Source organism: Excalfactoria chinensis, chromosome 21 (assembly GCF_039878825.1).
Source record: "Excalfactoria chinensis isolate bCotChi1 chromosome 21, bCotChi1.hap2, whole genome shotgun sequence".
Lineage (NCBI taxonomy): Eukaryota > Metazoa > Chordata > Aves > Galliformes > Phasianidae > Excalfactoria > Excalfactoria chinensis.
This window is the reverse complement of record NC_092845.1, coordinates 329,027-397,134: the sequence shown is the minus strand read 5'-3', so window position 1 is coordinate 397,134 and position 68,108 is coordinate 329,027. Positions and strand designations below refer to the sequence as shown.

Here is a 68,108-nt window from a genome sequence, read left to right as displayed (position 1 = left end):
ATGCAGTGTTTAAATAATAAATCGCACGGACATGGTGGAATTTATAGCACTCAAAGTAGGTCATTAAATAAATCACTGTATAATTTATATAAATGAACCTGGATCTTGCAGTGGAAGGATTTCATTGGAAAATCAATCCGCAGAGTTTATAAAATTGAAGGATTGTCTGGGATTTGCAGTGTTTAAGTTCTGTGTGTATTTAGGGTAGAAATATGAGTGATGTATGCAGGGTGACACCTGGGCTTGCACTCACTGGGTGGACGTCCTTCCTGCACTCCCTGCCCCTGCCTCTGTGGAACTCCCCTGGGGAAATCACTGCCCTCCAAGGGGAACAAAACTTCCTCTGAAGCATCAGGGAGAAATGATCACTGAAACAGGAAGAAATATCAGTGAAGGAGTGTGACTAGGAGAAAATAACTGAGTCTCCTGCAAATCCCTGAGCCACAGCAAACAGGAGAGAAAGCCTGTGACAAGGGCAAGGCAGGCTCTCCGCTCTCCTTGCGGTATATAATTAACTGCAGTCCCTCTTCACCTTTGATAAATTGAGCACTGCTGCCCACATGTGCTCTCAAAATAGCATCATTCGTTAGTTTGTCACTCCTGGGTGCTGCTATTACAGAGGAGATGCTATATCTTACCCAAAGAGAGAAGGAGCTGTGCCTTCTGCCAGAGCTACCCTGGAACAAACCCATCACTTACCACATCAGCCCTGTGCTTCCACCTCTGCAAACTAAAAGAAGAACAGGAATTCTTTTCTTTGTATCTCCCATATTCATATGGAGCCACTTTCAAGGATGAAGCACAGGAAGAGTAACATTTCATCCAGCATCTCTGACCAACACTGGGAGACCTCACTGAGAGCTGCAGCCACTGCCACCGAACCACACTGATGTGTTTGTAGCTTCACAACCACAGGGTCACAGACCCCAATAGTTTGATGGCTTTGCTGCCCTCTTTTTTTTTAATGTCGCAAAATATTCAAAATTAAGATAAGCTTGATTACTCATGTACATTAATTACATTGTATATTTAATGAGGACTGCTCCAAAAGTAATGCCTCCTGTTCTATGATGTCAGCCCACCACGTCACAGGTGGATGGTGGTGGCACAGCAGTAGAGGTGGAACCTTCCCACCAATATCCTGTTCCATGTTGTTGCCGTGTGACAGATGGCAGCAGAGGGGCAGTCTGACACAGCGCTGTCTGACATGGAAGTGCAGATGAAACAAAGGTGTGTAATTGAATTCCTCCATGCAGAAAAAATGTCACCTATTGACATTCATTGACACTTGTTGAGGGTTTCTGGAAACCAAAGAGTGGATGTGAGCACTGAGAGGGGTGGGTGGTGTGTTTCAGCACTGATGACAGTGGGTCACCTCTGCTGGTGCAGGTTTTGTCATGTGCAGCGTGCACCTCTTGTTCTTTGCTGGTGAAAATGCACAGCTATTGGTGGTGCCCATGCTGGAAAACAGTGTTTTGTAGCTGAGCACGTTATTCAGTAGCATTATTGTGCTCTTTGCATGTGATATAGTTTACATGCAAATAAATAGGAGGCATTATTTTCAGTTCAACCACATAGGTGGCAAGCAAGCCAAAAGTTGCACACTCATGCACTAGGCCCTTCAGCGTAAAGTACAGCATTGCATAATGACTCCTGAGTGGTCTCTGCAATACGGGGCATTCTGATGCTTCTGCAGCCACAGCTCAGAACGTGCTCTTTGCAAACAGCTGAGAGTGACATAACCTCTGATCGATGGCACAGAGCTCAGGGAGAGGAATCCCAGCAGTGCTCCCACCTAGAGGCTCTGGTATTTGCCCCCTCTTACCTATGCTGTTTCTCTTCTACAACACTGACAGATGAAGAGAAGGAACAGAGGAGGTAGATGGAGGAGGGAATAACTGAATGCAGAGGACATTTACCAAGACACAGAGCCAAGCACAGAGCACAGGGATTTGTACTGATAAGAGCTTTTGCACCATACCAGCAGCCAACAAAACTGCTCCTCACCACCATCAGTGCCCAATTTACATCCATACAGCAAGGAAATAATGAGAGAGGGACAATGAGTGCTTCAGGCTGCCCTGTCTGCATTCGGGTAACTTTGAAGGTATCTCTGGATCACAGCATCTCTCTCAAATGAGCCTTCATCAAATATCATTGTTTCAAGCCAGTAAAAACAAAGAACCTCATTGATATTCACAGTGTGGTGGAGAGTATTTCTGTACCTGTTTTTAATGTTAGCACCTAAGAAATGGAAGGTAATTTACATATGATTTATCAACAGCGAGCAGAGGTGTTCTCTGGTTGGAAAAGGGAGCACACATTGTTCTGCTTCAGCAATTTACTCAATCAATGCTTAACAAAGGCTCTGCAGTGCCTAGGAAGGAAGCAGAAGAGACCCTGGGAAGGCAGGAGGGCTGAGAAGTGCTGCTGCGGTGTTGGTCCCACCACCAGACTCACCATTGTCGAAGACTGATTTGCAGCTGATGGTTAAACTACAGCTTCAAGAAATGGCTGTGCTTTCATCAGCTGAAATGTGTTCAGCCAAACCATAAAAGAAGATACATCCTTGCAACTCATATTCCATCTTGCACCACATTCAGACCCGAAACAGACTGTGGGCTTTCAGGAAGGTAAATCAATCTTTACTAACACTACCAGGAATTGAGCTAGCAGGGTTAAAGCCAGCTCCCGTGTGTCATGAGGGGCCTAAAGAACTGAACGCCATCCATATCTGTATACATTCAGGCATCTTAATATACTTTGAGCCACCAGTCCCATTGCTCAGCTGGCAATGTCCTGCCTTTCCTCCCAGGCCCATGGATTTGTCCTAGGATTTCCCTGCTCCTCGCAGAACTCTGGGTGCCAGCCGTCCCCCACTCCACACTGTGGCTGATGGCTCAAACATCCTACTGCTCGTCCTTGTCATGCACCAATAACAACCTTGTCATATAGGGAGAGGGACATGCTAGCATTCCTCCAAAACACCATCAGGTATTGTAATCTGCACTTTGCTTCCTGCTGCCCGAGTGGAAAATTGCCTTTTTTATCTGAAGAAGGGACGTGTTTCGCATAGTTAGAGATGCTGGGAAACCCTGTATTGGGAGAGGGAGGCTAAAAACAAGGATTAGAACCTGCTGGGCTTTTTTCCTGTGAAGAATACACACTTCTCTTTAAATTAGGGCTCAAATTATTGGGATAGGCAACCCAAGGAGCAGGTATCTGGTCAGGTGCTCCTCCTTGCAGCTAGCACTGGGACACATGCAGGCACTCAAGGCCAGGTGTGATGGGGCCCTGGGCAGCCTGAGCAGGTGGGGGGCAGCCCTGCCCATAGCTGGGGGTGGCACTGGGTGGGCTTTGAGGTCCCCTCCAACCTGAGCCGTTCCATAATTCTATGAGACTTCAACTCCTGGCCAGGCAGCAGGGCCCAAATTGCTGTTACCTCTCCCTGTGAGCGCAGCTGTGCCCCAGGCAATCTGTTGTGCCTGTCTCCCACTAGCCCCATCTTTCTGTTTTCCATTTGTGTGTCAGTGTGAGCGATTCCTCATCTCCTTTGACTGTGGGTTTGCTGACACTTCCATTAATAACTGTCACACGTGTTACCAGACCCAGGCTTGGACAGACTTAGATCTTCCAAGGCACGAGGAGGGGGCAGCCCCAATCCCACTGCTCTCCGGTGCCCATGCACAGCAGCTCCTGTGCTGCAGGAGGAGGGATAGAGGAGGAGGCAGGACTGAATAGACAGCTCATAAATGGGCTTTTGATGTACATTCTCATGTCAAGCAGCACGGTAAGCCTGAGAGTTCAGGAGTTCCTGGTGTCCTGTGGGGATCTGGGCACCTTTATTTCACCCATTTGGGAAGGCAGTTTGGTTGCAATGCCAGCTTGCTTTCACGGCTGTGCTGCTCTCCCTGGGACCCAAATCCTCGTCACTTTGAAGATCCCGGCTGTTTGACTGCTTTGAATTCATTTGTTTAATGAACCTCAGGGGGCCACTGCACTAAAGCATTCCCAAACATGCTCAGAGCTCTGCAGTTTCTCTGCTAATTAGGGACTCCTCTGGGGCTAAACACAAGAGGTTCTGCTGCTGCGACTGCAGCCGGCACCACGCCAAGGCAGTGCTGAATCTCCAACCCAAGCAAAGACCTGAGTATTTGCCCTCCCTTATTTTCCCTTCTTCCCAGTCGGCACCACCAGTTTGCCTACCACAAAGTTACATGCACACATCCAAATTGAAAACCAAGGAGTTTCACTTGCCATGGGGAACTGGGAAAGAAATCTGTATCCTCTGCAATTAATTACAGCAACTTTATTACTCTTCAAAAAGGAATGAAAGTGAGGAAGGTCAGCACACAACCAACAGCACAGTGCTCAGGGCACCGAGAGCCCTACTGAATTAATTGCCAGGCACTTTCATTACTGATTAAATAGGAAATCTCCAAATGCCAGGAGAAAGTGATGATTAAACCACTCCTATAGGACACATCATCTCTCCTTCCTCATCGCACCAGAGGTCACCTTCCTGTTGGCAAATTCAGAAGGAAAAATCTCCAGTGAGGAGGCATCAGTGATAAACAAACAGTCCCAGAGAGGTGGAAGCTGACCTTCCTGAATGAAGTTGCAGACACCTTCACCCAGACCCCACACTGCAGATGGAGCTGACCTGGAGCCGACCAAACTGCCCACCTCCCAGGGCTGCAGTCCCTGGCTCACCTCACACGTACAAATCCCACTCTTCCCTAGCCCAGATATCCCTTATACCTTTGCCACAATGACTCAAAGAGCCGTTCTTATTGCCACAGGGACAAAAGAGGTCAGCTCAGCCCCAGCCTCATTTATAGACCCACAGCAGCACCCACACCTGCAGGCATCTCCAGCCCCACACCCAACCACAGCAGCCTTCAGAGTTGCCCTGAACTGAACACGGCACATCCCAGCGTGAAATGGGGACACAGAAATGAGGGCTGCGGCATCTCGCACCATTGGGCTGTCCTACCATGTCCTACCTGCCATGTCCTACCTCTGCCTGGTTCCTCCGACCCTAATCTTCTCCAGAGCTGTCCATGCACACTAGTGTGGGCCCGGCTGGGTCTGCAGAACCACAAACTGGTAGAGTTAGAAAGGATCCTCAGGTCCCTCTGGCCCAAGCCCTGCTGCAGCAGGGATACCCAGAGCAGTGCCCACGTCCTCAGCCAGAGCTGCGGAAAGCTGCTGCCATCTCCTGGGCAGCCCGGCACCTTGCCCAGCAGCACCTCCTCCCGGGGGCTCCCTGAGCTGAGCAGCACGGTGCAGAAGCCCTGCAAGCTGCAGCGGCCGTGAGCCTTCTGCAAACAGGGGTGCAGCCTGGTAATGTCTCTGGGCAAACACACTGCCCCGCAAGGCAAATAAAGCACGGGGAGCACTAACAGGGCCCAGCTGAGCTCCTGCTCTGCTCTCCAGTGATGTACAGGGCTCCAATCCCACCCAGGCATACTCCTTTCCACGGAAAGCTGATGCAGTGCTGGTGTCTGGCACCAGATCTGCTCGCAATGGCACTGAGACGTTGAACTACCCCAGATGGCTTTCCCTTTCCTGAGCAAAGTTTGCAGGAGGGAGATGGCAAAACCTCCAGGAAACCCCTCAAGTGCTGGGGCTGGAGGCAGTGGGCCGGCAGCACTGGGACAGCCAGGCAGGAGCTGTGCCAGAAGCAGACACCAAACGGGACCAAGTGTGGGCCAGGGGCTTGCAGGTGGCAGCAGAGATGCCATAGCTGCAATTTTTCCTGCTTCCTGTGATGGAGGATAGAGGGCAGGATCAGGGGCAGCCGCAGGACCCTGACTGGCTCAACGGGGAGCTGCACCAGTGCAACCTGCCAGAGGAGAGAACAGTCAGAAGCTGGCAAATGGGAGTGTTGAGAGGCAGTGGAGGCCAGCCAAGAAAATTCCCTTTTGTTAAACTGCCTAGGGAAGTGCCTTTTTACAACGCCTTTGTCTTTTAAACAAGATTCCTCCCTTACAAACACCCTCCTCCCTGCCCTGCAAGCCTTTCTGATGCAGATAACAAAGAGGTCTTCAGGACTTTATCCCTAGAAGCAAATGCAGAGAACAATCCTCCTTTTCTTATTCACGCCCAGATAAAGCCCCTCCAGGGCTCTCAGGCCGGCCAAAAGTCTTTATGGGCAAATCCCACCCCGGGGACTGGGGCAGAGGGCCAGGACATTCCCATGGGATGTTTCCCTGCAGCAAGCCTGGATCGCATAGGGAAATAGTGGCCTTGCAGTTCTGCTGCACCCCATTGGTGCTGCAGCCCCAGCCCAGAGCTGCTGTGACCCCAGGAAGCTGCTGCAGAGCACGGCCAGGTGGGAGGTATCACACACCGTGCACAGCACAAGGGATCTCTCAAAGCCAGCTCAGCAACCAGGCAGCAATAAAACACCCTGTTGTTACCAAACAAACCGTTTGCAAAGCAGACCAGTAAACCTAAACTACCTGCTGTTCAACTCGAGCAAATAAATAGTCCAATAAAGCCATGCAGGGGAGATCAGGGGAAACACACCACCCATGCCTTGGGCAGATCTGGCAGCCTCATAACACCTTTCTTGCAGCACCAGGGAATGCCTGGTGGGTGGGAGGGAGCCCCACCACGCATCATAACTCTGGCTCTGTCCCATTCAACCCCAATGGCATCACCTCTTCCAGCCACAGTGACAAGACAGATGGTGCCAGTCCTGTTGTGAGTCACGGGAGCAGGTTGTTGCGTGCGATGGTTTATTATACCACTGGGTTTTGCTCAAGACACTCCCTCACATGCCGGCTGCTGCTGTGAGTTTCATTTTCCCACCTTCTGCTCTCCCCCAGGCCAACAGCACTGTGGGGCTGCAGCTCTGCACCTGCAGCACAGCCCTCACCTCGGGGTACTGACCTGCTCCAGCCCTCCACCTGCAGAGGGAAGGTGCATCTAACCCTGGGGAAGACAAAAAGGAGTGGAGCTGATGTGAAGAAGGGAGTGGGGAGCAGCCCTCATCCTATTGCACCAAGCAAAAGTCAAAGGTCTGCATGGGCATCCCCAGGGATGGGCAGATCCCAAATCTGGCTGCTCACACACCCTGAGAGCAGCCTCAAAGGCAAAGTGAGGGGCCCAGTTCCTGTCTTCGCTGGTTCTGGGAGGCAGAAGCCACCTCCTGTGGAAACGTAGAGAACAGCACAAGGCTTCTTGTAAATGGTCATGGTCTGACCTTGAAAGAAACCTGTGGAATCTGCAGCTCCAGCTTCAGTTTTGCCCATAAACACACAGAAGACAGGGCAGGGAAGGAGCCACGGCATGTGTGCCTGCAAGGAGAAAGAAGGGCAAGAGAACACCCCCTGTCCACCCACCAAGAGGGGACAGGGGTTCATCCCCAGATGAATCAGACCATGAAGCCATTTCTGAGCTAAAAATCTCCTTGTTATTGCTTCCCCCAGCAATTCTTCCAGCTATGTCCTCTCACCATGACAGATTTCTGCCCTCCCTTTCCCATGGAAAATACAACTTTCATCTATCTGCATAGTTGAGGAACAAAACTGTAAATCTCTATGCAGCACATATCGTGTAACGCACACTGCCACTTCCATCACTGCTTACAAAGATCTCTTTTGCTTTGTACTATTATTTGCTATGTATGTGAACAGGACCTTCCTTGTGATATATGTGACACTATCACATCCTGCCTTTTCTTCTCCGAAATTAATTTCCCTCTCAGAAGCAAACTCATCTGTTTCCAACACCCTTTGCTCCAGTGACACTGGACTGACTCATCCTCATCAGCAGAGAATGGCACAGAGCTTTTGCAAGGATACTATGGGTGAAACCCCCAGGGGCAAATAGCATCATCAGTGAGACTGTGCTTGCAACACCGTCTGCTTCCGCCTTGCTCTGCTTTTTCCCTTCTCCATCCCCTCATGGCTGGCTGCCTTCCTTTCTTGAGCTCCCCTGGCTCTCTGTTGCAGGACAGCAGACCCTGTTTGCGGCACACTGTGACTCTCTGGGCTCCTTCCACCTCTGCTCAGAGACACCTAGGAGAGAGGGAGGAGTGACCAGGAAACATGGCCATGACCTCAGGCAATTTAGCAAGCCAAAAGAACTCCATCTCCCATTTTCTCCACACCCTTTGCTTTACCTCTGCAAAGTTTACCTCTGACCCATGTCATTGTCACCAAGAACAAACCATCTTTCCCAATACATCCCCTTTTTCTTCCACTCTTTTCTGCTTCTCCCTTCTCATTCTGCTTGTCCTGAACCCACCTAGTTTCTTTCTGACATTTTCTTCCACCTCTGCTCAGCTTTTGTTTGAAATGTTGAACACAACCGTGCATATTACAGGAGGAACAAAAGAGAACCACCTGTGTGAGGTGGTTTGGTGTTGGAAAAAGGGAAGATGAGAGGGGGAAGGGAATGCAGAACTCCCAGCCTAGAAGTGGCTCAGCAGAACTCAGGTGGGCTCAGCAGAACCACAATGAGGGCGTCCAGGAACCAGCATGGGGCAGATGGAGGCAGGAAGGACATTCCCTGCTGACTCAGGCCTGCCACCACCACTGATGAGCCCCACACCTCTGATGAGTGCTGCACACCCTGGATTTTGCTCAGGCCAGTGGCAGGGTGGAAAGACACTGCCAGCCCACGCCGTCACCTCCCTGATGGCTCAAAGAGTGCTTGCAAAAGTCAGCCTCTGGCATCCTGGCCAACAGCCCATGGGAGCACAGAGGGAGAGAAGAGCAAAGCTCAGGCTTCTTTGCACAGAACACTGAGGGGTTTCACTGAGCTGGCTGTCAGCAGACACCTCTGCCATCATGGGTTGGTTTGGTCACTAAGGAAAGCAGGGAAGGGGCTGGCAGTGGGAGCACAGCGCTGCTCCATGTCCCCATGGGTTGGGATTCCTGCAGAGGTCACCAGGACTCCTGCACAAATGTGCACAAAAGTGGCTCAGGGGAGCAGGAAAGAAGGGACTTGCTTTACATCCATGGGACTTCCCCATGATACACACGCTGTGGGTTTTACCCCGCACAGCTCATCTCCCCTTTATTTTAAGCAGTTCACCCAGAGGCCAAGAGAAACAGGAGGAAGTAATCTCTAAAACCATGAGAGAAACCTCCCACCAGGGGTGTGTACAACGAGCTGGATGGGGAGGGGGAAATATTTGCATTTACCTCATCAAAATCTCCATATAAATAGGCTGTGAAACGGTCAGGCTTTCTCAGCTCCCAGGTGCAGAAGCAGGGACATCCAAGAGGATGATGGCAGCTCACTACTTGCTGCAATTCCTCCTCTTCGGGACTCTACTTGTCCCCGCATACCTGCAGATGGAAGGATGTGATTTTCTCCATAACACAACGGAAAGCAATTTCTCATTGACTGTGACACCTGAGGGGTACATGGCCAACACAAGCTACCAGGGTAAGCCACCTTCCATCCCGCTGTGCTGCCTCTGCTGCTTCTAACTCAGTGGGATCCTTGAATCTTATGCTGTTCTTTGATCTGCTTAGAACCTTTGCTGTCTAATGGTGTTTTACTTTAGGCAGGAGACAGTTCTCCTATTTCTCCTCTGTGTATTCCTATTCCATGTCTATACAATCAAATTCTCTTTCCTTCCTTAGGGTGCTTTTTTCCACCTTAACCTTTTGGCCAGAACACGAAGGACTCAAAAACATGGAATTTTGGGGGGTGCTGTTTTGTGGTTTTGTTCCCTGTCCTCCTTGAGGATTTGCCCTGGTTGGCAGTAATGGCTCTACAAAGAAGAGGTTGCTTTGCAGTTGACATCAATCACGGAAAATGGCTTTTAATCCTGTAAGAGATTTGGTCCCAGCATACGTGGCAGCCTTGCCCTGCTTCCCAGACCTGACAACAGGCATCCCTTTGCCTTGAGGTTAAGAAAAATCTGAACGCTGAGAGCAGAGAAACAAGGACATTCTGAGCCCTTCCTTTTCTGCTGGGATGGACAGGCACAGCTTCCCTCGAGCCTCACTCCAGGGCTCAACCACTGCAGATGGCTGCATTTTTCACAGGAGAGGGTTTTGCTTACAGCTGTTACCTTGAGCTACAATTCTTTCAGAGCACAGGACTTGGGTTTTGATGCTAACAGCCATTTCACACCATCTCCTCTGTCTCTGGCAGTCCTGAGGGGTTTCACTTGAAGCCATTCTCACCCAAAGGATGCTGAGGGCCAGGAGGGCTACAGCCAGGTGGCACACACAGCTGTATGCAACTGACTGTTGGCAGGCAGGTTTCCCCGTGCTCTTCATGCTTCCAGTCCCACTGCTGTGTTCAGTAGCAGCATTGCACAGACTTGTCACTGCTGTGAATAAGCAACCTGGGATGGAGACTGGGAGAGTGACAGGGTGGGGATGGCAGAGTCAGCTGTGGGCTGCCCACCAGCTCATCCCCTGCGTAATTTCCACCCCTGCCATTTGTGTGGGAGCCAGAAAAGATTTCCTCCCAGGAGCTGTGGTTTGGCTTGGTGTCGTCATCCTCCATAGCAGGGGCTGTAGATGGGGACTGAAGAGATCCCCCTGTTAGGAGCAGGGGGGAGGTGAGAGGCTCTTCTTGCTTTGGTGAGGGGACACCACCTTCCCTGAGCCTGTGTCACATAGAGAACACTGTGCGAGCTCCCTTGGCTGAAAGCCCTGAAGGCAGGGGATCTGAGATAGCAGTCCTAAGGGACAGACAACTTACTTTGTCTCATTTGCTTTCTTTGCAGTTACAATAAGTGGTGACAGAAACACCACAGATGGAAATGTGACCATGTATTTACTTCAAGCCTTGTCCCCCCAAAGTACCAGTGCAGGACAATGGAACGAAGTAGAAAATCAATTCTGCGATGGTATTGAGACAGCAATATTAAATGGCACTGAAGAACTTTCTGCAACAGCAAATTGGACATCTCCAAGCAGTAACATATCTTCCGTGGAAATAAGGTAATACCATGTCCCAACTGGGATAGTACTCGCCTACGCCAGCTCCCAGCAATGCCCACAGTCAGGAGCCCACCCCCAGAGCAGCAGCTGTAACAAACTCTTGTGCCTGCTCCAGATTTTCGCTTGAAAATGCCAAAGAAATATTTTCTGCAAAGCCAAATCTGGAGGTCAGTCCGCTGCCAGCCTAGTGGTTTGCTCGCTTTAGTAGGGATGTAAATTAGTTCAATGGAAATAAAGGGACTGAACACCCCTTATTTCCATAAACACTAATGAAGCTGCACCAATGGAAAATATTTACCAAAGGAAACCATAGCCATTAATCTGATTGGCCTTATCTGCCAGAAGGAAGAATGCGAGGTCTCATTACTCTAGTGATTACCAGGTACACTGCTGTTACAAGGAACAGGTGGTCACAGCACACATCCCATCTCATAATCTGCTCTTCATGCCTTTTCTTCTCTCCCTCCATAGGGCATACATCATCTTTGACAACAATTCCACTGAGTTCAAGAAGGTGACTCTGCAGGAAGGTAAATAAATAGGGTGCAGTGGGGTGGTCCCACAGTGGGGTGAGCAGCGCACTGAGCAGTGTGCCATGGTGTTGGGTTTCCCATCTCTCCAGTAGTCAGGAATTAAGGCAAAGGCACCAGAGAGTTGAGAAGGTCTTCAGGATTAATGCTGAACTTGAACATTTCCTAGCTTCCTTTCCCCTTTAAGGGACACTAAATAGCCACAGAGAAGTTGCGGGTTGGATATTAGGAAGAATTTCCCTTCCAAAAGTGTGGGCAGGCACTGGAACAGGCTGCCTAGAGAGGTGGTGCAGTCACCGTCCCTGGGGGTGTTTAAGGAAAGGGCAGGTGGAGTACGCAGGGAAGTGGTTTAGTGGGCAATGGTGTTGGTAGGTGGATGGACTGGATGATCCTCCAGGTATTTCCCAGCCTTACTGATTCTATGGTTCTAAGTGCAGGAGGTACATGGTGGCTTGCCATCATGGGTAATGTTTCTGTAGTCCAGGCAATCCCCTGCCCCCAGGAGCCTCAAGCCTAACCTGACGATGCTCCATTGCTATCAGTGAATATACTCATACATCCCACTCCGTACCACAGGTCTGACACATTTCTGAAAAGTGACAGCAAGTAGGTCTGTAGTTGGCCCTGTGCACTTCTAATCTGCTCTGGGGGTTTCTTTCAGCTCCACAAACAAATCCAACCATATCCACAACAACCCCCGACTCCGTCTCCGCAATCCAGAGCAGCTTCTTCTTCATCGCCATCACTCAGCTGCTGATGCTCCTCACTACAAGCAAACTGCTCTCCTAGGAGATGGGGAGAGGAGATGACCCAGCTGCTCTGCTCCTCACCCACGGCACAGGTGGGAGGGCAGGCAGCTGATTTACTCAGGAAAATCACTCACTTCTTATGTGTATTAAGATGATAACTGCACTCCTACATTAGATTATAAGGGTCTACAGCCACAGAGCTGATCTCCCCATACTCCCCTCACCCAGGGCCAGCAAACGCAGCAAGATTAGCAAGTCAGAGATCACTCTGCTCTGAACAGCTGGAGGAGGTGATTTAGGAGCAGATCCCTTCTAAGCAGGGGCACTGGATGGGTTAATCCTTTCCTCAGCACCTGGGGTCCTGTGAAGCACAAAAAAAGCATGAAAATGCTTAGAGAGGGGAAAGGCCCTGGCCCTCTCCTCATCCTAGTACTGCTGTGTGCTGAGGAGCTGGAGGAGAGGTCTGTGAGCCTCTGCCAGGGCAGAGCAGTCCTGTGTCCTGGAGAGCTCTCTTGGTTTGGTTCTGGCTCTCTGGAATGGTGGAGAGGGTGGTTGTTTTTATTCTCTTTTTTTTTTTTTCTTTTTTTTTTTTTTTTTTTTTTAGTTTTTAATCAGCAGCAGTTTCTGCTGTGGGATGTGATTGGACGGGCCATCGAATGTCTTGATTTTATTATTATTGTTTGTGTTTTTATACGGATGGAGTTTATGAAGGAAATTGCAGTAATTGCTATTATTTTTATTTTATTTTATTTCTGAAGCAAATCTAAATAAACCAAAGAATAAAAGCTGGCTGTTGCACTGAGCAGTGTTTGCTGGCTGGGACACGGCCGGGCTCCAGCCCCAACCAGCACAGTCTGCCCCTGCAGCTCATGGCTGTGTTTAAGGGGAATTTGCTTTCACCTGTCCTTGAAGCCAGGGCACAGCCCTCAGCCCCGCAGACTCCAGAGCCTGGCTGCCTCCCCACAGTGTGTTCCTCTGCTCCCCACTGAGGCTCTTGTTGCTCTGAAATGGACATATCTCACTCAAGTCCACTTTTGTTCAGATTTTGTCTCAAAAAGATGTGGTTTGCCTCTAAAGAAGAAATATTCCTCCCTCTCATAACTGGGCTTTGCAAGGCTGTAGTGAAGCCCCACTGATTTCCATTTATTCCCACCCCTGGAGGACTGTGGGCTGGCTGCTTTGTAAAGTCAGCAGTCCCAAGCACAAAATTAAGCACAATATTATGAATATTTCCACTGCATGGAGTGATTGATGCGCCTGTGGAATGTTTCACAAAATTTCACTGAAATACGCTTTTATGGCCCAGCTATTACAGCTGCCTTCTGTATTGCAGGCAGGTTAATTAGCAGCTCCTGAGTACCTGGAATAATGTTATACCTTCCAAGATGGCAGTGCATAGCACTCAATAAAATCCTACTTAGCGCAGTAGACTGCCTTTCTACTCTAATCCTCCTGTCAATATGACTATCTGGTCAGATAACAGGTATCAAATCTCCTCCAGGTAACCTTGCAGCAACACCCTGTTACCAGGCTTAGAGTGGGGAGCAGGCTGGGATGCTGAGCACTGGGCTGCACCCATCCCTTTGTGCAGAGAATGAGGAACCCCTCATGCTTACAGCAGGCCTTTCTCCCACAGAATGCCCCCAGCTTCCTGTCCTGGCTTTCCTGCTGTTTAAGCATTGCCAGAATGGCTGCAGCTGTGAGCAGCAAAGCACTGCAGCGCTTCCCCACCCTTCCATTGCTTCCATTGCTGCAACTTCGTGCCACCCAGGGAAGCTCAGTGTTTCATGGAAATCAGAACAACCCCAATTTCTTGGAGTGCAGACTTAACCTTTTACTGCTCTTTCTCACCCTTGACACAGCAGGAGGAAGGATTAAACATTAACCTTCCTTGCTCCATTTCCACCCTTTGCAGAACAAGGGGCAGCTCCAGCCCTGCTCACCACTGCCCCATCTCTCCTAGCAGCAGCAGCCCTGCTCTGAGGGCAGAACACGTGGAGAGGCAGGGCTGTGCCATACCCCTGCACGCTTCTGCATCACTTCAAGAGCTGTCATTGAGTTTCCCGAGCCCTGCTGCAATGAGGGAACAAACAGCTCCTGTCTCTGACGCAGTGACAGCCAAAGGGCTGCTGACCCTCCCATCCTAATGGCTTTATGGCAATTGGGGACACACACACCCAAGCAATAAAAGATGCACTGGGTGTCAGGACAAAGCATGCAAACATCAGAAAATGCCACACAGCAGCACCCCTGTACGTGCATTGCGACCATGCGCTCCTTCCCCCTCTGAGCACACAGGATGCGGTGCAGCAGCAGAGCCACTGCTCCCTGCTCCCCAGCACTGCCCTCCCCACTGCACACAGGGCCCAGAACCACACACCATGAGCCAGGAACTGCTGCCCAACCTCAGAAGGAAGAGCTGGGCTGCCCCATCGGACACACTGTGTGGGTTATTCATTAACGTGGTCATTGTTGGGACTACAGAGAAATACAAACAACAACCTTGGGAGTGGCAATGAACTTGGCTCAGCCCCAGTACTTGCCCCCACCCCGCAACACTGCCCCTGTGTGGGACAGGAAGGCAGGAGAGGGTCCCTCCACTCAGTCCCTGCTAAATACAGCAGAGCATGTTTCTGATCTTGCCATGATTACACCGTTATTTGTGTTTCTGTGTGCTGAAGCTGGAAGTCATGCTCCTACAGTAGCTCTCCTGGGATTAGCTTTGACATTTTAATTGCTGTCCCGGACACCCCCGTCACCTGAACTGCTCTCCTGTTTTCCAGTTTCATCACTCAGTAACTAAGTCACAGCACAGAAATGCCTAATGTTTAACGATGCTAACTCTACACAGCCCTCCCCAGCCCATGAATTTGGATGTTGATTCCCGCAGACTTTCTTACATGGACTCACACATTGCTGCCAAGAACGAGACCCCTGTGAGCAGAAGGTGTGCACCAGAACCCCTGGGGCATCACCATCTCAACACCGCCTGCCCCCAGCACCCCCACCATTTCCCAGTCCCTGCTTTGTTTCCATCACTCCAGCTTTGCTGCAATTTAAACCTAACAGATCATAGAATCACTGCGGTTGGAAAAGACCTCTAAGGTCATCCAGTCCAACCTCCCACCTACCACCAGATTGCCCACTGATCATGTCCCTCAGTGCCACACCTCCACATTTCCTGAACACCTCCAGGGACAGTGACCCCACCACTCCCTGGGCAGCCCGTGCCACTGCCCAACCGCTATTTTGGATAAGCTTTTCCTGGTATCCACGATCAGACAGAAGGACCCGAGTACTTCCTGGACATGCAATGCAGCAATAAATACAAATTCCCCAGTTACTGTGGGACTTTGTCAGCGTTACGTTGTACTGCAGTAAAACAAATGTGGGCTATTCTTTTCTGGCCCAGTACCCAATTTCACACTAAGAATAGTACATTGCTGTACTTTTTCTTGTTTATTGTCATCACTATCGATAACTACATTACACTTCTGAGAAAGGCACCACGTGGTATGTTTGGGTCCCCATGACATACTGAAGATCCAAAGGACCCGTGAATCACACAGCACCATTTATATCACAGTGGTTAGGCAGCCTGATGCATCACAACTGAGAATGAGGGAACAGCAGAACTCGGCGAAGGGGCACAGCCTCCCCAGCACAAAGGCTGCTGTGCCCCACACACCGAGAAACGGAGGGCTGCGATGCCATCAGCAGTGCAGGGTCCCCATCAGCTGAGATATGAGCATTCCCACCTGTGTGACACTGCAGAGCAAAGGCTTTCAACCTTCTGGCCTTCCTGGGCCACACGGAGTGAAGAGGAAACATGGGCTGCACTGCAAATAATGCCTTCTTTTTATTTGCATGGAAACTACAACTGATAAAAGAGCACAACGCTATTGAATAAAGCAGGTTCTCAGCTACAAAACACTGCTTTCCAGCATGGGCACCACCATTAACTGTGCATTTTCACCAGCAAAGAAGTGCATGCTGCACATGACAAAACCCGCACCAGTAGAAGTGACCCACTGTTGCCACTGTTGAAATGCACCACCCACCTCTCACTGTGCTCACATCCACTCTTTAGTCTCCAGAAACCTTCAGCAAATGTGGATTTATGACAGTGGGTGATATTTTTTTCTGCATGGAGGAATTCAGTTCCACACCTTTGTTTCATCTGCACTTCCATGTCAGACAGCGCTGTGTCAGACTGCCCCTCTGCTGCCATCTGTCACACGGCAACAACATGGAACGAGATATTGGTGGGAAGGTTCCACCTCTACTGCTGTGCCACCACCATCCGTCTGTGACGTGGTGGGCTGACATCATAGAACAGGGGGCATTACTTTTGGAGCAGCCCTCATTAAATATACAATGTAGTTAATGTACATGAGTAATCAAGCTTATCTTAATTTTGAATATTTTACATTAGAAAAAAAGAGGGCAGCAAAGCCATCAAACTATTGGGGTCTGTGACCCTGTGGTTGTGAAGTTACAAACACATCAGTGTGGTTCAGTGGCAGTGGCTGCAGCTCTCAGTGAGCTCTCACGGTGTTGGTCAGAGATGCTGGATGAAATGTTACTCTTCCTGTGCTTCATCCTTGAACACAGTTGTTCTCAAACCATGCCCTGCTTTCAGCCCATGGCACTCTGTTGTGAGCGCAGTGAGCAATGGATGCACACCTGGAGCTGTGTGTGGGTTGGACACAACTGCTGCAGAGCCTTTAGCTCCCGAAGCAATGCCCTTAGGAGGACGAGGGCACTGCTGGAGTTCCACAGCTCTGCTGTTGCAGAGGATGAGGTCAGCAGGGCATCCGTTTCCTGAGCTGGGCCCAGCCACAATGTCTGAGCAATACTGGATGAAGACACAGGACCATCCTCATGTCTAGCAGACATAGTTTTAAAGAAAGCAGTCAAAGTATTTTCTGGAGCCGTAACCAGCACATTCCAGCCAAAGGTGAACTATTAGGTAAGCTTCATTAAGCCTTTCCAAGTGGTGCTGTTTGCTATCATTATGCAACCGCAAACTTCCTTATAGAGCTCGTAAATTATTACTCTGCGTATCACCTTTTAAATTATATGCATTTAGTTACTCTTTGCGGCCATACCTGCCAATGACTCTCAGTACCACTTGGCACACTGCTCATGTGATAGGGAATCACACACAGAGCTGCTCCAGCCCAGGCTGGCAGGTGGGAGGCCCTCATTGCAGCCAGCTGAACTGCGCCGTTGTTCCCTAACTGGTTTTACATGCATTCCTCTCCCAGTCCTACCATTTCACAGTATGCCTACAATTTTAGGAGTGTACAGTCTCAAAGCATCCCAAGTCATGGGCCAATAAACTGTATTTAGGGTCAACTTTTTACATGGGTAGACAGTGACAGGACAAGGGGAAATAGCTTTAAACTTAAAAAGGGGAGATTTAAGTTAGATGTCAGGGGGATGTTTTTCACAGAGAGGGCAGTGAGGTGCTGGCACTGCTGCCCAGAGAGCTGTGGGTGCCCCATCCCTGCAGGGACTCAAGGCCAGGTGGGATGGGGCCCTGGGCAGCCTGAGCTGGTGGTCAGCAACCCTGCCCATGGCTTGGGGGTTTTAATTGTATGATCTTTGAGGTCCCCCCAACCCAAGCTGTTCTATGACTTTAAGACATATATGCTGCCAAGCTAACTCCTATCTGGAAAGCTGCTTTATTTAGCATGGTACAATTGCATGTTGCGCATCAGCTCAGCACTCTGGTTTTATGAAACTGGAATGTCTTGGGTAAAGGCAGATGCATCAGTGAATTGTGATAACCCAAACTGCTGCAAGATCTCTAGCAGAAGAATTACCTTGGTTGGTTCTTTTGCAGTACATAACCAAGGCTTCATTTCAGAACACAGTGAGTGGGGCTGATGGTGTCACTGACGTGAGCAGGTGTCAGTTTCCAACCAGCTGAGCTTCGGCTCATTTCACCTCTCAGAAATTGTTTCTTCTCCTTTATAGACCACAATGTTCTGGTCCGTTTCATACACTTTGACTTTATAAAGCATTCCTGCAGGCAGAAGCCTCTTGAGGTTTTCCCAGATGAACACTGCAACGTTCTCTGTGGTGCTGGGAGAGAAACAGCAGCAGACTCAGAACCGTCAGCAATGGCACTAAGGCGCTACCCCAGCTGAGGTCTGAGTCCTGCACTGACTGCTGCCCAGCCCTGCAGCCCCCAGACCTCCACCCACCTCACCACCTCAGCGAAGTAGGGCACGTCCTTATCCAGGTTTTTGTGGTCGAGTGGCTCCATGATCGCCTGCTGCAGAAAGAGAGGAGAGTCCAGGCTCCAGCAGCCTGTACAGAAATGTACAGACATCCCTTCATCCACCCATTAACCTCCCAGCTGAGACACGGCACTGCCCCACATCACCGTGCTAAAACACTTGAGTCCTTAAATCACTCCTTAACTTCTTTATTTCCCACCATTATTAACACACCATGTTTCCAACAGACAAACTAACACAGGGGTGTCTGGGAGAGGGGTGCTTTACCTGCATGTACTCTTTCAGGTCTGTCAGGTTTATAACCATTCCCGAAACAGGGTCAATCTGGAGGGAAAACAGAAGGCAGATTAGTAGCCTAGCTACGGGCCCTTGTTACCAAGGCTGCTCTGAGCTGGCACAAATCAGAGCCACAAGAAAAATCCCTCTTCACCTTCGCATATTGAGTCCCTGCTCTACCGCTGTATGTGCACACAGCAGCCTGCGGCTCTGCTCCCTGACAGGGGGAAAAGGCTGCCTGCAACAATCATAGAATCACAAAGGTTGGAGAAGGCCTCTATCACCACCTAGTCCATCCACCTGCCACCAGTACTGCCCACTGACCACGTCCCTCAGTGCCATATCTCCACACTTCCTGAACACCTGCAGGGATGGTGGCTCCACCACTTCCCTGCACAGCCACCACCCAACCACTCTTTCCTAATATCCAACCTAAGCAATCCAATCCAATCTAACCTCAGCAACCTCAGCCTCGTTAGGGGCAAGGTGAACAGCTGAAGTCTGAAAACCTTCCACAGTGATGCAGATACCACAGGAAACCCAGCAACTCAGCTGAATGTGCTGGAGACAGAACCCTATTGCCCCACTGCCACTGCTGCAAGGAATGAAGGAACACTGAGCATTACTCACCTCTCCACGCACAGTGACTATAACTGCAATTTAAATTAAAAGACAAAAAAAAAAAGGAATTATTAGGTCACGTGTGTGACACCATGAGCCTGAGAACAACCCCACTGGTGATGGAGGCAGAAAACAAACCCCACTGGTGATGGAGGCAGAAAACAAACCCCACTGGTGATGGAGGCAGAAAACAAACCCCATTGGTGATGGAGGCAGAAAACAAACCCCATTGGTGATGGAGGCAGAGAACCCATTCAGCAGTTCCTCACCAGCCTGGCTACACAACACTTACAAGCACAACTCTTTTAATTACAAGTTATCCACTGCATTAAGAGTAGCAGCTCCGAGTCTTGCACTCACAGAGGCCACCCTTCTGATCCCCAGGGACACCCTTAAGTCCATGAAGAGCCACATGCACACATGCACACGTGGAAGCCAACCCCCTTACCCTTGTAGTTGTGCCCGTGGCCATTGGGATTGTTGCACTTCCCAAAGAGCTTCAAGTTTTCTTCATCACTCAGTGATTTGCTGCAGGAGGCAGACAAGGCACTTCAGAATCCACTGCAGATTTTCATGGTGTCACCCCAGCTGCGTGTCCCAGCTCCCCCCATTACTCCCCCCAGGCCAGGTTGGATGGGAATAAGGCCAGGCTGGATGTGATGGCGGACAGCCCTGCCTACGGCAAGGGGTTGGAACCAAACGGTCTTTAAGGTCCCCTCTTAACCTGAGCCATTCAGTGAGTCACCCCCTCCCGAACTGAATCCACAACTTCCCCCACCCCGAGGGCAGCACAGAGGGAGTACAGCAGAGTCTGGCTTGGATCACCAAGTCCCATCCCTTTCGTCTCATGCAGACATGATGACATTCTTTGTTTGTTTGTTTGTTCGTTTGTTTTCTGTCTTGCTTTTGTGTTCAGGTCTGCAGTTCCACACCGACTGCCTAACCCCGGCTGCAGTTCATGCCTGAACAGCACAAAACCATTCGGGTTCCTGGTAAGAAGCGCCAGAACTGTAAGCAGCGCTACGTCTGACGAACGAACGAACGAACCCAGCGCAACTTCCCCGTGCAATACAAAGCACGGCGACAGCACGCGGCCCGGCAGCGCCCTGCGGAGCCCCCTCACCTGTGCAGGCGGTGGCAGGCGCTGAAGCTGGCGGTGCGGGACAGGCGCGCCAGGCGGGCTGCGGGCGGTGCCATGGCGGGGCGGCTCCATCCGGGGCCCGGAGCGAACGGCTCCGCAGCGCCTCCTGCGGTGCCCGGCCCGGAGGGATGCTGCGCTGCTGGGCGGTGCCGGGCGCGGTTTGTGCTCTAGAGAATGGCAGCGAGAAGCGGCCGAGTTTAGTACAGAATGGGCTGTTAGAGCAGGGGGTTAGGGTCAGGAATAGAACGGGATGAGATGGGCACTGAAGAGAGGTATCACGGGAGCAACACGTGCTGTGTTCTCCAGGACAAAATGCAGCCATAGCCTGGAGATCTGAGCTCTTTGCTGGGCGAAGAACTGGCTGTGCTGCTGGGCCAATGGTCTGGAGTGCAACAAGGCCGAGTGTCGGGTCCTGCACTTTGGCCACAACCAGCCCACGCAGCGCTGCAGGCTTGGGGCAGAGCGGCTGGAAGGCTGTGCGGAGGGAAAGGAGCTGCGGGTGTTGGTCGGTGCCGGGCTGAACGTGAGCCAGCAGTGTGCCCAGGTGGCCAAGAAGGCCGACGGCATCCTGGCTGTGTCGGCAGCAGTGCAGCCAGCAGGAGCAGGAGGTGACCGTCCGCTGCACGCAGCTCTGGGGAGGCCGCAGCTCAGTGCTGTGTTCAGCGTTGGGCCCCTGGCTGCAATGCAGACATGGAGGCCCTGCAGCGTGTGCAGAGAAGGGAATGGAGCCGTGAAGGGTCTGGAGCTCAGGGGGGTCTTATGGGGAGCGGCTGAGGGAGCTGGGATTGTTCAGGGTGGAGAAGGGGAGGCTCAGGGAAGACCTCGTTGCTCTATGACTCCCTGACAGGAGGTTGTGCTGAGGTGGGGGTCGGCCTCTTCCCACAGCAATAAGATGAGACAGAATAGCTTTAAATTGCTCCAGGGGACGGCAGAGTGGATATCAGGAAAAACATCTCAGGAGAAGTGGTCGGGCACAGGCTGCCCAGAGAGGTGCTGTGGTGGAGTCACAATTGCTGGAGGTGTTCAGGAAACATGGAGATGTGGCACTGCGGGACACGGTGAATGGGCAGTATTGGTGGTAGGTGGGCAGTTGGACCAGATGATCTTGGAGGTCTTTTCCAACCTTAATGATTCTGTTACTCAGTGGAGCTTTGTGCAGACCTTCAGATCTACATGCAAACACACTCTCGGTGCTGTCTGCAGAAGATCCCACTTCTGGATGTGGTCACAGACTCAACATTTGTACACTGTGCACATTATTTTCCCTTTCCCATGGCTTTCACCCTTTCATTCATCCCCGCAGAGGTGATGTTCACAATGGTTGGGCCCACAGGCCAGTTGTTTGGCCTAGTTTGTGGTTTGTTTCCTTATAGATAATGACAGCTGCAAGTCGTGTTCATAAGGCAGCAGTGTACAGGGGTGGGCCTGCCAGCTTCCCTCCCAGGTAACAAGTGCACAGTGCAGCTTACGGAGCAGTGCTGCATGAAGAGCTGGGATGGAGGGAGCTCGGCGGAACCACTTCCTACCCCCGACGCAGCTGAGCTCGGAGCTCCGCAGCGGAGCCGACCGCCCTCTTGCGGCCCTGGGCGGCTCTTCAGCCCTTCCCTCCGCCGGGACCTGTACCAGGGCTTTATCCCCCGACTCGTCCCCCCGCTCTGCTGCTGTCAGTGAGGGCCGCATAGTAAGCAAGAAACGCCGCAGGGTTTTATTTGAGGGCACAGTTAGTGTACAGAGACAGCACTACGAGTACAGCTTCTGTGAGCATTGTCAGCTATTCTCTGGGGCTCACTGAAGGCAATCTTTGTGCAGAGGGGGCATAATTACAGCCCTGCGCTGTGCCTAGATGTTAGTCGTTGGTTTTATTTCTTTTCTGTGCTTTACATTTTTCAGCCAAAGCCACTGAAACTGACATTTACTACTCTCTTCCCTCCAGAGCACATTGCTACCCATGACGTGACAGGTCGTGGCCATTTTCTCCCTTGCAAGCCTTATGCGTGGCAGCCTTTGTGAAATGCTGCTATGTGTTCTAGCAAGTTAGACAGAAAACTAAGATAAAGCAGTGGGCTGTTAGAGAGATGGAGCTTCTGTCTTCCCCAGACCCGTTGAACATGGCAGTAACTTAAAGGTTATGATAGAGAAGTGGCTCCTTCAGCCTTGGCATAATGTAAAGTTGGAAGGTAAAAGAAAGCAGAGGCTTCTTTCTGAGCCTAACCTTGCCCTGAGATATAGGAGGTGGCTCTTTTCTCTCTCTTAGCGTGAACTGAAAATCCCATGGAATCCATAAGGCATTTGCACTGGGACTTCTGCTCGCCCCAGTTCTCTGAAGGTCTCTGCATCCAAGACAAGCAGGAAAGCACTTCGGTTCTGCAGGGTGAGAAGAAAGCCATAGTTAATAGCCACGCTGAAATCCCTTCCACTCTCCAAAGCACTTCATCAGCCCCACACTCAGAAGCCCAAACACACAGCCAGGCACAACCATAAACCAGTAACACAGCACAGCCAGGGGCACTGATGGTCACCGATGTCACACCAACACTGACATTCCCAGTTGAGGTTCACCTAGCTGTGCTTGACAGCTACAGAGATACACGCCATGGGAAGCATGTGTCCAGTACTCCCTCACTATATCAGGATCTCCTGTAAATTTATGGAGAATGCTAATTCTATGCTTGTGGCTTTAACTGTGATAACAGTACCTCTATCAGCAATGGACTCATGAAATCTCCAACTAGATTTTTGTTTGTATTTACCGTGGGGAGAGAGGGTGCACTGGTGTCTTTATTAACACATTGACATAATTATTGACATTAGTTTTCTTCAGCCTTGTCTGTTTCATTTATATCGATCTACTGAATATTTAGATTATAATTCTGGGGCAAATATTCCATCTAGTCTAGCTCATAAAGGAGTTTAAGCTCCTTACTGTGCAATCTAGCATGGGTCTAGTTACCAAAATAATTAAATGACCATTATCATGCATTTTTTCCTTCACCTAAAATATCTGTTAAGCTGGACTTTGATTAAAACAGTGAAGGGCAAAATATTTAAAATACCTTCACAGCAATTGAATACTAAGAAAAAATAACAAAGTTATTTGTTATTTGTTAGTTTTTGTATAGCAAAAATGAAGCAAATAGTGGAAATGTCAATGTCATGTAAGATCCATTGACTAGCAGCTGAAGTTGTTAGAGTTTAAAGACAGAAGTGCATGATGAATATGAATAAAGGATGTGGGAAATGCTTCTGGACTTTGATTCTTTTTGAAATTTTATTTCTTTCTTTACAGTCCATTTGAGTGCTTTTCTGAGATGCCCTAAATTAGGTATTTGTTGGGTGAATGACTTCATAAATCTGAGTTAGATCAGAAATAGATGTCAAAGAAGAAAAAACATCGGCACCAACTAGAGCTACAGGCAGACACTTCTTTCTCTTTTTCTGTTTTCAAATGATGTATTACATTGCCCATTAGTTTCCTAATGTTAGTGAAATATTTTATGGGGACAGATGTGCTTTACTTAAACAAGAGATCTATCTGCCAGAGAGCCTTAAATTGTTGTAGTTTAGAAATGTGTGACTTGTATGAACTAATAGGAATAAGTTACCTCATCAGGGGAGATCACAACAGACAAGATGACTCCACTGTCTTCTGCCGTGGCGTTAGGCACTGGCACAAAAACAGGCTCTGAGGGGTAGGATCCATCCTCCTGCCAAATCTATTGAGTACAATAACATGTGGACATGTTTCATTTCACAATGTTTGTCTGCTACAGTTAGCAGAGCTGCAAGTTAGAAACCACCCTGCAGAGTGACCCAGTTGCACCTCATGCCTGAAGGAACCCACAGTTCAACCTTTTGAGTCATCCTTTTGATTTGCACTAAGAGAATGCTGGTGTTGTGACAGAACACCCATTGTGCCAAGCACTGTGCAAACAGGCAGTGAAAGTGTTCCTGGTACTCACTCCATCCAGCATCTTGTACTGGCACAGGTACCAGTTAGAGGCTCAGAGAACACCAGCATCCAGCTTGCACAGCCAGCTGCACACCACAGTGTGCCCAGGCAGAATTTATATGCCTTGCCAGGAGAGATCTATCACCACCACCACCTAAGCGCACAGCTTCTGTCCTTACTGCAGACAGAGCCACGGCACCCAGTGCCAAGCTGAAGGAGAGCACTCTTACTGCAGAATGAGTACCTGGAACAGAATGATTCAAGTCAAGTAATCCCTTTCTAAGAATTCCTAACTTCCTTGAGCCCCTGGCAAAGTTCCGAATTCATAAAGGCTAAAAGCTTTGGAAATAATTATTTCTCTGTTTATGGGAGACACGGCATAAATCTTCTTTTTGGCCTGAGTTATAAATGCCCTGGCAATGTCTGTGGCTGATTGCCTATGCTATGTGGGTCTTTTCTATTGTCTGGTAAGAGATGACTCTTCTTTGACCTGCGAGAGATGTACATTCTTTATGCAACCCTTTCTGTTTCCCCATATACTTAGGAACCTTGAATGATATCCTCTCCTCTTTGATAGGAGTGCTATGTGAGAGATAACATTAGGAACCTCATCTCAGACCCTTGTGGAAAAGAAGAAAACAAACACCTAAAGCACATTGTGCCTCGTAGCTGACAGAACTTAGAAACCAGCTGAGAGGAATGACTCCCAGTGCTGAGAAGGGAGAATCTTATTTCACCTCACCTTGAAATTCTTGGTCTCCACATCAACCTTCATTAGGGAATCTCCGATGAAATGCCGAAAACCGCACCCATAGAAGTATCGGTATCTCCTACCACTATACTGAGAGTAGTTAATCTGGGGGAACTCCAAGCCCCCAAAGTTTTCAAAGCCATCAGGGTGGAGATTTTCATGTGTGCACCAGACCTGAAAGTATGCAATGCAGGAGCATCAGTTCAGCTTCAACTGGACAGCAGAGCCTACTGGTCCCAGCAACCACACATGTTCTCTTCTACCTAAAGCTATAGGACTGTTCAAAGCTAGAAGAAAAGCACAGTTCTGGACGCTGGTGAAAGCATGGGAGATCTTGTCCATGAAGAACTTCAAATCTGACCAGTTGTAGTAAAGGCTGTTAACACACCTGTGCATTTTTGATAAGTCACAACCTGTCCTTGCTTTCTTGTGTAAGGTAATGTGGTTGAACTAAAACACCAAGTCCCACCCTAGTTATGAACAAATCACCACAGCTGTACATGCAGTTATGTAAGTCTCTAACACATACCTTGCCATCTGAGTCTTTCACAGCCTTTGCCAACGTGTAAGACAGAGGGTTCAGATTCTTCCCCACAGGCGTATCCGAATTCACATTCAGTGGGAGAACAAAGCGACGGGGGAAAGTTCGGGCTACTGACCCAAAAATCTGTAATAGAGCCAGAAAGTTATGGTGATGAAGAGAGCACAGTGGCAGTTTATGCAGTCCTATGTGGAGCCAGGAGTTGGACTCGGAGATCCCCATGAGTCCCTTTCATTGCGGGATATGCTGTATATGGACTCTGACCATACTACCTGCTATTGATCTGAGTATAAACATCGGTGCTTCGTAAAATTAGTGAAAGTAGGGTTTGTTCCAGAGCACAACTGGAAATAGCTGACTTAATGCTACATACCATGCTCTGGAGGAGCCTTCCTCATCCCTGGGAAAAAAAGCTCTGTTCAAGTACAGTTTAGAACCTTTAATACTCCCAAATATTAAACCTTCCAAATTAAATAAGTGGCAGGGACTCTGTGCTGGAGTTTCTCGGTTACTTTACATGTAACCAGTTTGATGTGAAACTTCACTTTAATCACGTTAATTCCTATACGCTATTTTTAAAACTTTTGTGTTTCACATCGCCACAAGGAACGGATTGGTTGAGGAGCTCTCTCAGACAAATTAGAAGTTAGTCAACAAGCAAAATCACTAAGCATAATTTTGGGGAAAAGAGACAAATCATGTTCGGGCATGCCTTAGTCTTTGAATACAGACTAATTTTAAGACTCAGTTTTGAAATGACTTGCACTCATGTGTCTGTGTACCATTTAATGTTTAGGCTACCCAGTTTAGAAACATGGGTAGTGGAAAACATGATCTAATGTTCACATACAGATAACTTCAAATATCAAATGGCAGCTCTTTTGTGCTCAGAGAAGACTGAACAAAAGCTAGAATCAGTTTGCAGAACAAATGGCCATATTAACACTATGCTGTACTTGAATTAATGTTCACTGTATCCTGGGGAGAAAAAGTGGGGGGAAAAAAAGCAAAGCAAAACATCCCTGTGGAGACACAGCGATGCACTTTTCAGATTAGAACTGAATTGCTTCCGGACAGCTCAGAACATAGAGGAAAATTTTGATCTGTCTGAACATGTTGCAAAAACTGCCCTTCACCCACCCAAGCAGGACAGTCTGCCTGCTTGGTGGAGATCTGTATCACACACTCATTTTTAAATCCCTGAAACTTTCAGGGAAATGCTCTATAGAGATTATCTGCTAAGAGCTTTAAAAAGGAAAGAAAAAAAAAAAAATCAAAGGATTATAATGTTATCTTTCCTGTACATCTGGTTCATTCTTTAGTCCATATCCTCTGCTTTGTGCTCTGTCCATCACGATCTCTATTCCACCAACATAAACTTTGCTTTAGAAAAATAACTCAGCCAGCATGGGGTCCCTGCAGGTCCAAAGCAACACAAACGTAGAGATCTTACCTGATCTAAATCTGCTCCACTCTTCCTCATGTTCTGAAGCTTGTAGACAGCCAGAGTTTTCCCATCATCCTGGCAGCACAGGTCAAGTACCACACAGCCATGGTCTTCAAAGGCATTGATTTGATGGAAAGTAACAAAGGGCTTAGTATACCACTGCCCTGGCAGCACCTACAGCAACCATAGGAGAGACTGACTTTTCCTCTCAAAAAATGGTAGCCACACTTACAGGATTTTCTCTTCTTGCCTTCATTCCATTACCCACTTATTTCTTGGTATTTGTATAACACCCTCGTGTTGCTACAGGATGGCTGCTTTAAGCCAGTTCATAGGCAGAACCAGATAAAGAAAAGCTAGGATAGGCTCCTTGCTGTCATGGGTCTATTCATGCTATCCATCCATGTTTCCATCCACACATGGATAGGCATTATTCCCAGACTCTGCCTCACCCTTTAATACTTAATAGTACTTAATGGGAGCTTCTAATTTCTTACATCTGCCTGTTCTTTTAGGGCTGGGAAGATGAATCAAAAGAGCTGAAAATGCATGGTCAGACTGTTTATAAGAAATCTACTTCCATACTTGTAAAGCCTATACTCTGGGAACTTCTGCATTGATTCTATGATTCATATTGCTTTCTGTGGCTGCTACCAAGCACTCTTCCATTGGGATCTAAGATTCCAGCTATGGCTGCACAGCTGTTGGAAAGGCCAAGGATCCACCTACCTTCCCAGTGCGCTTATCCACCATGTGGAAGCGAGTGTTGTACTGAGGCTCCCAGTTAATCCCTTCAGAAATGGGCTTCCCACGGAATTTGGAAGTGATTATCCGCAACAGATTCAGCTTGATGGGCTGCTCAATGAAAATGATATAGTTTTCACTCATCCCTGAAAAGGGAGGGAAGGAGTTATCATTGGAGAACTTGGCAAATGAAACAACAGCAACAAATATTTGAGGCAGAGGCAGTGAACAGCCTCTTTTGCTGCACAGTAGGCTAAACCCATGGAGAATGAGACAGGAAACATTCTTACCAAAGCTGTGATAGTAGGAGGGTTTCATGTTGTCCGTTGGAGCAATGGAGCACAACACTTTCGCTCCCTCTAATGTCTCATTGCAGTTTGTCTTTTGTGGAGGGACCTCAATGATATTATATGTAGTCCCTAAGAAGTAAAAAGGGGGTTCAACACCACTGAGATGTGAAGCTGCCCGGATTCACAAAGATAAAGTCAGGCTCAGTTCCTTTCTGTTTCCTTAGTGTAGGTAGAAATACAGTAATTTCATAAGTGGGCAGAAAACAAACAAAAAGTTACAGTTACAAAGTCAGTAAAGCAATCAGAGGATGACCACCAAAAAAAAAGATGTCAAATGAAGTAAAAGGACCTTCTTGGTCTGTTTGATAACTGCCATCGATTTATTTTTTTTTCTATCTGTAATACATTTTTTACATTGACTCAGAGTATCATAAAATAATAGCATCAGGAAGAAAACCAAGTACATTGCTGGAGTACCAAGGCAAATAAAAACTTCGAGCCTTGGTGATGACTCATTTACAAACTTAGAGCATATGGGCAGCTATGAAGGACATACCTGAATAATAATTGCAAGTTTAGTCTGCCCAGCTGAAAACAGCATATGTTGTAAAGCTAGAAGTTGATAAAGCCAAAAGGAAATGAAAACAGCAAGAATGAAAAACAATCAAAACTGAACAAATGCTCAGTGAATTGAAACAAGCCTTAGGTATAACAGTAAACAGCAGTGGCTCAGGTATCTGAAAAAGAGGGCCTTTATGTAATGAGTAGTGAATGTCAGCTCTCAGCTGCCATGTAGGTGTAACTAGTCTCTAATGCAATGCTCTTCTCATTTTGGGAAAAAAATATATCCCAGAAATTTCAAGTTTACTGTAAAATAGGCAGATTGCTGTAATAATTCCATTTCTTTCTCCTTATTATTCTTATAAAAAGCCTATTAATCTAACTGAAAAACTTGTATCTAATGTCAAAATTCTTTGGATGAAGCATCAAGGTCAGATGATACTGAGTATGATGATACTAAGTTCCTTCTGTTTCTCATAAAACCTTGGAATAAGTCTTGGGAAATCTGTTGGCCAGAATCAGAAGCATCTGAAACAAACTGCTTAGCAAAGGTATTTGTATGGGTCAGACTGACTCCTTGAAATAAGAACTAACCAGATTTGCCATCATTTTCACACAAAGAGAAGCAGAAATTTCTAAGTCTTTTCAGATAATGAAGTTTTTCCGACAACCACTCATTGCAGCAGCAGGGAGCAGCCTGCATGCAGGCCAGGTGTGGCCATACCCAGTCTTACCAAATTTCCCATAGGAGTTTCCCATGTTGTATGCTGTCCCATCAGGTGCATAGTGAGGATGAGCAGTGGCCCCATTCACAGCAACAAACTTGGTCCAGTCTACCTGCAAAAACCAAAGATGTTCAGTCAGAACAGAAGCTTCCTGTTGCTCTCTAGCAAGCCACAGGCTTTCTAAAAATTAGTTTTGTTAAAATCTGAGGAAGAATAACTTAATTATTATGGCCCTGGTGTGGGACCTGAATTTAAGCCTTCATTTTACCTGAAATCTTCCTGAAATCCCTGAAATTTAAGCACATTATTCAGTGTGTTCATTCTACCAGCAAAACAGGATCAGTTGCAGCAACCACTTCCATGGGAAACATGAGCACCACTACTGGCCAGGAATGCTGACACAGGAATGTTGTCCATAAGAGCGTTTTAATGAGGTCTTCATGTAGTAACCACTGGAGGCATGCAAAAAGGGACAGTCGCTAACTGCCACCTCCTCCAAAATCACCAAATGTTTTGAAAGCACACACAGCTAACTGACTGTCTAAGCTCTCGTACTCTCCTCACACAGAGATTAGTCTAACTCCACTACCTACAGATAGGAGTTGGGACAAAGGTGCAGCCATGAGCATTGTTAGTATATGCTCCTTCTTTCTGGTCCGGTTGTGGTTTGGACTCAGACAGCAGAGGGAATGCATTGGAAAGGAAGTCTGAAGTAAAAACTGAAGGGAGATCAACACATGCAGTGAAACATAGAAACATGAAAGATACCCTGGTTTTCCAAAAGTTTCAAAAAACGTCTTTCATGTATCCAACCTGAGACTCTTCGGAAGGCCTCATTTGAGAGGCTACCAGGTCCACCATGCTACCAGGAGCTCACAAAGCCATGCCCTCTCAAGGCATTTCAGTTCAGAGATTCTTAATGTGGAATCATCCCTTCCCTTCCTTCACTTATCAAAAAAATGCTAGTCCAGTCTACATCTAAAAAGAAGCTTAAGGGGATTAGTTTTTTTAAAATGACAGGATGGCTGAGCACTGAAACCAGGAACACCACCTACTCGCATTTTTTCATCACAAGATTGTGGTTTACAAAACAGGAAACAGCAAATCATCAAACTCTCAATTTCAATATGCAAGTAGCACACAGTATCTCATAAACAGAGCTCCTTGATCCTGTAGAAAGGTAGGGACTGCTGCAATGCCTCTCTCAGAGCAGTGAACTGAGATGGTGTTTTCCAGTACTATGCAATCTGTAAGACGACAGTAAGTATTCAGGAGCAGCAGAATCTCTTTTCAGTTCTTCTCAAAATGGTTTAGCTCAGCAAATATCCAAATCCTCTCTAACAGTGTCGGCCGAGGAGCCATTTTCTAAGTCGTGCTCTGTCCCCACATACAGCCATGCTCCTGTGAGGCAAAGCATAGAATGTGCACTCAGCTTTTGGCTAGTATGGGGAAGAGTAAACTGGCAGCTGGACTTCGATTTAGCTTTACAGTGGCTTCACCTCCCAGCAGCTACAAAGAGGTTTTAAGACCTTGCAGGGCTGATTTGCAGTGTTTGGAGCTGTGCGTGCATGAAGAGATAAAGAGAACAGGTGGGAAGAATGAAGAGGCTGCAAGAATGCAGATCTGAGACCAGTGATGCTAACTTCTTCCTGTATACATGTTATTCTTCATACACAGGCAAGTACAGACAAGTACAGACAAGTACAGACAAGTACAGACAAGTAGAGAGCGTGCTGGAAAAACGACAAACAGAAACCACCCTGCAAGCCTCTCTCCCTTTGCCTGCTGCAGTATCTGGAGGAGAGCTGCCATATTGCTGAGCAGATTCTTCAGAAACTTAGGCATACAGAAAATACTTACAGCTATGGCTTAGAACTGCACTGATCTTTGTTTTGGAATTCAATTTCCCCTCTGCTTCTCACAAGTTACTGACGGCCTTCAGGAACAAAGCAAAGAGATGCTCTTGTGCCACAAGTCAGCCCCCTCATCCCACCAGCTCATACCTTTTCCTTCATTTCAAGTGTTTCTGGGTCCACTTTGTACATGCAGTTGTTCTCACCAGTGACATAATAGTCTCCTTTATACACAACGTAGCTCACATTGGCATTGTCACTTGGCTCTGAAACAAAACTCAAGCTCTGGTTAAGCTTGCATGACATCATATCAAGCTAGACATGTTTAAACAAATAAACCCATTTGCTGTGACGTTAATCCTCCTTGATTAGAAGTATCTCACTAATCTACAAAGGCACTCCAGGAAAATGTCTGGACAAGTGAGATCAGGACAAAAGGACAAGAACTGGTACTTGCTGCATTTTCTCAGCTCACTGCTAGATCCCAACTACCTATCGGTGCACTGTAGCTTCTTGGTACTAAGAAAGAAGACTTCTCTACCCAAAGGAGAGTTTTATGTAGCTCAACAGCTATTAAATTTGGACACTCAGGCCTTGTCAACATTGTCAGTTGGTCCAGAACCAACCCTCAACCCAGCAGTCACACACACACGGTACCAGAGTGAGGTTCTGGTGTTGCTTCCTACTGGGTTTGGAAAACTTCCGCAGCAGAGCTTGAGTTGAAACCAAAGAAATTGAGCTGTTCATTTTTTAAGTTATGGAAATAGATACATGTAAGGGAAACTGTTGATCACAGCCTGAACCTCTGATCAACCATCTGAGACAAGCAACAAGTCAGCTGTGGGAGCACAGGTGAAGGTAATTCAGCTGTGCTACTGGAAGGGGTGGAGCTTGAATCCACCTCTCCTAGATCCCATTTAAGGGCTGACCACCACTGAGGTAGCATCTCTTTCTGGAGATTGTTCCTTTGTGGAGTTTTTGTGGTGAGCCTCAACATTGGAGAGCATCCATCTCAACTGAAAGCCTCAGCACTGGTGTCTTTCCTTAGGTACCCTCTGGCTATTTAATCTGTAATTCCAACTTGTATTATTCCAACTATACACTTGTATTACTCCTACTATACAATATACAATGCCACTAATTCCTAGAGACTTAAACAGGTTCAGTTTCTCATGTCTGCAACAAATGCATTGTCCAGAGGACATCCAGTAGTAATACAAGCAAAACTGCAAAACTCTGTTATCTTCAGGTAAAGGGCTTGATTTCTGTTTCCACCTACTGCATTTTAACTTGTCATCTTCAAAAACACACCAAGTTATAGTTCTAGTAAGGGAGGTGTGGAAATAACTCTAGTGAAATCAAGATAGCGTTGGTGCTCCCATATGCCCTTCACGTCTGATCTCTTATTTCTTCACATTCTCTCCCTTTCTTCCCCAGCCAAGATTATCTCCTCTGACAGACATATGATGAGCTCCATGTTCAATTTACACCTCTGGAAATGAGAGGTAATACTTGAGGCTACAACTTGGGCAAGAAGTGGGAAGCTGAGGAGCAAGGCAGACCAGTGAGTGAAGGTATAGGCACCTTTAAAGAGAACAGATGACAGGCAGGACAGGATCCATCACCGCATGAACTTAAGCAGCAACAAGTTGCAGACTTTCGGTCTGTTCTGGTTTTAGTGACAGACACTTGGCTTTAAATTAAGCCTATTTCTTTTCTGCTATACACAGTACTCCATAGGTAGTGATACTTCCATTCCTGTGCAATACCCTCTGTCACCCTACTTATTATCATCCCCTGCACCTTAGTACAGGAAGGGAAGGATTAGCCCACTTACCCTATAAGCTTAGCAAGGTAAGGTGTTTTAAGGGCAAAGTGTCTCAGGAAGAATAACAGATTGTAATGCCTGTTATCAGGTCTGTACAGAGTGTTCTTCGGGGAGTCTCCTGTTGGCTATTTGCGACAAACTGGGACCAAGTGAGCCAATGTGGCACTAAAACACTAAAGTGAATGTGCATCTTCCAACTACATCTGATATTAAATGGTTGATGTTCCAAGGAACTACCTTCTAAGACAAAGATGGACCCACAATAGACCTACAGCAGACTTCTTCACAGCTCCCATCAAAGCTAAGCATGAAAACCTCAGAACCTTTTGTATTTTTTAGACAGCCTCTTACTTGGTGGGTCAAAGCGTGACAGGAAGCGTGCAAAGACACTCTTGCATGGATCTGGCATTGCCAGCGTCCCAAATTCTGAGACCACAATGCGGTTGTGCTGGTTGTTAATCAGGTAGGAGTTGCTCTGCAGAAACTTGCTCTGGTATGTCACCGTGCCATTCCTCAGCTGGAACTGATGCAGCAGGGCCATACCATCAAACCAGTGGTTGTATCTACAAGCAGTAATAAATAGAAAAACAAGAATTGCACACTGTATTATATTCTGCTGCACTGTTCTCTCTTGCCTTTAGGTTTGTTAATGCCCATGACAAGCTCATGCCGATGAGCACATAAACGTATACAGCCTTATGATGAGTCTCAAGTGAGTGAAACTAGTAAGTGTATTTGTAGCCTGAAGTTAGGTACTCACCACGAGAGAAATTTGGACTCCCTGTATCACTTCTGAAAATAATAGGGATTTCTGAAAATGCTATGTATGGGAGAAATAATTTGATCTGGTTAACCAACCACACTGCAGATTTCTGCATAAGAAAAAGAAATTGTGCATTGAAGGAGTACAAATTACTGCTGAAAGCCTAACCACACAATGAGCCTTTATCTTCCAGCAGGGTGCCATTCTCTCCTAAAGGAGAAATCTGAGACTTAAAGGGAAGTCTAGGTGTTTTTACTCTGGAAATGTAATGATTGTCTTTAGACAGTTGCTGCCGTCAAATCTGCAGGAAGAAGAGCTGTGTTTGTCAGTTTGCTAAAATGGCAGATTCCAAGCCAAAGGCAAGGTTGCCTACTTAAAATGTTTTGATATGTTATTCATAAAATGAGCTGTATTTGATTCTAAAGCAACTTGCCCAATTTAGTGCACTCATCTTTGAAAATTGTTCCTTGGATTTCAGAGTGCTTACAGGATGGACTTTTGTTAGTGACAAAGGCCTGGAGGTATGTATGTTTTAATCTCCTTCTCTGGTCTTTCATTACACCATTCTGAGTAGGTCACAGCTTTTCTGTGACTCAGCTTCTCCAGCTTTAATAAGTTAACCATGCTTCCTATTTTCAGAGTTCACTGAGCTCTGGTGAGAGAGCAGATGTTCTGAGAAGAAAGATGATGCAAGCCTTTCCTCTTAAGAAAACTACAAGGTGCTCCAAACAGTAGCGAGCCATTGAGGGGCTTCCCCTTTGGGTTTAGCTAGTGCTCAGGCCAGAATCTTTTGACAAACTCACCAAACCCAGACTTACTTCTCCTCACCAAACTCAAATTTCCCAGGGCCATTCCTCAGAAGATTGCCATTAATCCATTCAGGAATATGTCCTCTGATCTTGGCTGGGATGGGTTCTGGGGTCTCCTCCACTGTCTGCAGTAAGGGAGAGATGCACTGCAAAGTGGGCAAGGTGAATTCCTCTGTCGGTGGACTGGGCAGTGAATTCTTCAGACCTGCAAAGAAAGCAATGAGAACAAAAAGCAAGTAACTAAGATTTACACTTGAATGAACAGACAATTTCTAGAGCTTGAGTTTACATATCTAGTGGAATGATACTCAGAATCCCCTAAGCAGCCAAACTGTAGAGGACATTCAGACTCAAGTTTTCATCATCATAGTATCATAGTATCGTGCGAGTTGGAAGGGACCTTAGAGATCATCGAGTCCAACCCCCGGGATTCGAGCCCTCTGTGTAGCAGTGCGGCAGCTCTACCATTTGTACCACAGGGGGGATTCGAACCCAGGCCCCCGGAGTTGCAAGCGGCAATTCTTCCACCGTGCACCACCATTGTTCCATAATATTCTGCACATCCACAGGGAGCTGCAAGTCCACATAGCCAGGTACTTCACTATACTCAAACCATTAGAGACACCTGTTCTGCAGTCCAAAGGAGGTAATAAAATACTTAATGATAGAAAAATAAATAAATAAATAAATAAAAATTAAAATTAAAAAAAAAAAAAAAAGGAGATATTCAATTAAGGAAGCTCAATGTAGGAACTTATTTCAGTAAGTAATTGACAGCAAGACGTGTGTCTATTTGTCAAGATTATCTGTTGAGTTACATTAAAAAATAAAAACAAAAACTGTTCCAAATTGATGCATAGAGTTACACAAAAGAGGAGCCCTACAAGTAATTTCCTTGTGCTTTCTGATGGTAGCCTAGTGAGAAAAGCAACAGGAAAAAAGCTTGTCCATCAGGCCAAAGCCATGATCAGAGGGATGCACTATGAAGCAGTGTGTGCAGCACTTACAACACAACGTTGCAAAAAGCAAGGCAGAGCTGGGCATCCTCAGACAGAAAAACCACATTCTAACGCTAACTCCACCCCGGTATCACAATCACAGTATGTTAAAAAACAGAGTACTGGAATACTTTCCCAGAACATGTGATTTAATCAGACATCACACAAGGAGTTACCAGAATTAAAGCAGAGTGCAGAAAAACAAGAACACGTCAGAGATTATTATTCTTGTGCAGGTTATGCTGTTCACTTCCTTTATCTTACTACACTTAAGATTTTCTTAAGGTCTTTCTCCTGACCATTGATTAGTGGTTGGCCTTCTGTCTTTATAAGTGATTCTCACTACTGGTTCAAATGCAGACCCAAATGTTCTCCCTTTGCTTTGGAAAGTGTTTTAAATTTAAAAGTACCAGAATGCAAGAGATTTTGCTCTCTGGCATTAACAGCTGTGAACTAATTTTGTATTGGAATTACTAACCAGTGCAGTGACATACAACTTAAGAAGAAGACTTATTCAGATTTAATCATATTTGATGCTGCTACAGATACTTCTGGATAGGAATTAGTCTGAGCTGGTTTTAATCAAGGACTTCTGAAACAGCATTGAAAAATCTGCACTACAAGGCTGCTTGCAGTAAGCAGCAGTATACCTTGAAGCTGAAGATAACACATTATTTTCCTAATGCTGAAAATTTCACAATGAAGAAATTTTATACTATTGTTAGTATTCCCTTTAACCTCAATATCACTGGAATTTGGGGGAGGGGATGTATCATGGCATTTCTTCAAACCAATGACCTGTTTTTAACAAAAGTCTACATTTTCCACTGTGTTTAAAATAATAATTGTTATTATAATAATTATTGTTATAATAAATCATTCTTTTCTGCCCATAGTACAAAAGCTCTTCCATGGTCAAAGGAAAAAATATATATATATATTTACGTAAACACACAGCACCACAACTGACAAGAAACAAACCGCTCACTAGAAAGAACATCCCAGAGAGCAAAGAACAACCTCCAGGGCTCCCAATACAGTACAGTAAATCCAGGCAAGCTATAGCTTGTTAGACAAGAAGATTTTACAAGCTTGATGTCAGAGAGTTCAGAACCCTGGAAGAACGCAGGCTGTCAAATATAGGTTGCCATGTTTCCTCTCTACACTGCACATGAAGGGCTCCGCCAAGTTGGCAGCACCTGTAATGCGGTAAACCAGAAGCTCAGACTGCTGAAAGGTGCACAGGTCAGTTCTCAAACTCACCGGGACAATCCGATTGCAGGAGCTCAGAAGGTAATCACTGGCTTTTGCCCTTGCAGACCTCCCCCTCCCTGACAAAAAAAAAAAAAAAAAAAAAAAAAAAAAAGGGGGGGGGGGGGGGGGGAAATAAAAGGAAGTGACAAAGAACACACATGCATGAAACTGAGCCAAAGTACGCTGTCATGAGAAGTAGAATAAGCAGATTTACCTGATAGGGAAATAAACAACTGCAGAAAAGGGTCGTTTCTGATGTAGCCTCCTGTTTGGATATTGTTAGGCAGAGCCATAGGACAAAAGCATCAATGAAGCATGAAGAACAGAGAATGCTGTGTGCCAAGGGCACACTGTTAGCTATTAGCTCCAGTAGCCTGGTTTGCAAAGCCTCATCAACACAAGGATTGTTATAGCAATCCATTTAGCAGCAAAGGGGGATTTACCTAGAAAGTGCACAGGTGGTTGCTTTCCCTCCCAGTGCTTCCACCTCCTCACCTGCGCTAGGCTCCATTTCCACAGGTCAGAGGAGCTGCTCTACTGCATTGCTCTATCCTCCCCATAAGGCTATTTAGCCCTGAACTAAACAAGAACAGATGAAGATACAGATGTAAGACAAACACTGATATAAAGGATGCTTGGCGTACATAAATCCATTCCTGAACTCGTTCTAGGACAGAAAAGGCCTCAGGCTGAACAGACTGTAGATTGCTAGTGACATTTTATTGTCGTATTGATGATGGCAGTCACTTTCACCACCGCAGATGCTTCTTCTAACCTATCTTCTTTAATCCAAGTGATTAAGTGAAGCTTCTGCACAATTTACCTGTGAGCCTCTGAAACCACATATTCTCATCTACAGAGGACAAGTGATATTTCAGAGCAGGAGAATATCTGCAGAAGACCTGTGCTGGCACACAGCGTTTCCCTGAGCTCACTTCTTTAGAACATCCTGAGACAGAATGAGTGTTAGGCATGGAGGAAATTGAATTGCAAGCTCCCTTCTGTGTACTTCTCTGGCCTCCCAATCCTCAAATCCTCCTCTAGATCTCTAATATGGTAAGTCAGCTAGATAAAGAATTCAGGCTGCCGGGCTAAAGCAATTAACCTCAAACCACCAACATCCTCTTCCTCTTAAAATTCAATTAAGTTCTGATTAAATCCTATATGAAGCACTCAATCTGATCCCAACATTAGTGCCCTTAGTATTTCCTTAGACACAAGGAAGAGGAAGCTTTCCGTATCAACCAATACCTGGCAGGTCTAATGACCATCACCACTATTTGCAGAAATAAACCCTTAGCAGGCTGAGAAGTTTGTGAAGATGTAAAAATGTAAACAAACAAACAAACACAAGAGCAACATGTCTGTAAGGAGACATTTTTAAAGCCATGCAAAAACAAAGATGGAATAACCAAGGATGAAACTACAGAAAAAAGCTTCCTGGAAAGCTGCAGAATTACCTATGGGAATTTAGGAAGCTATACTTCACAAGGGCTGAAAGAGACCTCCATCGTCTCCTCCCATCTTCTTCCCCAGAAAGTTATATTTGAACTCCATCTTAAAAATTACTCTTTTGTGGCTCTTACACTTTACTTGGAAGGTTGCTTTGCAGACAATTGCCCAGATGATATGAAAAATGCTAAGAATTCACAGAGAGAAGTTATTAGTGGGACAGTTTATCCTTCTTTTTCTTCTGTTAGCACTGTTGTGTGCATCCCTCTCACGTGCTCTCCGTCTGGTTAGCGGGTGCTGTATTTGGAGTGAGCAATCATATCATTTACTAAGCTAAATAAACCAAGTTTTCCTCCTCCTATGATAACCTTGCTATTCACATAATCATCTTAGTAGTCCTTCCAGAAGTACAGCCTTATTAGTCTTACTACATGCAAGAACTTCTTCATGGTAAGGGTGATGGAGCACTGGAACAGGCTGCCCAGAAAGGTTGTGGAGTCTTCTTCTCTGAAGAAGTTCAAGACCAGCCTGGACACATACCTGTGGAACCTGGATGGGGGAGCCTACTTTGGCAGGGGGGTTGGACTTGATGATTTCTAAAGGTCTCTTCCAGACCCTACAGTTCCGTGATTCTGTGGATTCACCTTTCTTGAACCTAGATAGTCACTAACGAAAGATTTCAAGATGTAGAGCGGAAATCATCTAAGATCAGGCTACACACAACAAAAAGCACAGCAGTTACCGCCTTGTGCTATCAGACCACAGGGAGAGCAAGAAACATAGCCAGAAAAGGGAGTGTATTTCCTTCTGGGAACTACTCAAGTTGGATGAAGATCCCAACAGTAAAATGTGCAAAGTGTAATCAAATCATGATGCCCAGATGAGTCAGAACAGACATTTTCTAGGACAATTTTGAAAAGAAGGGGAAAAAAAAGAAAAGGAAAACAAAGTTTGCACTGATGAGTTGCCTATGAAAAGACTCGGGACAAGAAACAAACAACAGAAATATGCAACGACCTCCCCCATATTCAGTGCAACACACACAAAAAGAAGTATCTTGCAATCACATTATGTAAGCCACCTCATTACTGCAGCCCACTGGACAGCCCTGGGAACAAAGTGGCTGGGAAATGGCACTGGTGGCCCTCACCAACAAAGCAATGCTTTTAGGCAGTTTGGGTGTGTGGGTGGGTGGATGTGATCAGGCAGGTGCTTGCAGAGACTGAATGCAACCTGTGTTTTTGCGCGTGGGTGATGAATTAACATTTTGTAATGCACCAAGGCACAATCAGTAGCAGAAAATGCCATAGGATAATTAGAACATGGAAGTAAGACCAGAATGACAGTAAGACCAGTACAAGACATTTCTCCCTGTTGGCACAGAAAAGACTTGCATTCACTAAAAAAAATAAAAAAATAAAAAATAAAAAAAAAAATTAAGCCATTGTAATAGCTATGGCAGGTCAGTACAATACAAAACAGAGAGTTCAAAGGAAATTGTTTTGTTGTTGTTTTGATTCACCATAGCTGTGTTTAGGAACAAAAAAAAACAGAACTGCATCTGCCCAATGTGTACTTCCTCCCTGTTACAAGGAAATCTCAATAAAGTCTACCATCCAGATTTAATCAAAAATTAACACTAAAACCTGTTTCATTTATCTGCACCTACTCTGAAATGCATGAAGCAGATGAAACAGAAACGCTTTACAGCCGAAGGCACTGCTCAAGAGCTATTACCATGAAAGCATTTCATCATCATATTGGAGCTCACACATGAATGTGGAAATTAAATGTTCTTCACATTTAACATTTAGCCACTTAAGACACAAATCTCTGTCGAAGACAAAAGACAGGCTGGCTTTTCATGTTGAGCAACGGGTACATAAAATAAATGCTGACTCTGCTGGCAGTGGCAAGCAGCTTCTTCTGTGATCTCTGTAAGATAAACCTATGGTTGTTCAAGCCACTGACCAAGATGGAAGAACTTGAACAAATGACAAATCAAAGGCTTACTTGAGCATAATACCTGAAAATCTGTACAAGATTTTAATCTGCCAACTCAAAGACAATATTTCTGGGGTCTAATTTCCATGTTGCTGCCAACCTTTAAAATAAGCTTAAGACCTAAATACACTTTGACATATCAGAGCAGGGGCAAAGCCAAGTACAGTATGTACTTTCTCCTCAAGTCTTTCTCAAAGACTGCAAGCTATTATCACATAAATACCAGAGCCTGGTATTGTTTCTTCATGCACTCTTTCCTTCAAATACAAGTATGCCATGATTTCTCTGCCTGTCACCAACTTCCATCTTGTCATGGATTGTTCATACTCTGAGGAGATAATCCATGCACTTTGAGCAGGACAGCAATGAATCTGACACAAAATAATGGTTATGTTACCTTCCCTATAAATTATGAATTGGAATTAGAAGACAAGCCAGATAGATTTCTCCAACCCTTCTCCCTTCCCCACACCAAACCGAACCAAAGCAGCTGTGGCTACCATTTCACCCATCCAGTCTTTATCTCTGGCCCCAGCCTTTATCAGGGTTGGATCACCAGGGCTGGCAGTCCACTTCTGTCCCACACGGATTGCTAAACTGAGGCTGTTGCACTTGCCTTGTGACTGCTGAGAGGTTCCCACACTTGGCTCCTCGTTCCATCTAGCCAGGAGATTCCCCATTGCCAGGGAGTCAGCCACCCACTTTCTTGCTAACATGCAGTGAAACAAAGAACAACACACAAAAGAAAAAAAGTGACAGAAAACACAGAGGAAAAGTAACGGAGAAAAGGAGATGACAAAGACATGACAAAGGATAGATGAATTCTAAACCTTGAGAGGGTTATTTGATGACATGAAGGAAGTACAACTTCTTTCTTAAATATTGATCTGCATATTGCAGCCCTTAGAAAACACTTACTCTAGAAAGACGCCATGAGTAGGGTGCGAGTTAGGAAAATGTATCAGAAAGAACAAATTTAACTCTTGCTTTATATGTCTTATGTTTCTCACTGTTTCACTCAAATGCTTGAACAAAATAATGGAAAGTATTCTTTCTCACAATTTAACATGCCTACTTTTTAGCTAAGTTGAGACAATACTGTATCATCAGCAAGCTTTGCTAACAAGACTTCAGTAAAAGTCAGGGAAATTCAACATTTTCAAAAGGGAGCAAATAATGAAGTAAATAAATTCTCCAGCTTCTCGTTTTAATCATCAAAACTAGAAATGCAAATCTTTACATGCCTACACAGTTCAGCTTCAACGGATAACAAAGGAAACTGCAGGAGAATTTAGCAGAGAACCGCAGTTTTAACTAAACAATATAGCTGTTGCAATCTGTTAACGAGCAAAATAACATCATAAGGGCTTTACTTCCAGCTGGAATGTACATTATCCAACTCTGAAATGCTATCATAGCTTGTTTTATATATCATTTCCAAAGCTAGTCTCCATCCTAAGTCATTTATTTTGCTCTAATTAATTACTCTGTCCCTGACTGTTCATTCATGTGTGACAGATTTCAGGCAGGTTCAAGGGCCTTTCAGAACTTTATATCCCAAAAAAGCAATCCTTTAATTCTAAGGGGAAACGAACATCAACAAAAATAAGTAAAAAAGCAGAGGTTCTGGTAAACTTAGTCATGATCTTCCTTGTTTTCCTACTTTGTGGTAACAGGTTTCACTCTCTTCGACTAAAAAAATGACCACTCGAACTGTTCAGTGACAGCACAGACTGCAGAGTTCCGTGGTGATACAAAATCCCACTGCACCTTTTTCCACTTGTTGCATTCACAACAAAGCCTCTGTAACAATGCCCGAAAAAACGCTCTCCCGAGCCGCGCACACACCTCGCAGCAGCCTCCCGGCGCTAAACCTTCTGCATATGCCCGTAATCCGAGAGAGGCTGTGCAATGTGCTTGCCTCTCACACTCATCTTTTCAATAAATCACAGATAACCTCTGGCTTCTAGCAAACATTTCGAACTGCTTCGTTCCTCGTTTCTGATCGCTACCAACAGAACCGCTCCGCCGCCGTGTGCCAGCCGTACCCACTACAGCGGCTGCCGGCAGCAGCTCGGTGAAAACCTCTTTCCAGGATGATGGGATAGAAGGATTTGTTTGTTTATGCGTTTTACCTGGAACGAATTGCATCAAAGATGAGAGCAAATGCCGCAAATTAGCAAGCAGGATGCTGACGGCTGACAAAGCGATTTTGGAAAACATACTCTGCTCGGAAGAAGGCATCGGAGATGGTGCGGGAGGAGAGCGGGGCCGGGGCGGCAGCGCGCAGCGGGGCACTGAGGCTTGCACCGAGCTGCCTGACATCATCGCTTCAGAATAAAAGCCGTGGCAGCACGCCAGGCCGGGCTGGAGGATGCGCTGCCACTCCGTTGTGCGGCGCACGGCCTGGCCGCATCCCCGCAACTCCCGCAGCCTGGCCGGGCTGGCGAGCAGCTCAGGTGCCGGACAGTGCGAGCATCCATCCCCGAGTGGAAACGGGCGTCCTGCCGTTCTGCCGGCTGTAGCTGGAGAACGTGCCGGGAAGGAAAGGAAGAGCGTCCGAGTGCAGGTAGACAGGTAAAAATTGTTGTCAGTTTTCCTCGGCTTTTTTCACTTGACACAAAACACTTTGTTCTGTTACAAAAATAGCAATTTTGCACCTCAGAGATCTCAGGACTTCAAGAACATTGGTTCCCACAAGAGGCAAGAACACCAAATCAGGCAGGGCAGCACCAGAGGTGTGCTGCGTCCTGTTGCTGCTTGGTGTTACGGTGAACCCATCCCTTTCCCTCAGAACACAAAGAGAAAAGTGCTGCCGTTGTGTGAATGCACTGCTGTGGCCTTGTTAGATCCATTTTTTCCCAGTAGCTCTTAGGAGCCGCAGGGCAGGTACAGCGTAACCCAGCCCACTGTGCCCTTAAGATGGGACAGATTATTGCTTACTCTAAATCTTCCATCACAAATTAAGCTGATTTCTTCCTGTCCTTTCTGTGAGAAACAGTAAACACCTGATTACCGTCCTTTTTATCACTGATGCTATTACACCTTCCCTTGTTTTCTGCTTTCTTTAAATTAAACTTCAACCTTTCCCAACAGATCGTGGGTTTTTTGGTCCATTATTATTTCCTTTTCCCACTCCAGACTCTGCCTGGCCTGTTTTCAATTCCCCAGCTGAGACATGGCTAGTACAGAGCAAAGTACAATAGCAATGCTTTTATGCCTTACACACTATCCTTTAGTTAAAGCATCTCCTCTTTTTCTTCCTCACCTAATGTCATCTCAGCAGCTCTAGCCATTGCTCTGGTTTGTAAGGAACATTCGATTCCCCTGGATAAGTGTAATGCTTCTCCCATCTGTTTGAATTTTATCTTTATTTTAGGTCTGTTCTTTATCTTATTGAGATTACAAAGAATTTTCAACATACGTTACTGATAGGAATTGTGACCCTGTGTAGCTTGCTTGAAAAAAGTAACTGCATTCTCCAATGACATTCTTCTACATCATTCAGGATAATACAGAACAAACCAGGCTGGAGGCAGATACCTGAAGAACGCCACCCAAACTGACCTTTCAGGAAATATGAGTATGATTCCTCTGACTAACTCCTAATCTCCTTTGTAGCCCCTTTTTCCTGGTGGCTTGTATTTACATATAATACAGCACACAAGTGTCAGTTACCTTACATCAAGTTACAACACCCCCTTCCATCCCTGTTTTCACATATATATTAAGTTAGCAACTCTAACATTTTTTATTTATTTATTTATTTATTTATTTGCTAATGCTTTCTTTCCGATGCTTTTGAAGCTGTTGTTAGGAAATTTAGTTGAGAATCATCACAGGATGAGATACAGATTGATCAGTCTATGATTCTTCATCCTTGTTTGTAAGTGCTGCCTTGATGACCAAGTCTTCAAAGAGGATTCAAAGAAAATCCTAGAGGTTCACAGGTGAATTTTGACATGCTTTAGCCTGAATTTCATGAGCCTCAAATACAGCTATGACCCACACCACCTCATCTCTTCTGTTTTTATCCATGCTCCTACATCTATGCACAATGGCAATTCCATTTAAAGAGGAAAGTCTTAACTAACCTTTCTGGGTGGAGAGGCTTCTTCCCCGAACACCTCAGCTAACTCCGCGTTATTTGCTATTCTCCATTTTCAGCTTTTAGACAAGAGCGGAGCAGTGAGAACAACTGAACACTAGCTTTTTGTCACTTACAATTTCCAGCTTCTGAAGGCACCCACAGCAAGCTCAGAAATGCAAGAGAAAATCCCTGCAGCTTCAGGAGGGACAGAACTTTGCCTCAGATGCTTCCATGATTTCTAGAAAAATCCATTTATATTCTGTTACTGATCTGTCATCTTAGACCTTCTTGCTAATTTGCTCAGGCAATGCAGCTTAAACAACATGGGGAGAAGCTTAAAGAAAATGTAGTTACCAGCTGAGCTTTGCTGATCAGATTTGGCAGCTTTAAAGCCAATTAATTTTCAGTTCAAACCTCCTTCAGTAAAACTGGAAAGCGGATAGTGATGGGATAGGTGCCAGTACGACTTCATGTGCAGCTTCATCCTTCTAAGAGTACAGTTCTGCCATCTCTTATTGGATTTTAAGTTTTTAAATGGAGCATACTACTGCAGCAGTACCGCTATGAACCTGTGTTCTCTTGATCCTCTAAGGGAAGAAAATTACACTATGTGATCCAATACGACTTTACCGTATCATATTGAAACTTGAGAGTAGAGCAAGAGCTTTGCAGCTTGTGTTTATGAGCCATGCAAACTAAATCTAGATGATCTGAATCCAGCTGACCTAAAAAGGCTGTGCGATGCAGCGCTCCTCTTTCAGCTTTGATAAGGTCATATTCTTTCTTAGTTCCTTATATAAGTAACTACAAGAAGATTTTCACACACTTTCTAGATGTGAGTTTTAAATTCTGCTTTTATTCAACTTCACAGATGGTTCTACATGCATCTAGTGCAATGTTCTAGAAAATTTAGCTTCCAAAACTTCCACCCCTTTCTCCTACACTCTTCCATTTGAATAGAATTACTGAAATGACTGGTTAAAAAATTAGAGCTTGCTAGAAGATTATGCATACTTGTGGTGAGATTTTTGTAAAGTCTTTAGATGCTAAAGATGCAGATAGGCATCTTATGGGATCTTTAAAAATTCCTAAGCATCTAAGGCGCTTACATGCGTAGGCACTTCGAAAATCCCACTAAATACGCAACTGCATCTTTAGGTGCCTTGGAAAATCTCTTCACAGATGTCAAGTTTCAGAGTAACAGTGTGATAGGTGGCACATTCAGTCGTGGCCTTTCGTAGATAAAGGGTGAAAGGAGGATTAAGTCTGAAAATACTTCAAGCGCATGGGAAGGAGGGGATAGGTTGAAAAAACTCCGTAAGCATCCTTAAATAAACTAGATTAAAATAAAATAATAATAATTTAAAAAAAATAAGATCAGTGGAATTCTAGATAGTATTAGTATCATCTTTTATTTATTGATACTATCAGAAAAGTTTTGACAATGCATTTTTATATGAAAATGCTCTTCATTTCATTTGAAAAGCTGAAGATGCATCAAAATACATATTTAAATTAAGACTTAACCCCTTGTTATACACTTCCAAAGTAACACTCTTAATAGAACTCTCCTGTTTCCAAGCTTCTCTTTTCATCTATGTTCAATTATGTTCTGAGACAACAATGAAAGTGAGATTCAAGGTACATTCTACTAGGATTTGGGTACCAGAAGTTAATTTTCTTGGGATGGAAGGAGGGGGACAGTCTAAACAATGGGTCAGCAAATAAGAAATGCTGTTCTAATCTATACCATCCCTTGAAGTCATTGTGGGATTCAAAATAAATATTTAGTGTCTTTTGTACTACTGCTACTCTTTATAGTGCATATACTTATTTAAAAAAACAAGATGCTGAAGTTGATGAATGTTTCCTGAACTGCTAGAAATATTTACAGAAGATATGTATGAAGGATTCATCACATCCACCATCGTTTATAAACTTTGTGTGTCAAAGTTTATTACAACAATGAGCATTTCCACAATGTAACAGACTTAGCTTTGCAGGGTATTTGCAATCATAGCAAATCTCTGCTTCAGACTCTCTTTTTTCTGTTTTAAGTGGTTTTCTAGGGTTCTTGCTTCCTTCAAGATTCCATCAAGCTCTTGCACATACGATGCATCCATTTCTGCTCTCTCACTTAATTGGGAAAAGAAAAAGAAAAAACATAAGTGAAAGTTAAAAAAAGACTAAGGCAAATGATTTCCTCACTACTTATATCTGCTTGTATGTTTTACTTAAAAATAGAGTCTATCAATACTCCATTTTTGACCAAACGCTGTTGTTACTGTATTGTAACAGAGAACATTGTTTTTATTCCATAATCTACAGTTTATAATTTTTAACAGAAAAAAATAATAACAAAAAATTAACTGCAGCCAGACTAATCCATCACAGCAAGAAAAGCTGCCCAGAGAGGCTGTTGATGCTCCATCCCTGAAGGTGTTCAGAACCAGGTTGGATGTGTCCTGGGCAGCCTGGTCTAGTACCAGACCTGGTGGTTGGTGGAACCTGATGATCCTTGGGGTTCCTTCCAACCCAAGCCATTCTGTGATTCTGACTCTACAGATGTGCAAATGAGACCACAGTAACTTGCCTTAAGATGTGCGCATACTTTGCCAATAAGTTCTTGATTTCTTTATTCATCTCTGTTAAAAGAAAAAGTGACTTCATTTAAACAGCGGAACAAATCCACCTCGGCATCCAATTAGTGCATTCAGCAGTGGCTCGAGGTGTGTGTGTACATCACCGTTCAGCAGCTGCTCCAGGGGCTCCGGCTTGTACAGGGACTGCAGGCCATCTGAAAGCACCGGGTCTGCTGCGTCAGAGGAGGACAGCTGAGGGCCTTCTGCATCATCAGCCTGATAACACAAGAAAACTGTATATAAACACACACACACATGCATGCATGCACACACACAGGTTGTATGGCTTGAAACAAGCTCAGCACCAGAATTTACTTGAAGTGTGCAACAAAGATCTGCAGTTGCTTCCAAACAGAGCGTAGGTGCTGCCGAGGCCTTTCCTCACCTCCAGCTCTTTCTTGCGTTTACTTCTGCCTTCATCAGGTTTTTGTGCACTGCTGGCCATCGTTACCTGATTAACAGACAGACAGCCGGGAATCAAGTACGACACCGGCTGCTGTGTGTGGCTCCGGTCCCTAATCGCACCGCAGAGATGGGCGCCCCGCAGCGCTGCTCCCTCCCGCTCCCTCAGGCGGCTCTCGGCTTTCCCGCCCTTGGCGGCCCAAATGGCGGCCGGGCGAGCAGCTGGAGCGCTGCCCTGGGGCAGCCGTTGGGACAGAGTCGGAATACCGGAGCGCGGGGAGGGGGATTTTTCGTATCTTTCGCTTCTGGTTTTAAGAGAAGAAAGACAAGCGCTGCCCGGAGCTCCTCTGAAAGCCAGAGCTCGCGGCAAGAAATGAAACTGCTGCCAGAAGAACTGACCGCTTCCTCAAAGCTGAGGCGCCGCTCAGCTGGCTGCCGGGTGAGGCTGCCCACAGCGAGGTGATGAGGAACCACAGCTAGATAGACATCAGAGCGATACGCGAGTTAAATGTTAATTAAATTATCACATGCTCGCATGTTTTCATGAGCAGACGCCTAAATTAAAACAAATGAAGCACCTGAGCGTCTTTTACCACGTTCTGGATGTGATCATTGATGGAAAGAACTCGAATGGGAAAGAAGAGCATCTAAGCCGTTCCCCCACGAGCAGCTCCGGTTCCTTTGAAACTGGAGATGTTAAAGTGTCAGGAGAAATGTAAGCTCAGAACTGACATCAGAGCTACTTGTTACCGGCTAGACCTTGGTCCTTAAACACACGAGTGTGTAAAGACAGTGGGATGGATGTTTATGATCTCAAAGGTTGACATGAATAACCAGTAATAATAATAACCAATAAACAATTACTTCCTACGCACACTGCAGGCTGGAAGTGACGGGGCTGCACAACTTTGGGACTGAGTATAATACTGCCATCGAATGTTTCCAGGGGACTAAAAAATGATTGAGAACGAAGAAAAAAGCACATGAATGTTATTTTGAATGGGAAGAAAAATTACTCGGGTAGAAACAAAGAGCAGAAGCTTTCTGTTTCCATAGGAAAAGAACAATCGTAGTTTATAACTTCTGGAAGGAAGTTAATGGCTATTGGGACAATGCTGAGGAACTGGAGAACAGGGCGGAAGTCAATGTTTTTATTGACCTATCTGTAGATATCACTGCAGGAAACCGCCATCCAAACAGAGTACCAAGAGGAACGGTATAACTGCAGTAAACACAACCCCACGTGCTCTGAACGCCTTGTAACAGATCAGGGAGTTGGATGGGAATGATAGATATTGCTGCCTGATTTGAATTCTGCTAGCGTAGCTGAGTGTAAATGGACAGACACACTCAATATCTGAAAGCAGTGCCACCAGAAATGTGGTTTGCTGTGTATATCTGCCTGAAACACGAGCTTTCACTCTGTTTTCGTACTCCAGCGAATGGGCAAAACAAAATTTTTCCTTCTGAGAAATATTCCGTAACAGATGAGTTCCTCTTTTTACATGTGATTCTAAATCGATGCCATAAGTTTCTTCCAACAACTTTAAATAAGTTATGCATTTCTCTACCGTGCCTGTAGCTTTCACCTTGAGGTTCCAGCACAGTACGCTGCTCCCTGTGGGTGGAGCACACGAGATCTGCAGTTTTTAGTAAAGCGATCCATTTCTTTTTATTTATTTTAGAATTATTGTTTTAGAGGAGAGACTGAAAGAAGCTACTTTGGCCTCAAAATCATATTCCTCGTTTTCAGGTGTACGCCTTAAAGGCACATCTGGCTTTCCCCACCACCCCCAAGAGCAGAAGCAGGCATGGGGGTAGAGAGAATGGCTCAGGTTTGGTCTTGGTTTGCTTTAGGGCTTGTTCTTTTTCTCCCACAGACCTGGGACCAAACCATGATTTCTCCAAGACTGCAGAAGTCTGGTCACTTACCCATTCCCGAGTTTATTTTCCTCAGGAGTGTCACACAATGTGGCTGTACCAGTTAGGGTGTAAGTGCTGGCTATCATCATTTTATTTATTTGCAGTTAATGACTACTTTGGAAACGACGCAGCTGGTACAACCCAGGAGCCATCATTTCATAGAATAGAATAGAATCACAGAATCACAGAACGGCTCAGGTTGGAGGGGACCTCAAAGCCCACCCAGTGCCACCCCCGGCCATGGGCAGGGCTGCCCCCACCAGCTCAGGCTGCCCAGGGCCCCATCCCACCTGGCCTTGAGTGCCTGCAGGGATGGGGCACCCACAGCTCTCTGGGCAGCAGTGCCAGCGCCTCACCGCCCTATGGGTCAAAATCTTTACATCTAACTCACATCTCCCTCGTTTAGTTTAAAGTCATTCCTTCTTTCGTTCCCCCATTCATCTGGCGCCAGCTGCTAGCCACAAGCCCCCAGGGCTTTCCTTTTCCCCTGCAGAAACCTGTATTGCTTTCTCGTTCATACGCAGGAGGGGAGGTGATGCGGAGGTGTCACGCCAGAGCTGTGTGTCCCGGTGCTGTTCGGAACGCAGGCGGCACACTCGGCACCCGACCCTGTGCCGAAGCGTGGCGCAGAACAGCTGCCCGGGGATGGAGGCACCAGGGAACGGACTGCAGCGTGTTGGTGTGAAAACGAGATGTGCGCCGACGACATCTGAGTGAGATAACGGGAGTCAAAACAAAAAAAGTTCCCTTTGTAACCTCAGATTTACATGATTCGGTTCGTCCACCGAGGAAGAGGAAGTGCCGCCGAATAAATGCAGACGTCCACAGACAACAGCGGGAATGAGCCCTGCATTCTACCCACCGCTGCTGTTCCCGGACGCTGATGCAACTAGCGTGAAGTCCCCCACCCTCGGCCGCTCCTCCTGGCGGCTGTGCCGTGCAGGCGGAGGCTCCGAGCGCCGCTCCCGGTACCCGCCCGGCTCCGCTCCGCCTCCCGCTCGCCCACACCGCGCCGCAGCCGCCGAGGAGCCCGGTAGGATCGCGCCGTCGAGCTCGACTGGAGCCCGTCCGGGGGAGCGGGCGGCCGCGTGGTGGGTGCCCCGGGGCCGGGAGCGCGGCGAGCCGGGCGGGACGTGCCCCGTGGGCGGCGGCTCTCCCTGCGGGCTGCCGGTATGGACGCGTCGGGCCGGGCAGCACCCAGCCGGGCTGCACCCAGCCCCGCTCCTCGCTCCCCCTACCGTCCCGCTGCCGCCGCGTCCTGCGCTGCCCTCCTATGGCCGCTGACCCCGCTGCCCCTCGCTGCCCCGGCTCCGCTCTGCAGGCCGCTCCCTCGTTGAGAGCAGCAGCCCCGCGCCTCGCAGCGGGACAAATTGCTGGGTCGCGTTATGTTTGCTATGGGCTTTGCCCACTAAAGTGATAGCCGCCTTTTCCTCTAATGCTTTATCAGTAAATCTGGCTTGTGCTTTCTCCTTTGCTTTAGAACAAACGAAAAGTCCTTGGTTTCTTGCACTGCTGCGAATGAGGCGTGCTCTGTTGGGGGTTATTTCCTTGCAGCCCTCGGCTGTGAGCCCCACGCCTGTCCCGCAGCCAGCAACTGGGACCCGAGACCGTCCAGGAAGGAGAAACGCTGCCATCCAGTGCACTCCTTACAGTGCTTTCCCAAATGGACGAGGAAATCGCTGGAATTCCTGTCCTCCCCTGCTGTGCTATAACTTCCTTTATTCTTATTCTCCCTTTCGTTTAAGGGCGGCAAATGCTGTTTTAATTTTGAAGAGGATACCCTCATCAGGTTGTTTTTTGATAAATACATTCTAGTGTTTATTTCTTACAGTTCTTGTTTCCCACAGCAGCCATCCCAACAGCCAGGTCCTTGTCAGGACAAATATCTCCTTGTCACTTCTGGTTTGTCATTTTTTCCCTGGTGTGTTGCAACAATTCAAGTCATCACATAAGCCAGTGAAAAGTATTATAAAATAACAGAATTAGAAGGATGCTCTATATAATTCTAATGATAAAAAGCAACAGAAAAAGGGATCAATTGTCTTTTACATACAAACAGTTCTTCAACATATAGTGAAACACGCTGGCCCTAGCACTGTACTGTGCACTAGGAGAGAACTAGCCCAAGAACTCCCTGAGCTCACAAAGAAGCATGGCTCTTAGCTCCGAATCTCTTGGTGTGTTTCTGGCAGTGTGAAGATGAGCTGTGAAGAAATCGCTGTGTGTGCAGTACAGCTTAGAGAAAACCTCTGCCTCTATTTTGAAGGTAAATATTACCCACTGCTGGAAGGAAAACGGTATTTCCGATAACTGCATAGAAGATGAAAAGCTGCCATGCAGTTCAGTCCTTTCCTTAAGCAGGCATCCCTGGGTTTGTGGAACCCCTTCTTAAACTCCCACACCACCAGAACAACCCTCAGAGCAATTACTGTCCCCACACACTTAATAGAACCGTTGTTCTTAGATTATGCAGCCAGGCTGTTCAGTGCAAAAAACATCTAGGTTTGAGGCAGCTGTCCCAGTGTGGCAACAGGTCAGCACCATATTGATGCTGAACACCTTAAGCTTTTACTAACTTCCTCCGTTCCAATACTGATGAAACCCAATTTCTTTATTGCTCTGATTTCATGTAATTTTTCCATAAGCTTCAGTTTGAAATTTTGTCAGCAAATTATTTGTCAGTGAAATTGCTACTGTACATTATTCCAGTAAAGAATCCTCTGAAGGGTTGGAACACTGTGGGGTGGAGCTGCAGTAAATGGCTACCTGCCGATCTGACCTTGGGAAATGCTACCTTCTTTGGAAGTGATTTTAAATTGCTTGGAATTTTCTCACTTGGAACATAGGTGCTGATGGAAGCATAATTTTGCATGCCATTCATCACCTGGTTACAGGTCTAAACTGAACTGAGCTGCTCATCCTACAGTATTTTGCATGCCTCTGGTTTGGTGATAATGCCAGTTCTCAAATGATGTGGCTTCAATGTTGAGCTCGTTGTGCTCACAAATGAAATGCTCTGTAGTGAGAAAAGCTCTGCTTGGTGTGTTACTGGAGGTGCGTGGCTGGCTGGCTGGTTTTTAGTCTTGCAATACAAAACTGTTTAGAAATTAGTTTCTTTTTGTGGGGCAGATATTAATGATGTATTTTTTCCCCTCATTGCTCGCTTGGGACCAAGATGATGGTAAGCTGAAAACTCATCATTTATTACTTCATTATCACTTTTATCTAAATTAACCTGCTGATGTGTACTAACCCACGAAAGCTTTGTGTGCCTTAGAGAACAAATTTTCCAAATGATTAATGGGCATTCTAAAAACAGTTACAGATCACCTCCTTCTGAAGTTGCTGTTGCTTTATTTCCTACAAAGGTACAGGATACGGGCTTCCCTAAAACAAGGAGCTTTTTGTGCAACTGTAATTGTTGGGCAGAAGAGAGCACTGTTGCCTCTGTATTATCATTAACAGATTTTGTAGCTTCTCTTGCTTGTACTCTGGGAGACTTCTGTCTTGCCTGGGCTGCTACAAGGCAGGGGTGGGAAGAGTGACGGCCTCTGCTCTGTTTGAGATTGCTGTTCTATCAACTTGTTACACTATCTTTAATCGCAAAATTAAGCCTGCAGTGATCTGCAAAGATCTGAGCAGGTCAAAAGCAGTGGTTTTGTTTGTTTGTTTGTTTATAATTATTGTTTGTTCCCCTTTGCTTAATATTTCTGCAGAGCTGGAATGTGATGCCTTTTGTAAGGAAAAAACTATCCAACGGTTCTTTCGAAACGTCAATAGCCAGCTGCTTGTGGTTCGTCCAGATTTAAACGTGGCAGCTTTTGAAGATGTAACAGATCAGGAGGTGAAATCTGGTATGCTGCTTTTCATATCTACACCATAAGCACTGTCCCATTTCTTTATTCTAGATGTGCTTGTGTTCTTTGTAATCACTGAGTTGAAACAGCAATACAAAGAATTAAGAAAAGAGGTTTAAGCCAACCGTAATCAGCACTAAACGCTTGTATTCTAACAGCAGTACGTAACAGGAATTTACGGTTTTGTTTCTTCTTTGTGAGTGCCTCAACTATTCATTTAGAACTGCATGTATAGGACACACATAAATGACTTATCACATACATCTGGGAATCAGGCTACATATCCAGTTCTCACTTTATACATGAACACAAAAAGATTGGAACAGCTCTCTTCTGAGCAAGCTATTAATAATAACCAACTCATGTTTAGGCAGCGGAATGTACTTCGACATTCACTGTTACAAAACCACCGCGCCGCCTTCAGCAGGGCTGCCTGTTGCATTCAGCGTCCAGGTAGAAGATAAGAATTACTACATGTGTTGTGAGAAAGAGCATGGGAAAATGGTTGTTCGATTTAGGGTAAGTATTTGCTTTCAAAACCCCGTGTATATCAAACCAGGAGGGAAAACTGAGAACGCAAACGTGAGCTGAAAGAGATCTGCTCAAATCTTGTCCTGGGACTAACCCGTCCTTTTCTTTTTTCCACAGGAAGGAGAAGTTCCCAAAGACATTCCTGGTGAAAGTAACATCATATTTTTCAAAAAGACATTTACATCTTGCAGCTCCAAGGCTTTTAAGTTCGAATACTCACTTGAACAAGGGATGTTCTTGGCCTTTGAGGAAGAAGACTCCTTAAGAAAACTAATTTTAAAGAAACTGCCAAGAGAAGATGAAGTTGATGAAACCACAAAGTTTGTAACAAGTCATAATGAAAGGTACAACCTATGATATATTTCTACATTCTTAAAACGTGATTTGGCTTTTTACAAAAGAAGTCTAATTCATTCAAAATCCAAAGGAACATAATTGTATACTTAATATATTTACATATAGCCAGCTACAGTAAGGCAGTACAAAAATGAGCATCTTCAAATGCAAGTTCTTGGGGAAAAGCAGCAGAAGAATGTTTTCTAGCAAATGACAGCAAAAAGAACTACAGATTGAATAAACAAGAACATGCGTGTGCTCACAGACTTGTGTAGTTTAATCTCAAACATCTTTAGAGCTTGTTGAACAAACAGTTTTGAAGTAAATTTCTCATACATGGAAAAGAACTTTTGTGAGGATGGAGAGAAAACAGCTGAAAAAAGCAGACCATGAATCTCACCAATAAACACAGTTTTACTTCCCCCCCCCCCTCTTTATTTCTTGTCTTCACCTGTTTCAGTTACACAGGGGCACTGATCCCTTCAAGAGAAGTAGCAACAAGTTTTTACTGGAAACTTAGCAGCATCATTTACTAGAGAACTGGTAACTTACCTCAACAATTGGAATCTTAATAATACTGTTTGTCTTCAGAGAAAATGAAGGAAATGTTCAAAGGGGTTTTGAAACTCGAGAGTAAGCTGCAGATGACTATAAAATGAAACAAACATTGGTGCATGCAACAGGCTGATAATCACAAAGGTAGAAAGGGCTGTGGTGAGGAAGCTATCTTTGTGTGTGGTAACACAGGACGTACTGAGGTCGAGCTGTGCACTCTTTCTCATTTGGAGCTGAGTAAACACGGGAATTCAGCAAAAAAATAGTACATGTAACACACTGCAAATATTTCCTCTCCAGAAAATGTATGAATCCTAGCTTCTGTGTATAACAGAGGCATTGCTCCTCCCCTCCTGAGCCAACTGCAGGCTGCATTACCTGGACGTGGTTTGAAGCTGAGGTCCTGGATCCTCACCTTGCCAGGCAGAAAAGGCAATTAGAGGGAGGGTACAATTGTCCTACCCCATACAGGCAGAAGTAATCAGAGAAAAGAGGAAAGCTTCTGTCAAGAAAAGGAAAATTCCTCAAATTTGCAGAAGACAATAAAAGCCTCAATATTTGCTTTGGTATTTTAAAAAACTTCTAATTCAGAGGCTTTAAAAATAAAAGCACAGAGGCTGGAGACATGGAAGTGCTGCGATGACCATCAGTTTTCATGCTATGCTGCTTCACCTACCCAGCTGCTGCGGGAACACTAGGGGCAAGGAAAGCAGTTCTCTGGAATCACATACAGGCACCACTGAATGCGCCATGGCTTAGAAAGTATTCCATGGAGGTGCTTAAATTAAAAAAATGCATTAGCATATACTGAGCTGTTTTAATTTGCTTGATGAATATTCAAAAAACGGATGGAAGTTACAGCTGTGAGTAATTTAGAACAAAAGTACATGGAACCGGCAGAATTGGAACGGGTGCTTCTTGCACAGAAAGCTGTGGTTGTTACCTTCCCATGCTGTCCACAGTAGCACAGGAAGCTGGTCACAGCACTGCTAGCCTCTCAAACAAGAACACCACATACAGATACAACCCACACTTGGTCTCAGAAGAGGAAATGTCAGTTTCTATGACAGCTGCTCAGATTGCACAGAGTTACTGAGTCATGAATCACACACGTGTATCCTCCTCAACATAGTGTTACATCAATACCTACATCAGATCCTGTCAGATGGAAACCATCATCTCAAATCTGGCAGCAAGTTTAGCAAACCAGAAGTGGCCAGCTGCACGGTATTTCCCATGGTTATATAGATGCAGAAAAACAAACAAAAAAAGCCCAGTCGTTTAAAAAATATTTTTAAATAAATCAGGAAATCTGCAGAATTCAGCAGCTTACTCATCCTGTCCATTGCCTAATCAAACTGATGGTAACACGACTCTGTGTTCCTCTCACTATTAATAGAACCACAAAAGTACTGTCAGAATGTGGGAGCAACTGCTCACTACTGTGCAAGTCTCAGCACAAAGCTGAAAACAAGAAATGCACTTTTCCCTCTGAAATGATTTCAGATGGAATGACACAGAAAAGAATACCGAGCCTGGAGCCAAACTACGCCATAAAGGTTTACATTCATTCTCTTTTTGGTCACACAGGAAAATCTGTACCTGTGGTTATTTACAAAGCAAAAGATGCTGCAGATGAACACAGGCTCAGGGCAAACTATGAAATCTGTAGGATATTTACAGCTTCTGAAATTAACTGACAAAGATCTCTAAGTCAGTTCTTGCTATATTTTTATTATGAAGACCGCTCTTGTATAAGGTACATGTTAACCCTTTAGGAATTAAGGACAATGCACATCCATAACAATATTGCTTGTTTATAATATCTAAATGAATAAAACAAAGCTATAACAGCTTGAATGAGTATTTGAAGTGATTTTAGAAAAATATATAAATACGCAGAGGAAACCAGCAGTAGTAAAAATCATTCAGAACGACAAGCAATTTCTGCAAATTCTTTATTGCATGGATTAAGAAAAAAGTATTCCCCTTTCTGCATTAACTCTCAGGGCCCAAAGAGTTACAGGGAGTGTCTTACACACAGTTCGGTTGTGATGTCAGAAATAATAGTTGGATTCTCACTGAAGTTTGCTTTACAAAACAGAAGACGATATTCCAGGAAACCACTCATGGAAGCTGCCTGTACAAGGAAACTATCCTCAGCTGTACTTTATTATTTATGTCATCCCTTCCCATTTGCGGTGCAGCTTACATCAACTCACAGGACATTACCCACATTAAATCTACTTCTTTCCTTATTTTCTTTCCTGCTGTAGCAATAAATCAAAAGAAAGATGGGGGATTTATTTCTCTGGATTGGCTGCTATATGCACATACTACAGGCCCTTGGTTATTCATTGTTCTCACATTAAGCTTGTTGTTAAAAATACGGTAAAGCAGAGGCAGCAAGAAACAATCACATTTGTCAGCAACCTGTTGCATCTCAGATGCTCCACAGCATGGCCACGGCCTTGCAGATACCAACATCGTAGTAGTTGAAGTAGCAGAGGCCAGTGAAGGTAATGGCCGACAGTACGTACAGACCTGTATTGGCCACTTTGATAGGAGTATCTCCATGGACGTAGTCAGTTATTACCTGTCCAAGACCCCTAAAAAACGAGAGAAACAAGCTGAAATCAAGGAGCTCATGTCAGCGTCATGCTGAAGCAGCCCTGCTATGAAGGCACAAACAAGTCAGTATTTTCAGCACCTCAAATCAAAATGACCTAGAAGACACCCAGTTTCCACTCAAAGAAGCAGATGCAAGTAAGAAAAAAATATATTAAAATATTCCATACATTCTATTAAAATATATAAACATTGGCTCAGATTTCTTAAGAACAGGGTGATAAGTGTTGAGTACAGCTCTCCCAAACAGAGATGTGCCTCAATGAAGACAAGGGGAGCTAATCTGACTTCAAAGGCATGAAGAAAACAAACAAGGAAATAGACTTTTTGCCTGAACTCTAAGACCAGCCCTTGCCACGCTGCAAGAGAGACTCCAAGACACATCTCAGATAAGAGAGTAGTTAGACATGAGCATACTGTTTCTTTTCCTACATCTGTCAGCCTTGAAGCGAACTCTCTGCTCCAGAGTAAAATCGTTCAACAACAGGAAGAGAGAGGATGCTTTCAAACTGATGTGGCAATTCCCTTCCCCAGATCACAGCTGTTTACCTTCAGCAATGACAGGTGCCAATGTGGTAAAAAAACTAATCAAAAACAGAAGCAGTTTCCATTTTCTTCCTAGGATTTTACCCTCCCAAGACTCCCAGTTCTGCCACCAGAAGAGAACACTGAGCTCAGTTTCATTTAGACAGGATTCTGAAACCTTAACAAGGAGAATTTGAGCAATGGGGGTGCAAGGAAGCCCTGGATGGAAGAGAAGTAGAAGACGGAAGCAGTCTGAAAGGCAACTAACTCTTCCATTATGATGGCTATTGTAACTTGGCAGTGGAATAAGGGTCAGGAGCACAAGCAGCCACCCCTGTGCTGCCAGCTGTGCTAAGTTCAGACCGAGGTACAGCCAATCTTGTCAATAGCCGTGGCAGTCACTAGAGTCTGCCTGCATTTCTTTCCAGTTGTTTTACAATGAGAACTCATAGCCACATCTGGTCCTAAGGCTTGGGACACCCCACTCTCAGACCCCACTCAGCGTTAAGGAACCCACTGTGCTCACCAATGGCCATGGAGAGTGAGTGCTGCAGCCAAGGAGTAGTCCACGGCCGCTCCAGGGTACAGGTACGCAGCAGGGAGCAGGCCCAGCAGGAGGACACTGACTGCACGCTCACTAGTCCAGTGCAGGGATGCAGCCTTGGAGCCGCCTGCAAGGAGAGCTTCTCAGTGCAAAGCCACATCCAAGTGCTGCAGCCACACAAACAGGCAGCCCGGCCCAATCCACCCCATGTGATTTTCTCAGCCTGACTGCTATGCTTTGAGTTGAGCAAAACCAAGATGCTTCTCAACTCAATACGGAATATGTATTTTACCACGTCTAGAAAGTTTGCTTTAAATATTTCTCCTTTTGCCACTGCTGAGAGAAGCCTCCTTGAATACAAAGAAGTAGAAACTCCACAGGAGAGCTCCAAGCAAACCCCATCAGGCTGCAGCCGGCAGAGGACGCGCTCTGCCAGTTAACCAACCTCTTTTAGAAACCTTTTAATTCAAAATGAAGCATTTCAAACGACACACCCGCATTTCCCACTGCAGTCACACCGTCAGGGCCGCAGAGCAGCTCCTCCCCGCCGCCGTGCAGTGACGGAACAGCTCCAGCTCAGCTCCTGCCTCCCCGCCCCGCGTCCCCACGCAGCTCAGAGCAGCTCGCCCCGCCCGCCCCGACCAACCCCCGGACCCAGAAGCTCCGTCGCCCCGCAGCTCCCGGCCGCACCGCTCCCGCTATAACCGCTGCCGGGTCGTATCGCATTAAACCCTATTTACGCTTCTAAACCTTCCCACCCCGCTCCGTCCGACTGACGCCCCCAGCGCAGCGCACGCAGCGCGGCACTTCATTCCCGGCCTCGCGGACGTACCGTGTCCCTGCGGGGCGCCGCCGTGGCTCTGCCGGGCCGGAGCGCTGCGGTCGGCGGCGGCCGCCAACACGGCGGGGCGGCGGAGGAGGGTTCGGCGGAGCAGAGCTGCGGAGAGAGCGGGGCCGGGTGAGCGCCGGGCGGGGCGGGGCGGCGGGGCGGCACTCGCGGCACTCGCTGCACTCACCCGTCGGGACGCCGCGGGGCCGCGCCAGCCCCGCCCGCAGCAGCACCAGCGACGCCATCATCCCCTGCTGCCCAAGGGCACCGTGCGCCGGAACCGGAACAGATCTCACACGCACTTCTGCTTCCGTGTCGCCACGCGCGGGCGTCCCTGCGCGGCTCTAGCGGAGCGCCTCCCGCGGAGCAGCGGGGCGCCGGGCGGTGCGGCCGCGGAGAAGCGCCGCGATGAAGGCCGGGCTGCGCCTGTAAACCAGCCCGCCGGGTCCCTCACCGTGACTCCACCCGGAGGACGGAGCCTCGGCCTGCGGCAGCGCGCGGCCACACCGCGCAGGAAGGCCCCGTCGGGCTCCCGCTGCCCGCGGTGAAGCGCGGCACCAACGCGATGCGCTCCCGGCAGCCCCGCCCTGTCCGACGGGCCGCCCCGGGGCTTCGTTTCAAACAGTGACAGGAGCGTCAAACCGTCTGCGTTTATTGGTCTGGTGAACACAAGGGCTGGCTGCCACCTGCAGGGAGAGCCGCTGCGCCCATCTCCGTTAATACACTGGGCAGAGCAGAGCCTGAACACAACAGCCACTGAGGCTCCTCCGCCGCCCCCAGGAGAAGCAGGAACAGCCCAGAGCTGCCAGGAGCTGGAGAGGCTGAAACGATCGCTGAAGATCCTAATTACAGCAGGGCTCAGCGCACATCCTGCTGAGCAACAGCCCCTCCTCAGTGCCCCGCTGAGCTGCACACGATGGCACACGTATCTGCTGCTGGAGAGGGGAAAACAAAGCTCCCACGGGGCTAAATCCTGTGACACTTTCTGTTAGCAGCTCAGCTGATGGACTCCTTGTTTCTCCCCGCTCTTATTGCAAGTTTTGCTCATGACTCGGGTAACCTCCCCCTCACCCCCCAAAAAACAACCAACAAACCAACAACTCCAAACTGTTAAAACTTAATTAAAAAAAGAAATGGTGCAAACATGCCTGTGTTCCCCTGCAGACAGCCTGGAACTATTTGTTCATCAACAACCAACCCAGTCATAGAAAGAAAACCTGAAGCTGGCAGAACAAGCCAGTGTGCAAGACAGGTAACTGCTCCCCTGCTTTCCTTAGTATCGCAGCAGTGAAAAGCAGGGGGGCAGCTACAGCTGGCTGCCAGGGTTCAGCATCTCCCCTGCGGATGGCAGGATGTATAAAGCACAGTGCTGAAAGATACCTGCCTCTGTTCTCTATGGCATTGTCTAAGCCGCAGCCCAAGCTCAGCATCTCCCCATCAGTCCTCCTCTGAGCTATCCTCCGACTTCTCGTCAGTGGCCACTTTCCAGTTCTTCCTCTTGCTCCTCTTCTCTGCTACTTCACTGTGCCGCTCCGACACAGAGTTGTGGCGTTTCTTTCTCTTTTTAGTGAGCTGTTTCTCTTTTTTCTCCTCAGGCGCACTGTCCTCAGAGCTGCTGCTGGTTGAGCTGCTTGCAGGGGAAGAGTCACTTTCCTGCTCAGAGGAAGAGGTAGGTTTCCTAGCAGGCACTTTCCTGGTCTTCTTCTTGCGCTTGTGTTTCCCCTTCTGAGTGCTTGAAGTCTCCTCTTCAGAGCATTCGTTCTCCCTGGAAGAATCTGACGATGACCTTCCCTGCTCCTTTTTCTTTTTCTTTCTCTTTTTGTGCGATCTCTTTTTTTGCTTTTTCTTGTGCGATTTCTTTGTTTTTTTCCGTCTGTGCAACTCGTGGGCAGTTTGTTTTCTCAGATGAGATTTCTTCTTTCCATTGACAGCGTTTTGTTTGTCTCCTTCTTGCTGGTCACTGTAAGAACAAGGGATGATAAGAAGAAAGTAAACAGGCAGGCAGAAAGCAGCCAGGACCTAAGTTTCAAGCAAGTCCATTGATTCAGTTCAACAGTTCAGGGAAGTTACACTTAGTAGCTGTATTTTTGTTTCAAGTGCTGGTTAACAGCTTGAGTCCACAGCTTATTAGTATCTCCATTTAAGGTATCTGAGCCAGAACCAAGGAGAGCACATACTGAAAGCCACCGATTGATGAAAAAACAATTCATGAAGGGTTATTTCCAATCTGCAAGTCTGACAAACTTTGTATTTGATGTACAAGGTGTACTTTGAAATGATTCGTGCTAAGATCTTAGTTTAGAGCTAAGTCTCCACTTTCCAGGGTACCGGGAGAGTTGATTCTCTCCAGATGAGGAGCAAACCAGAAAACACAGGAACGTTATAATGCGAAGGGGAACCCTGAGCTGATATTTGATTCATCTGATTTGGATTCAGCCAACTGCTCTGGCTCTGTTGGCCCAGACAGACCTGCAGCATTCAGAGCATTTAGTAACTCAAGTTAAAACCAAACGTCTAATTAAGAGAAACGATCCTCTCCTGAGACTCAGGCAAGAGGGAAACCGCATTAATGGACTGCATTTTTTTTCAGTGGCTTCCTGAAACCAAGTAGTGCCGCTTTGACATTAAAAGAGGATTCATAATAAATCTCGGTTTGTCAAATTCCTTGCATAACCTGACAAATCTGGGATACAGCTGCGAAGCCGTTAGCCTTACCTATCTGTATCGAACTCTTCAGGGTACAGCTCCTTATAGCCACTGTGGCCCCATCTGTAAGAAAGCAGAAACACCCATTAGCAACAAACTGAATGATGTTCAGGGGAAAAAAAACTTCTGAAAAGACAGAGCCACAGAACGAGCATTAGTTTAAACAAGAGACAGCAGAACCTTCCCAGTAACAAGAAGAAAACAAAAGGAAAACCAACTGATTTGGTTAGTACTGTTTAAAGGCACTTTACGTCTTTAAGCTCTTTCCTACTTCTAATTACAGCAATAATACAACTCATCTTTATTTAAAATAACCCCAGGGAACACTATATTGCATATATATATAATATATATATTGCATATATATATAATATATATATTGCATATATATTGCGTTTCCTTGGACAAAGCAATAAATACTAAACTTAGATGGAAAATGTAGGGCTGAGCTTTTGTTGCTTACTGTGACTTAAGAATTCTATCGATAAATACAAACGTGGTAAATTCAAATCAGGCGCTCTGTGTGACACGGCAAAGCCTGTGATCTTACTGAATGAGATCAAATAAACTACTTCAGAGTAAATTTTCAGTACAGAATACAAGGGGGAATGGTTTTAAACTGCGATAAGGAAAGCTTAGGTTGGATATTAGGAGGAAGAAGTTTTTCCCCCAGAGGGTGGTGACGCACTGAACAGGTTGCCCAAGGAGGCTGTGGATGCCCCATCCCTGCAGGCATTCAAGGCCAGGCTGGATGTGGCTCTGGGCAGCCTGATCTGCTGGCTGGCAACCCTGCACGCAGCAGGAGGTTGAAATGAGATGACCATTATGGTCCTTTTCAACCCAGGCCATTCTATGATTCTGACTCTACAACAGATGCTGTAATTACAATTATGGCCACAGAATATTAATGACCTCCACAGACCTGTCTGGCATGTTGGCTTCACATTCGTAGAGCTTTTTATTCCACGACCGCATTCTAAAGAGATCATCTTCGACTGGGTCAAGAAAATGGGAGTTCTTTGTCTTCCAGTCAGCCCTGTGACCCTCCTCATCAAAGCCATCACTGCGCATCCGACTGCTGCAGAAAGAGAACAGTTGTCCTTCAGCTGTCAATTCTGATGGAGAAACTTTCTGATCAAGGGGTTAGTCCAGCGAGGTGAGCAAAATTCCAGCAAGTCTCGGGTGTCCGTCTACGCAAGAAAACCAGCTATCATTTTAACAGACAGTCAGCATTAGAGCTCTTACAGAACCAGCTCAGTAACTAACAACGCTTTTCACGTTTATTACTGCCTACTGCACACAGCAAAATTGTTGGCATGCAGGGATGCTCAAGGCAGTGAACTAGAAGGGGTCACCTCCCCTGCCAAGAAATGAGACACAGCTGTTATAAACACAAAAGATGGGGATCTCAGGGAGCAGAACCGACTTCACTGAAACTGCAGTTTGATCAGCACCAGCCAAGTTTGGAAAATGACAAAGATGGCCTGGAGCGCCTCCCATACGAGGAAAGGCTGAGAGCCCTGGGGCTGTTCAGCCTGGGGAAGAGAGAGCTGAGAGGGCATCCCAACACTGTTTATAACTATCTGCAGCATGGGAGTTGAGTTGACAGGAGCAGACTATTTTTGGTGGCGTGCAGCAACGGAACAAAGGGCAACAGGCAGAAACTGGAACACAGGAGGATCCATACGAGCACAGGGAAGAACTTATTTACTGTCTGAGCGATGGAACAGCCTGCCCAGAGAGGAGAGACGGTGGAGTCTCCTTCTGTGGAGATATTCAGGCTCCACCTGGATGCCCACCTGCGCGCCCTGCCACAGGGAACTGCTTTGGCAGGTGCTGGATTCAATGAGGTTCTCTCCAAGCGGTTCTGAGCTTCTTTGGTGAAATGTCAGATTTAAACCCTACTCTGAGCTCGTGCAGGTGAGAATATAATGACAGAACCGCTACGGTCTCCACGCAGTGCTAAGAGCAGCCGTCACAGCGCTTTGCTGTGCCAAAGGGGCTGGGCCGCGTCCCGCGGTGCGGAGCCCACCTGGAGGTGTCGCTCAGCGCCCCGCTCCGCCGCCGCCAGCACGTCTCCTCCGCCTGCTTCTCCCACTCGCGGATCTTCCACATCTCCGTCTCTTCCTGGATCTGCAAGTCGCGAAAAGCGGACGGGCGTGACGCGGGGGCACAATGCGCGCCAAGCCCCGCCGCCCGCACGGCGGCACAACACGCTCCGCCCGGGAGCGGCTCCGTGCGGCTCCTTACGGGGCCGAGCGCTCCGCGCCGCCACAGCCACCACGGCTCCGCGCCGGCCGGGCTCTCCCGCCGGGCCGTACCTTGTTGTGCGCGCCCGTGTGCCGGATGACGTTCCGCAGCAGCACTTTCCCCACCGGCACCCGGGACATCGTGCCGCCTGCAGCGGAGCTCGGCCGAACCGCGCCGCCGCCGCCCGACCCGCTCCCGGCTCCCGACCGGAAGTGCCGCAGCCCGGCAGCCCCGCGGGGCGGGCCGGGACCGGAAGAAGGAAAGCGCTTCCGGTCGCGGTTGCCGCGCGACGGCGACGCGATGGCGGACGGGGTGTCGCGGCTGTGGGCGCTGCTGGACGAGATGGCGGAGAACGAGCCGCAGTTTTACCGCCGGCTGCTGCGGGAGCAGCGCGCACACGCACGGCGCTTCTGCGCACGGCCCGAGCCCCGGCTGTGCGTGCGGACTCAGCCCGCCCCGGGGCGGCGGCACCCGGCGGGAGGCCCGGCGCGAGGCGCCGCCTGCGGGCCGCTCTTCGTCAACGTGTGCGAATGGAGGCGGGTCCCGCGCCCCGCGGAGCCCCACGGCCGCATCCCCGTCATCGCGGGGCCGCTGGAGGCGGCGGGCGGGGCCGGTGCGTGCCGTGCTGCGGGCGGGGGGCAACTAACGCAGACGGGATCGCGGCGGAGCACACGGAGGCCGCAGCTGCGGGTGCTGAGCGCGGCCCATGCACGGCTCACAGCCGCACTGCGCGAGCAGCCGCTGCCCGGAGGCCGCGAGCCCCGTTCGTTTGCTTTCAGTTCAGGCGTTATAGAGGGAAACAGAACGGCTTGAGTTGGACGGGACTTCAGAGCCCACCCAGTGCCACCCCCGACCATTAGCAGGGTTGCCCACGGCGCCATCCCACATGGCCTTGAGTACCTGCAGGGATGGGAACTAAATGCAGGGATGACACCAAACTGGCTGGGAGTGTGGATCTGCCTGGGGGTAGCGAGGCCCTACAGAGGGATCTGGACAGGCTGGAGAGCTGGGCTGAAGGCAATGGGATGAGGTTCAACAAGAGCAAATGCCAGGTCCTGCACTTTGGCCACAACAGCCCCAGGCAGCTCTATAGGCTTGGGTTGGAGTGGCTGGAGGACTGTGTGGAGGAAACGGACCTGGGGGAACTGATTGATGCTCGGCTGAACGTGAGCCCACAGTGTGCCCGGGTGGCCAAGAAGGCCAACGGCATCCTGGTGTGTATCAAGAATGGCCAGCAGGACTAGGGAAGTCATCCTGCCCCTGTACTCAGCATTGGTGAGGCCTCACCTCGAGTACTGTGTCCAGTTTTGGGCACCTCAGCACAGGAAGGACATGGAGGTACTGGAGCAGGTCCAGAGAAGGGCAACGAGGCTCGTGAAGGGCTTGGAGAATCAGCCCTACGAGGAGAGACTAAGGAAGCTGGGGCTGTTTAGTCTGAGGAAGAGGAGGCTGAGGGGAGACCTTATTGCCGTCTGCCAGTACCTGAAAGGTTCTTACAGTGAGAGTGGGGCAGGTCTCTTCTCACTAGTGACAAGTGACAGGACGAGGGGAAATGGCCTCAAGTTGCGCCAGGGCAAGTTCAGGTTGGATATTAGGAAGAACTTCTTTACAGAAAGGGTGGTTAGGGACTGGAATGGGATACACATGGTTAGGGACTGGAATGGGATACACATGGTTAGGGACTGGAATGGGATACACATGGTTAGGGACTGGAATGGGATACACACGGTTAGGGACTGGAATGGGCTCCCCAAGGAGGTGGTTGAATCGCCATCCCTGATGTGTTTAAGAGCCGTCTGGATGTGGTGCTCAGGGATATGATTTAGCAGAGGGTTTTTAGAGATGGGGTACTGGTTGGGCTGCGGTTGGACTTGATGATCTTCAAGGTCTTTTCCAACCTGGGTAATTGTATGATTCTATGAACTGTAGACACAGCAGGACATGGTGCCAAAGCAGCAGTTCTGACACAGCTCATTTCCTGCAGACTCTTACAGCATTATAGATATTGCGTATAACCCAGATGTGCTGCAGAGGAGAGAAGAAAACCCAGAAGCAATGGGACATTTGATCCATTTGACGCTTAAATTCATAGAGGAAAAGTGCAACCTTATTCTTTCACAATCATACAAGATTGAATCTTTCAAGCTGAAAGGAAGCCCCGACAGGATGTGGCAACGACTGAAAGGCAGGCAGCCTCCACCACCCCACCTGGGTCAGAATACAGTGAAAGGTATGTGGAAAGCTGCTTCTGCTGTCTTAAAGGACCTGACTTCTACGGCATCCCTGACCCTCACCTCTCTGACCCCACTTCTTAAGCTTAAACTTCTAGAAAGATAAACGCAGAGTAGGAGGGCAGCACTCAGACCAGACTGCCGGCCTGTTCGCATTTATCTGTGTTGCTTGTCTCTATTTTCCTTTATTTTAGGGTTAAGAAACTAGTGACACCGAAGGAGTAAATTCCTTTTTCCTGTATTCACTAGACATGGGAACTCTGCCAGGGTCTGATCCTTTGTGGTGCCAAGTTTCTTTTCCTCTAGAGTAGAAGAGGTTGCTGCTCTGAAAACAGCAACTTTTAACAGCTTGGCAATGATAGCAAGTCATGAGGGAAGGAGAACCAGCAGTCTGCTTGACTAAAGTGCTAATTGCAGAGCTAAGATTTTTGTGATGCGTTTTCCAAGCAGTTAACATTCCAGTTCTTAGTAACTGACATGTAAAAGCCTTATTTTTCTTCAAAGAACTGACACTTGATCAGCTGCTGCACAGCATAGAAGCTGAGGACCGCAGTGATGCTCCTGTCTTGCTGAAGGAAGAAAGCATCACACAGTCTAAAGTGCAACTGATAGAGGAAATCAGCAGTACGGAAGTGCCAGAGGAGCTGAGCACCCCTGCCTATGAAATGACCACTGTGAGGGATGCAAATAACAAGCCAGTAAGAATTGAACTGAAAGTTGAGTTGCCTGAGGTTAGCTCTGTTTCTGAGTGTGATCTAAGAATTTCCAAGGTAAGAAAAAGGAATAACCTTGCTTTTTCTGTCTGTATCACATTCTTAGGAATACTTCCTGCCAATTCATTGTTAAGTAGTTAATCACTTATTCTCATTTTCTTGTTTTAGGATGATGTGATCATCGATGTCCCTGAAAAATACAGATTACAGCTAGATCTGCCAGAATTAGTGGATGAAGAAACAACAACAGCGGTATTTAATAAAGGAAAAGGGATGTTGTTCATCACAGTGCCCATTGCCAAGCCTGGACAATAAAGGCTGCATTGTTTAGTTTGTGTTCTCAGATGACAGAATTAAACAACAGCCCAGAATGTGAATCCTGACTCCTGGTTGGCAGTGAGTTAATGGACCTTCTCATCTTCAAAGGCGAATATCTCAAAGGTATTTGTAGAAAAGCAAGTCAGGAGGAATACTGAGCTTTGGAAAACAAGATTGTAAATACTCAAGAAATAACTGAATACATTAACAGTTGTATGGAATTGCATACATACACTTACTACATCATTAATATACAGCAGTAACAGGTTGGGTTTTTTTGTTGTTGTTGCTAAATAAATTATTTTGCTTACTGGATTGAGATGTGCTTGGAGCAGCTCTTGCGTGTACCTGATGCTGCAGCAACCAGGAGAGGCATCGTACACAGTTCTACAAGTCCTGGATGTCCTGTTTGCTTACAGACAATCCGTGCTGACCTTCACTGTTATACTTTGTAGTTCCATCACTAACTGCACCTGACCTCAATTCCTATGAGTTTAGAAGTTAGCGAATGAGACCAACAAACAGCAGATCTTGAAGTTCCAGGATACAAAGAAATTCAAACATTG

General features: G+C 46.8%; 7 protein-coding genes and 2 long non-coding RNA genes across 14 annotated transcripts; 3 read left to right on the top strand and 6 right to left on the bottom strand.

The window, feature by feature from the left end:
- Nucleotides 1–4,294: 4,294 nt before the first annotated feature.
- LOC140261366 (uncharacterized) lies at nt 4,295–5,154 on the bottom strand. The gene is made up of 2 exons (XR_011905699.1): nt 5,021–5,154; nt 4,295–4,522 (listed from the first exon to the last, which is right to left on the bottom strand). It is a non-coding gene; the product is annotated as an uncharacterized lncRNA (long non-coding RNA).
- Nucleotides 5,155–16,044: 10,890 nt separating this feature from the next.
- On the bottom strand, nt 16,045–20,604 carry PTS (6-pyruvoyltetrahydropterin synthase). The gene is made up of 6 exons (XM_072354874.1): nt 20,476–20,604; nt 19,801–19,880; nt 19,362–19,384; nt 18,723–18,779; nt 18,420–18,490; nt 16,045–18,297 (listed from the first exon to the last, which is right to left on the bottom strand). The coding sequence occupies exons 1-6, from the start codon at nt 20,547–20,549 to the stop codon at nt 18,156–18,158; spliced, it is 447 nt and encodes a 148-aa protein (XP_072210975.1). The 5' UTR covers nt 20,550–20,604; the 3' UTR covers nt 16,045–18,155.
- A 1,570-nt stretch (nt 20,605–22,174) lies between these two features.
- On the bottom strand, nt 22,175–42,944 carry BCO2 (beta-carotene oxygenase 2). 6 transcript variants are annotated; one of them, XM_072354778.1, is made up of 13 exons: nt 42,598–42,944; nt 41,079–41,171; nt 34,764–34,959; nt 33,534–33,745; nt 31,505–31,620; nt 29,511–29,613; nt 28,216–28,344; nt 27,911–28,071; nt 27,188–27,355; nt 25,723–25,860; nt 25,185–25,367; nt 24,096–24,206; nt 22,175–22,857 (listed from the first exon to the last, which is right to left on the bottom strand). In XM_072354778.1, the coding sequence occupies exons 1-13, from the start codon at nt 42,788–42,790 to the stop codon at nt 22,744–22,746; spliced, it is 1,917 nt and encodes a 638-aa protein (XP_072210879.1). In that variant the 5' UTR covers nt 42,791–42,944; the 3' UTR covers nt 22,175–22,743. The 6 variants fall into 6 exon arrangements, with proteins under 6 accessions (XP_072210879.1, XP_072210874.1, XP_072210875.1 ...); XM_072354773.1 differs by having other exon boundaries at nt 42,688–42,944; XM_072354774.1 differs by lacking the exon at nt 41,079–41,171.
- Nucleotides 42,945–42,966: 22 nt separating this feature from the next.
- IL18 (interleukin 18) lies at nt 42,967–54,347 on the top strand. Its single transcript, XM_072354785.1, is given in 9 exon segments — nt 42,967–43,039; nt 50,044–50,449; nt 50,451–50,559; nt 50,562–50,610; nt 51,712–51,785; nt 52,695–52,700; nt 53,236–53,373; nt 53,747–53,895; nt 54,025–54,347. Coding segments are annotated over 8 exon segments (855 nt in total). The 5' UTR covers nt 42,967–43,039; nt 50,044–50,359; the 3' UTR covers nt 54,265–54,347.
- Nucleotides 46,544–48,243, bottom strand: TEX12 (testis expressed 12). The gene is made up of 5 exons (XM_072354783.1): nt 48,190–48,243; nt 47,580–47,645; nt 47,299–47,410; nt 47,146–47,197; nt 46,544–46,688 (listed from the first exon to the last, which is right to left on the bottom strand). The coding sequence occupies exons 1-5, from the start codon at nt 48,241–48,243 to the stop codon at nt 46,544–46,546; spliced, it is 429 nt and encodes a 142-aa protein (XP_072210884.1).
- A 2,395-nt stretch (nt 54,348–56,742) lies between the features above and the next one.
- Nucleotides 56,743–59,643, bottom strand: SDHD (succinate dehydrogenase complex subunit D). The gene is made up of 4 exons (XM_072354782.1): nt 59,512–59,643; nt 59,328–59,432; nt 58,478–58,622; nt 56,743–57,407 (listed from the first exon to the last, which is right to left on the bottom strand). Exons 1-4 carry the CDS (start codon nt 59,570–59,572, stop codon nt 57,242–57,244), a joined length of 477 nt encoding a protein of 158 aa, XP_072210883.1. The 5' UTR covers nt 59,573–59,643; the 3' UTR covers nt 56,743–57,241.
- Nucleotides 59,644–60,437: 794 nt separating this feature from the next.
- LOC140261399 (uncharacterized) lies at nt 60,438–61,759 on the top strand. Its single transcript, XR_011905701.1, has 3 exons — nt 60,438–60,576; nt 60,920–60,993; nt 61,648–61,759. It is a non-coding gene; the product is annotated as an uncharacterized lncRNA (long non-coding RNA).
- On the bottom strand, nt 60,570–64,485 carry NKAPD1 (NKAP domain containing 1). Its single transcript, XM_072354781.1, has 5 exons — nt 64,352–64,485; nt 64,063–64,163; nt 62,953–63,108; nt 62,040–62,093; nt 60,570–61,284 (listed from the first exon to the last, which is right to left on the bottom strand). The coding sequence occupies exons 1-5, from the start codon at nt 64,418–64,420 to the stop codon at nt 60,762–60,764; spliced, it is 903 nt and encodes a 300-aa protein (XP_072210882.1). The 5' UTR covers nt 64,421–64,485; the 3' UTR covers nt 60,570–60,761.
- On the top strand, nt 64,377–67,857 carry PIH1D2 (PIH1 domain containing 2). The gene is made up of 4 exons (XM_072354780.1): nt 64,377–64,893; nt 66,265–66,510; nt 67,016–67,281; nt 67,393–67,857. Exons 1-4 carry the CDS (start codon nt 64,377–64,379, stop codon nt 67,537–67,539), a joined length of 1,176 nt encoding a protein of 391 aa, XP_072210881.1. The 3' UTR covers nt 67,540–67,857.
- Nucleotides 67,858–68,108: the final 251 nt, after the last annotated feature.

Bases quoted from the DNA above. Each gene is read 5' to 3' on its own strand.
- BCO2 (XM_072354778.1), bottom strand. From the start codon at position 42,790: ATGATGTCAGGCAGCTCGGTGCAAGCCTCAGTGCCCCGCTGCGCGCTG. The intron at 34,960-41,078 runs GCAAGTGCAACA...CTTTCTTTGCAG, and splicing joins AACCTCTCAGCAGTCACAAG to GTCTGAAGAATTCACTGCCC. The intron at 31,621-33,533 runs GTAAGAGGCTGT...GTTTTGTTTCAG, and splicing joins GTCACGCTTTGACCCACCAA to AGCCAAGTGACAATGCCAAT.
- SDHD (XM_072354782.1), bottom strand. From the start codon at position 59,572: ATGATGGCGTCGCTGGTGCTGCTGCGGGCGGGGCTGGCGCGGCCCCGC. The intron at 59,433-59,511 runs GTGAGTGCAGCG...CTCTCTCCGCAG, and splicing joins GCCCCGCGGCGTCCCGACGG to CTCTGCTCCGCCGAACCCTC. The intron at 57,408-58,477 runs GTGAGCACAGTG...CTCGTTTTTTAG, and splicing joins CTCACTCTCCATGGCCATTG to GGGTCTTGGACAGGTAATAA.
- PIH1D2 (XM_072354780.1), top strand. From the start codon at position 64,377: ATGACGTTCCGCAGCAGCACTTTCCCCACCGGCACCCGGGACATCGTG. The intron at 64,894-66,264 runs GTGCGTGCCGTG...CATTTCCTGCAG, and splicing joins GGAGGCGGCGGGCGGGGCCG to ACTCTTACAGCATTATAGAT. The intron at 67,282-67,392 runs GTAAGAAAAAGG...TTCTTGTTTTAG, and splicing joins GTGATCTAAGAATTTCCAAG to GATGATGTGATCATCGATGT.
- PTS (XM_072354874.1), bottom strand. From the start codon at position 20,549: ATGGCACCGCCCGCAGCCCGCCTGGCGCGCCTGTCCCGCACCGCCAGC. The intron at 19,881-20,475 runs GTGAGGGGGCTC...TGCCTCCTGCAG, and splicing joins GCCTGCCACCGCCTGCACAG to CAAATCACTGAGTGATGAAG. The intron at 19,385-19,800 runs GTAAGGGGGTTG...TTTAAATTGCAG, and splicing joins CCACGGGCACAACTACAAGG to TTATAGTCACTGTGCGTGGA.
- NKAPD1 (XM_072354781.1), bottom strand. From the start codon at position 64,420: ATGTCCCGGGTGCCGGTGGGGAAAGTGCTGCTGCGGAACGTCATCCGG. The intron at 64,164-64,351 runs GTACGGCCCGGC...CGCGACTTGCAG, and splicing joins ACACGGGCGCGCACAACAAG to ATCCAGGAAGAGACGGAGAT. The intron at 62,094-62,952 runs GTCTGTGGAGGT...GCTTTCTTACAG, and splicing joins GAAGCCAACATGCCAGACAG to ATGGGGCCACAGTGGCTATA.
- TEX12 (XM_072354783.1), bottom strand. From the start codon at position 48,243: ATGCTCTTCTTTCCCATTCGAGTTCTTTCCATCAATGATCACATCCAG. The intron at 47,646-48,189 runs GTAAAAGACGCT...TCTGTTAATCAG, and splicing joins ATGATCACATCCAGAACGTG to GTAACGATGGCCAGCAGTGC. The intron at 46,689-47,145 runs GCAAGTTACTGT...TTCCCAATTAAG, and splicing joins AAGTATGCGCACATCTTAAG to TGAGAGAGCAGAAATGGATG.